This window comes from Natator depressus, chromosome 9, assembly GCF_965152275.1.
Source record: "Natator depressus isolate rNatDep1 chromosome 9, rNatDep2.hap1, whole genome shotgun sequence".
NCBI lineage: Eukaryota > Metazoa > Chordata > Testudines > Cheloniidae > Natator > Natator depressus.
In genome coordinates this window covers 53626822-53682962 of record NC_134242.1, presented here as the reverse complement: position 1 = coordinate 53682962, position 56141 = coordinate 53626822, and the positions used below count along the sequence as shown (strand labels likewise).

The following is a 56141-nucleotide window of genomic DNA, read 5'->3' as shown; positions in this document are numbered from 1 at the left end:
AAGACCACAGAGGAAGCCCATGCACTGTCAGATTCCTTAATCACCCCGAGCTCCAACATGCTTTGTATCTGAGCACGAATTTGCTCCTTCACCTTGCCGGTGGCCCTGTAAAGCCTGGAAGGCGGTGGGCTGAGCCCCTTTCGTGAGGAGTCTATGGGACAAGTGTGTCCTCCCTGGTTTGTTGGAAAATACCTCACTGTACCTTTGCAGCGTTGATAACACTTCCCCCTTTTTGACTGGTGTCAGATCACTACAAATTTCCATTCTTTCCAAAGTTGACCCATCTTGGCATTCAGCCATCAAATCAGTAAGTGGGTGTGCCTCAGTTTCCTCTTCGACACAACAGATCATATTTACCCCGGTCACTCTACTGTGATAGGCCTTGAGTCGGTTCACATGTACCAGTTGGGGCACAGTATTATCAAGGGGCTTTTGAACTTTGTAAGTGTCCTCATTCACCACTTCCACCACTTCAAACGGCCCCTCCCAGGAGTTTTACATTTTGAACTTTTTTGCAGGGCTGAGTACCATGACCAAATCTCCTATGTCAAAAGTGCGTATACAAGTATTTTTTTTATCATACCACACCTTTTGCTTAGCCTGACTGCAAAGGAGATTGTTTTGGACAATCTCCATCATGTCCTTCAACTCCCTCCTGAACCTCTGAACATACTCAGTCATGCGTTCTTTCCTCACCGTGGTGCATCCTTCCCAGGTATCCCTGATGAGATCGAGGGGTCCCCTCACTTTCCTCCCATACAGAAGGTCAAATGGGGAAAATCCTGTAGACTCTTGGGGCACCTCCCTATAGGCATACAGCAGGAACAACAATAACTCATCCAACTCTGGCCCCTTTTCTGGGCATACATCCCCAGCATGGATTTTAGGGTCCCATTGAACCTTTCCACCAGCCCATTAGCCTGGGATTGGTAGAGGGCCGTCTTAAGCTGTTTCACTCCACACACCTTCCATAGCTCATTGAACAACTGCGACATAAAATTTGCTCCCTGATCAGACAAAATCTCCTGAGGGAAGCCCACTCTGCTGAATATAGTGAGCATGGCTCTTGCCACTGTTTCAGCTTCTGTTAGACAGCGTGATTGCCTCAGGATACCGAGTGGTGAAGTCTACCACAACTAAGATATACTTGTTCCCCCTCCAAGTGGGGAGAGACATAGGACCCACTGTGTCCATTGCCACCCTCTGGAATGCCTCCTGAATGACAGGCAAGGGACGCAGCGGAGCCTTCTGGGGTCCCACCGGTTTCTTCCTCTCCTGACACACCACACAAGTTCTACAATGATCCCTTGCATCATTCTGTATCCCAGGCCAGTAGAAATTCCTCCTTAACCTGTCATAAGTCCTCTGTACCCCAAGTGACCAGCAAAGGGACTATCGTGCGCTACCAGCATTAATTCCTTTTGGTGTTGGCTGGGTACAACCAACTGCTTATAGGGTTGGCTGGGGTCTCGGTTCTTCCCTACAGGGGCCTCCCTATACAGTTTCCCGTCCTCTTCAAAAAACTTCTCCTCCACGCCCTTCCTGGAGTTCCCTCCGAGACACACTTTTTTATGCCCTCAAGGGAGGGGTCAGCCCTTTGTTTACCTACAAATTCCTGACAGACAACCCTCGAGATAACATCCCCATCCCTGGGCACTGACTTCATCTCCCCTGCCCCCACCCCTGGGAGCCTGTCATCTTCAGCCAGGCAAAGGCCTGGCTCTGCCTCTCCCATACTTGGAAGCACCCCACCTTCCTGCATTGGCCTGTCAATAGGACCCTCCCCCACCTCCTCTATAGGTTCCAAGGTCCCCGCCCCGTTTCTGGGGATTCCCTCCGAGTCACCTACTCCATGTTCCCTGGGGTAGGATGTGTTAGCTGCGCTGCGTCAGACCTACAATCATCAGCTAGAACAGCCGCCTCATTGACAGACAGTGCTCTCTCCTCCCTCTCTAGGAGTCCCTCACTTCCTTTCTTCATGCTGCAAGTTACCACACTAACAGTCCTAGTGTTGCTGAAAAAAATCATTTCCCAGCAACATGTCCGCGGGGATGTCCTTGAGCATCCCCACCAGTAAATCACCTTCCATACATTCCCAGTCCACATGAACCTTTGCCGGGGTACAGGGAACCTTTCTGGCCCCACCCCTTAATGTGGGTCATCTGCCCCATCAAAACACTAGCATTTGGAACCACACTTGGTCCAACCAGAGAGAACTGAGCCACAGTATCCCTCCACTGCAGACACTTCGTGCCATCAATCTTGATATCCTTAACGTGTTCCCTGTCCACTTCACTAGGCCCTGTGTCCGCCAAGCTGGTGTGATAAGAGGTGGGAGTGCCCTCTGGGGCCTCAGAGCTGAGGGCAACCAAGCCAACATGGGACAAGGGAGGTTTACCCTCCTTTAATTTGGGGCAGCTGCTCTTCAGGTGCCCTGGGGAATTACAGTGAAAGCACCTTCTGGGCTCCTCTGGTTGTCCAGGAGACCTGAGGTGAGTAACAGGGGAGTGGGGAGGTGAACGCCCAGCCTCCTTTTTCCCAGGGGTAAAACGGTGGTTCTGCTTTCCCCCCAACCCTGTACCCCTCTGCCAGTGGTTTGTGTTTAATTGCAGCTTGTGACTGCTCATAAGAGTCTGCAAACCCAGCTAATTCACCCACCTTTTTGTCCCACAAATACGGTTTTACATCATCATTGCACATATTCAGGAACTGTTCCTGAGTAATCAAACAACACATTTCTTCAAAGCTTGTAATGCCTTTCCCCGTCACCCACTTGTCTAACAAATCCCTCATTTCATTTGCATAAGCCACATTATTCAATCCAGATCTCCTCTTAAGACTTCTGAATTTAACCCTGTAGGTTTCAGGTGTAATCTGAAACTGTTTCAAAACCAGTTCCTTAAATTTACCATAGTTTGAAGCATCATCAATAGGTATCTTACTGAATATGTCCAGAGCTCTCCCAGTCAATTTTGCAACCACAGTGGTCATCTTTTGATCTTCAGGAATCGCCTGGAGAGTGCACAGTCTCTCAAAGGTGATGAAATATTCAGCAATATCACTGGATTCATCATACTGTGGGCATAATCATTCCCATTTGTGGATTTTTGAGGAAGTAGAGCCAGCTGCTGAAAGGTTTTCTCTCTTCTACTCCATTACAGCCAGCTCATGCTTCTGGGTCTTAGTTTAGGCCTGTATTTCTCTGTCTTAACTCCAGGTCTAGCTGCCTTTCTCTTTTCTTCTCCTTCTGAGCATCTTGCTATGCTAGCCTCTGGGCTTCAAGCTCTTTCTCCTTTAACTCCATGGCTCTTTTGTGAGCAACTTCCTCCCTGGCTGCTTCTGCCTCCATAGCCCTTCTGTGTGCAGCCTCCTCCCTGGCTGCAGCTGCTTCTTTAAGCCTCATTTGAAACTTGTGGTCCTTTGCCTTCTCTTTTGCTTCCAGTCTGGCCAGCTCTAGTTTTGTAGCTGCCTCACTGGTAGTCATTTTCCTGTTTTCTTGTGCTTATTTCCCTCACCCGAAATAAACAAACAGAAAATAACAAACCAGTAACCACTTTGTCTGTTTTCCAGCTAGCACACTTAAAACTCACTTAAAATCACTGCCAGTGTCTCAAAGCAATCAGCTGTGCACAATCGGTGTTCAACTATGCCATTGTGATGGGTTCAGTCACAGAGACCCCCTTGCAACTGTCACCTGACGTGCTGAAACTACCTCTGACACTGTTTTCCTTGCCCAGCTTGGGACTCCAGAACCCTGTCTTGTTGAGCCAGACACGCTACTCTGCTGCAACACAAACCCAGGGTCTGAATCACACCCCCAAAGCTGCAGACTTTAACCAAAACTGCTCAGCAGATTTCCTATCTCCCAGTGGGATCCAAACCCCAAATAAATCTGTTTTACTTTGTATAACGCTTATACAGGCTAAACTCATAAATTGTCCGCCCTCTAGAACACTGATGGAGAGATATGCACAGCTGTTTACTCCCACAGGTATTAATCACTTACTCTGGGTTAATTAATAAATAAAAGTGATTTTATTAAGCATAAAAAGTAGCATTTAAGTAGTTTCAAGTAATGACAGAACAAAATAAGTTACCAAGCAAAATAAAGCACAACACACAAGTCTAAGCCTAATACATTAAGAAACTGAATACAGGTAAATCTCACCCTCAGAGATGTTCCAATAAGCTTCTTTCACAGACTAGACTCCTTCCTAGTCTGGGCCCAATCCTTTCCCCTGGTACAGTTCTTGTTAGTTTCACTTCAGGTGGTAACAAAGGGGATTTCTCATGACTGCAGCCCCCTTTATTCTGTCCCACCCCCTTTTATGGCTTTGGCACAAGGCGGAAATCTTTTGTGTCTCTGGGTCCCCACCCCTCCTTCGAAATGCAAAAGCACCAGGTTTAAAATGAATTCCAGTACCAGGTGACATGATCACATGTCCTGTGAGACCCCAAGCCTCCATTCTTTCTGGCCTGACTCACAGGACCACAGGAAGGCTTACAAGTAAACAGAGCCATTTAGAGGTGATTGATTCTGAAAGCACCCTTAATGTCTTCCACTTAACATGTTTACATCAGTAATACAAGTTTATATCTTATTCTCCTAACTCCAGACATAGAAATGATACATTCATACAAATAGGATGAACACTCAGTAGATTACAAGCTTTGTAATTATACTTACAAAAGACCTTTTGCATAAAGCATATTCTAGTTACATTATATTCACACTCATCGTATTTTCATAAAATATATGGAGTGCAACGTCACAGATGTACAGTGGATTATTTTGGTAGCCAGAGGGGAATGTCTACTAAGTATTTTAGTTACAGTTTGGCTCTTTTCTTACAATAAAAGGACAATCCATCTCTCCCATTATCTTACTGCTTGCCACCAAAAAAAGCTTCTAATTGACAAACACAAATTAACCTTATTTTAGTAATCTCAGATTTAATACTTCAAAGTTCAGTGTTTTTGGCAAAGATCGCTCGTTTACATGTATAAACAAAGAGACGGAAATAATTTAATTGGTCAGATTGGTTTCCAAACTGTAGAAGTAGTGCACTTTTAGCACATTAGTGATATAGGACATCCTGGGAAAATAAAATTTCTGAATTATTTGCACATCCCATAAAAGCCGAGAGTTTATTAAATAACTTCTAAGGCACAGGATTTACATTTGGTCACCTCCCCCCCCATTTTTAAGCTAACAGTCCACCTAAGGCAAGAACCTGCTCGCCCTATTTATGCAAGGAACCCTTGAAATCAGTGATACTATCTGTATAAGGAAGACAGCAGCATTTGGCCCTCTATATTTTTATTATACTCTGCATTTAAGTTATAAAATGCTCAACTTCACATTTTGCACAGCATGTAGGGTTACACAGGATAGTCATACAAGAGCCAGCAGGAGCACAAGGAGCACAGTGAGGGAGAAAGCTTTTATTAAAACAGATTTAAAATATTTTTTCTTCTGTGACATGAAATCAGAGGAGGACAAGCCAAGTAAACAGCTGTTAACATTTCCCCCCACCCCCAACGTTGTTCCAGTCTGAAAATCCCACTTAATGATGAACTTTAATCAATTTAGCTATTTAACCCACTTCCGTAATTATTCTTAACTATATTAAATTAAAAATAGTTCAAACATGCTTGAAACCCACATTTTCAGTTGCTGCAGCTCAGATAATCAGAGAATATGTCTAATTTAGGCCTAAATTGCCAGAAATGTTGAAACAGGGAAAGCAAAGAACTAAAGAGGTAAGGAGGCAAAGCAGGAAAATTAGTAGTTTTCTTATAGTGCAGGGGTTTGAGGACTCCAGTCAATTACACCTTCAGCAAAGCTTACCACATCCATTGATTTAGTTTTTACAGAATAGGCTCTTTCTTACAATGTTTGCAGACTGAAACATAAAATGTTACAACCTGCAGGATGAGGCTGCCTCAGTCTGCTCATTTTTGAGCCTGCAATTCCTCTCAATCCATTTCAAACAAAGTCACACCTATATTCAAGATGCACCATCTTCCAACCCCATAAGAAAATATTTACAGTGAAGATGTGCCACTACTGAAAAAGATAAAGCAATGTTACTTATGTGCATAATGTGCCACAGCAAATTCCTGGCCACTTCTAAACATGCATAAGAGCTGGTAATTATTTAAGCTACAGAAAGTTTACTCTCCATGGTAACAAACAGGAGGGTACTCTGTAGGGAACCAGGTAGGCCAGCTCACAACAACCCAAAAAACTAGCTACTTGCCAAGATTTCCTTAAACAATGTGTCTCTAGGTTTCAGTCAGAGGATATACAGATATACAGGTGCTCTGATCCGCAACTAATACCCTCCTGAAGCCTTTGATCTCTGCATATGAAATCCAGTTCACCTTCTCTCCATGTTCTATGCTTAGTTTTGGTAAAACTCTGGCATGTTCATTTGTAACCATTGCGTTGGGCTCTCCATCTCTCTTGGTGGAAGTTGGTGTTCTGGCCTTCCTCCTGTGGATGGATTTCACAGGACTCTTCAGTTGCTTCCCAACTTCATTGCTGACATCCCACAGTAACACCTTCCCATCATTTCCTCCAGAAAGCAGCCAATATACTTCTGGCAGAAAGAGGACCTGTGACACCCCCAAAGTGTGACCCTTAAACCCCAGCTCCTGTTCAAACTTGACACCTGTTACCCTGAAGATCCGGATTTTACCGTCTTCACCTCCACAACCAAAGATGTTGCCACATGCTGCAACAGACAGAGAATGGGCTAGGGGAGGATTAAAGAACTGGCCAGCTGATTGGTGTTCTGCTCCCTCTGCTTCGTTCTCCTGCAGGGTTATGGTCCACAGTGGGCGAGCTTTCTGCAGGTTCCACAGCATAACCTTCAAATCAAACCATAAAAAATGACTTAGCACTACAGCTGCTGAAACAGCCTTCCTTTGGATAGTTAAGACTCAACCCTTGAGAAGGTGGAAGTGGTGAAGAAACCACTCTGAATGCTTTCGGAGGTATCTGAGCAGTGGTAGCCATGACACACTGACAGTTTTAACTATGAAACTGAAAAAGGAACACACCAGTGTAATGGGGAATGAGAACAGTGTTGAGAGTCAGACACTTTCTCTGCCGCCTTTGGTGACCCATTTCATTTCCTTATCTGTACATGGGGAGAACGCCTACTTCACAGTGGGGGTTGATGACTGAATATATAATAATATAAATATAAAATATAAAATAATGCTGAACATATTTAAAACATTATATAAGTACTAGCCAAATTTCATGATAACATACTAACAGTTCAGGGGAATCCAAGCCTCTGTGCTCTGGACCCCCAGGCTGTTTCAAGTTCCTGGAGCCTGAATGGAGTCCAGCCACTGTCCCAAATCTCTGAGTCCCTTGACACTCAGAGCACAGACCAATGTTCCCTTTAATTTTTGACAGGCCGTGTGCGCAAAAAATTTCTTCTGTGCAAATTTTTGTGCTTCTGTGCAAATTTTGTGCACGCGGTGTTTAGGATGTGTGCATGCGCACACGTGCACAGCTTAGAGGGAACAGTGGCGCAAATCTTTTATCCATCACCTCCTTCTGAGTGTTGGAACCTACTGTCTAGCTGCCTAAGGCCCTCTGGGTGCAGCACTGACCCGTCAGACCCCCTGATACTTAAACACACCCCTCTCCCAGAACTCCATCCAAAGTGTGAAGCTTCCGATTACATTGAACTCTCCCGGGGCAAAATTGTGAATGCTTAACACATACTGGTAGACAGGCTTTGCACTGATTCTAGCACAATTGCTCTTTAACAAATAAAGCACAGGAGGCCACACATCATACAAAACAAACATCTGAAATTGCAAGATCCCTCACTTGCTAGCTGGCCCTTTCCTTGGGGTACCATCTGGGTCCAGGAAGGCAGGGTGTTACAAGGTGAGTGATCTCTCCCTCAGACTACAGTAAATGGCCCCAACCCCAGCTGAGCAGACCATCCTCTGCCCTTTTCAAACCTTCAGCCTCCCCTTAAGGTGACACCCTTGCCAGCTTCCCCACAGGAGGGCAAACCCTTGTCAAGTGACTTTGTTGCTGTGACTTTCCCTGCTAAGCAGTTCTTCTGGGCTAAGACCAGTCTTTTGTCTGGAGTGAATAGGTTTCCTATGATTGGGTACTTAGGAGTCAACTACCCTCTACTGTTGTTCTGACACCACCTTTTGGAATTTTTAACCCAACATGGAAGGAAGTACACCATAGAGAAGTCAAAAGGCTGCATGTTCAAAATGGAGTTTGCAGCCTGACTGACACATAGGGTTCATAATCGCATATACAATCCATGAATTGTACAGATATATTCCCAATTTATCACACCACAGTATTTGCAACCCTCAGTGTAGCATTGCGCTACTGCATGAGAAGTGAAACTGACTAGAAACAGGCCAGTCTAGTTTCTCTAGCCAGGCTGGGTAAAATATAAAAATGAAACATTATCAATTTTAACAGATAGTGGCCCTTTGACAGTAACCTCCTAAGTCTCCAAAACAGCACACAGGGATTTACCAGCATAGTTCCCATTATCAGTTGGGGGGAGGGGACCACAACTCAAATTCCATACTCACCTCACTGAACATTTGAGTTCACTTATTTGAAGAGACAATACAAGATGATTAGAACCGTTTCCTGTATTATCATAATCTGGTGAGAACACATCTCCAGATGATAAAACTTAAGACTCTACCACCTGCAAAATCCCCATATTGCAATAAATATGCTTCCAAATGGAGCATTATTTGACTTCCAGTACTGCAAGTCAGAATTATGGACGAGCCACCCAACAGGGTTAGTATGTGTGTTAGGTGGTAATGCAAAAAAAATGATGTTACTGGCTGGTGAATCTTGCCCACATGCTCAGGGTTCAGCTGATCTCCATCTTTGGGGTCAGGAAGGAATTTTCCTCCAGGGCAGATTGGCAGAGATCCTGGGAGTTTTTCACCTTCCTCTGCAGCGTGGGGCACGGGTCACTTGCTGGAGGATTCTCTGCACCTTGAAGTCTTTAAACTATGATTTGAGGACTTCAATAGCTCAGACATAGGTTAGGGGTTTATTACAGGAGTGGATGGGTGAGATTCTGTGGCCTGTGTTGTGCAGGAGGTCAGACTAGACGATCATAATGGTCCCTTCTGACCTTAAAGTCTATGAGTCTACTGAGCTACAGGAACACAAGGAAGCTTCAGAAACCGTAAAACATCTATTCTCTCCCCCACCCCATCCCTAGCATGTGAGGAAAAAGACATATAAAAGGACAAGACTCTGACCAAAATATTCAAACCTGGTGTGTAAAGTTAAGCTCCTAAATCTATATTTAGGCACCTTAAAATAAATGGCCTGATTTTCAAAAGTGCTGAGTGCCTGCACCTCCCATTAACTTCAATTGATTTCTTGGGTACTCAGCACTTCTGAAAATTATTTCTCAAAGTACCTAACAACTATAGATTTAGGAACTTTAGGCAACCAGGTTTCCAAATCTTAACCACTATATAAAAAAGTCTGCCTTTACTGAATTACAGCTACATTATGAATTCAAAAATTGAGGTTTATAATGAACACTATCACCTTAACTAGAACATGACAAATGTGATAGTGCTAGTGGGAATTAGTATATATGCAGCTAAAGTCATAGGATGAACAATCAAAGCTGTTTTTTTTCCCCCTCTCAAAACTTAGAGGCAAGTAAATAAAATAGCAGTGACCTGTAGAGATGGCTATGCCAATTCCAGGAGTATCTCACCCCTCAGGCTATCCTGGAAATAGGCATCCAGTGTCAGGTTTTGAATCTGAAAGCCCTTACATCCAAAAGTAGTCCTTTAACATCAAGGGGCCTATTTGCAGGACTACACCCTAATAAGCTATCAAAACCTGGGTACTGCAATGTTTGGAATGTTGTTTGCATTAAGTTTATATCACTCCCCCAGTGGATTTTGCCTTCAAGAAAAAAAACCAGACCCCAGCATCTCTATGCTCAAAGAATAACCGGAGTCATGTTTTATCATTGGAGGATTAATAAAGGGTACATTGTCAAAGTTAGGGTATACTCCCAAACTGACTTTCCCCCTACCTTGTGCAAAGTCCATGTGATTCAGTAACATTTAAATATTTTTCTTTAAAAAAAGAAATCTAGTCCTAAATAGTAAACCTAAAGTTGGAATTTGAAGTGAGATAGAGGAAGGACAATTTAAAAAAAGTAATTGATTTCACTTAAACTTTCAAGAGGTTATTAAAACAAAGGAATAACACATTAAATTTTAAACAAAAACCTCGTTATCATTGTATATATCAGTCAAATGTGCTTTTAACTAATCTGTATTAAATGTCAGAACAGTAGTATCAAAGGTTAACCCTTTTTGCAAACCACTCACAAAGTTCTGTTTGCAATATTTAATATATTTGCAATATTGGGAAAAGTCAGTATGCATAAAGAAAAACAATGATAGTTAATGTGGTGCAAGCTCTTTACAGCCACCTTCTGTCATGATTTTTCCCCTTTCTCCACACCAGACAGAACCTCTGAGTCTTGGCTAATTCAGGCTTTGGGTGATTTGACCTGTGGTCTGTTTGTTGACGACAGACTGAAGTTCTCAGCCACAACTATCCAAGGGCTGTTCCTCTCTGTCTTAGGCTACTTGCTTCTTTTGGCTCTGCTGCCACTTCTCACACCCCCTTTGAAAGAATACTGTAATTCAGTGACACTCGGACCTCAGTGGTTCAGAAGCCAAATTGGTGATCAACATTACCCAAAAGAGTCATAGTAGTGTGAATTCATTGTTTCATTTACTATAGTGCTATACATTCATATTTAAATATGAATTGGTTTATATTATATATAAATAATTATCACAGCAAAATGAGTGACCAAATATTATTTTATCAACTAAAAATGGTTAATAACATAGTAAAAGTGCATTCTGATTGGTTAATAATGAAATCATAGTATTTTAATATGTGCTGAAAAAAGCCACAGGATGTGCATTAAAGAGCCACTTGCTACTCGCAAGCCACAGTCTGAGTATCACTGCTCTAATTCCTGCTTTCCCAACTCTTTTATAATAAAGGAAGGCAACAATAGAAACAATGCAACTACTGTGCAGAAAACAGCATTATGAATATCCTCACTATACTGCTGGCTATTATGCTGGGACCACATTAGGAGTGTTGGAGAGCCACATTAACTATCCTAGAATGGAAGAGTACAGCAAATATCATCTAATTACTCATATCTGGTTGATATTTTAAGTTCTCTAGCCATCATCCACCATCTACTATAAAAATCACCTTCATGTCCAGTCCACAAGACACAAGGCTTTGAGGGCGCTGAGGTCGAAAGGCAACTGAGCAGCAGATGTTTGAATGCCTCCTCAAGGACCGGCTGACTTTCTTGTTTTCCAAGTTCATAATTTTTATTGCCCCAGAGTCATCTGCAGCAGCCAGGACACTGTCTATCTCATTCACTGACAGGCAATTGATCTCTTCCTCATTCAGACGAAAGTATTCAACTGGCCCCTTAAGGGATCTGACATCCAATACGCTAATGGTTTCACCATGGGAGGTATACAGCCTGCTGGGATAGGTGGGAGAGAACACAACACATGTGACATCATCTGCCCTCGGGAGCTGTATCTGTCCTAAATGAATCCCCTCCTCATTCCAGATTGTGAGTTCTCCTCTCTCTGCTCCCGAAGCTACCAGCCCTTCTTTGTTTACATTCAAGCACAGTATAGAAGAGGAATGTCCATTAGTCCACTTGACTGCCATGATACTTCAAGGGAGTCTGTGAAGGAAAACAAATTGATGTTAGGGAAGGGTTTTTCCTACTACAGTAAAAAATTAAGAATGAAAGCATGCTTGGCTGCCAGAGTAACATGTACTGAATGAGATACTAGTGTCCCTAAGGTAAAACAGACACCTGTATCGGTAAGCACATTAATTGGGACTTGGGCTCAAACACTATTGATATTTTGCATCATCCCCTTGTTGCTCTATTGTGAGAAGTGCTCTGTCCGGTACATGAACTAAATTAAATCTCGTTCTGCTAATCTTGAGTAGCTGTCTAGGTGGAAGTTACTTCAGCTGCAACCCCTGCAACAAGGACTGTCTTTTCATTATGTGCATATAGCGCTCAGCACAATGGGGTCACAGTCTCTGACTGGGGTATCTAGGTGCTATCACAACACATAAGTTAAAGTTTCTAATGCACTTACTGAAAAGAGTAGGGGAAAAATCTCAGGACTTGTCTACACTTTCAGAGCTGAAGCAGTGCAGCTGAACCCTGTAGCACTTAGTGAAGATGCTACCTACGCTGACAGGAAAGTTTCTCCCATTTGTGTGGGTACTCCACCTCCCCAAGAGGCAGTGGCTATGTTGATGGGAAACCCCCCCCCACCCCCACCCCGTCAACATAGCGCTGTCTACACCGGGGGGTAGGTCTGTTAACTGTCACTCAGGGGTGTGGTGTTATATTGACATAAGTTCCTAGTGTGACCAAGCATTAATATCCTGGCCAACACTCCCTTTTCACAAAACAAATTCTAAGGTTCCAAGCTGTGTGAAAAGCTACCATTTACAGCATGACTACTTCCTCTGACTACACAGTCACTAAACTGCTTTGTAAAGCACACAGATACCTAAAGTAAGAAAATTGCTGTATAAGACAAAGTTCTATTCTTCCTAAACAATAAGCTTATTTTGATAATGGTGGGGTTTGCATGAAGTAACATCATCACTGTAAGCAGAACAAATAAAATCGTTTAGCTATATACAGCACTACCCACATAAGCAGAAAGGAAATATACAAAGATGAGATATGGAAAAACTGAAATGAAAAAATAAAAAAGGACTCCACCAGTTTAGTGTCAGTGAAGCCAGAATGATGTAAATTGGTGGAGGTGGGAGGAACTGAGTTAATTGAGGGATGAAGTGAACAAGTTTAAATATGAGATCAGAAGGGAGGAAGTAACCTGTTGTTCAGAGCCATTGAGAGAAAAAAGGTTGAGGAACTTTCTTTGGTGCTTTGACTCTTGCTACTGAATTTTCAGGTAAAAGAGACCAGCATCTAAAACTATAAAAATGTGATGTGCAAAAAACTGTGTTCAGCATTTTTCTGAAGTTGCTGGAAGCCCCAACAGATGAGGAATTCAGCATTTGTGTAAGCTAAAACTTTTTGCTCGTTTGGCCCCATTGCTGGTCCTAAAGTATGAATCACCACCAGTCTCCATCTTCTTGCGTGTGACACCACTGCTTGCAGTCTGCTGGTACACCTGTCCTGGAACCTCACTGCCAACCCACCCTATGGGGCAAAGAAAGCCACTTTGAAAAAGTGTGGATTTTCTTTAAAAAAACCTTGCTAGTATTTATAAACCCACAGGTTTTTAAAAAATGTGGGTCTGTAAAATATTTTACATTTTAGAAAATAGGATATAAAGAACACTATAAAACCATGCTGAATTCCTTATACACGGCATTTACTTTACTATGGGGTTGCAAGGTGGCACGTACCTGCATGTGACACTGCTAGCAGAATGCTTTTACAGAACGTCACATACCAGGAGTTGGAGATCTGTGGCTGGTCCAGACTTCCCAGGGCCTGAACTTTAGCTAACTTGAATTTACTAATGTGCTTGATGACCATGTTTACCCTTATTAGTTGGAGTCATCAGCAAGTATGTCTAAAGCTCTGCTCCTGCAATTGGACCCACCTGGAAGGACCCTGGCACCTATATGAATCGTATTGTAGGCTAGGGCCTAAAATTGTTGAGGCTTTGTATACAGCTTTACATATTATGGTTGAAACAACACAAATATATTAAGTATTTCAGCAATTTGTCATTCCAATTCAAAGTGTGGTAAGAAGCATCGCCTCTATTTTAAACCAAACATGATTTGTTCAAATTTTGTGGTAGAGGCAAGGATCAATGATGTTAAATATATTAATATTATTTTAAATTGTAAACTCTTGGCAGCAGGGATCTTTTTAAAACTGTACAGCACATCTAACAAAGCTCTTTGTGTGCACACGGGGTAGGAGATGGCTGTAGTGGAGTTTACAGTTGGGGGTGGCAGCCAGAGGCAAAGGCCCCTGGTGGCGGGGATGAGCAAGAGGAAAGACAGGCAGCTGTAGGCAAAGCTCTCCCCTCCTCCCCCCATGGGATGGATGAGAGTGGGTTTGTGTGGAAGTGGCTGTAGTCAAAAGCCAGTGGTGGTGACTGGGGATCGAGGGGGGTATAGGAAAGGCCCAGGGGGTAAGCAGGAAGAGGGGTGGCCGTATGAAAGGGCCCCAGCAAAGAGAAGTGAGTGGAGTGCAGATGGCTGGAGGAAAGGACCTGACAGGTATGGCTGGATGGAAGACCAGGAAAGGGGGGGCGGTGTTTGGGGGTGCCTGTAGGGAAGGCCTGGGGTGTGTGTGAGGAGGACGGCATGAGGGAGGTTAGCGAGGGAATGGCAGGAAAGGCCCAGGGGGAGGATTAGCCGGGGGGGGGGCAGGGTGGCTGGAGGGAAGGCCCGACGGGCGAGAGGGGGGGAGAGGATGGGTGAGGGAGATGGTTCGAGGGAAGGCCCGAGCGGGGGCGGGGTGAGTGGGGTGGCTGAAGGGAAGGCCCAGGTGAAGGGGAGAGGGCTGGAGGTAAGGCCTGTGCGGAGGGGGAGGCTCGAGCGGGCTGAGCAGGGAAGGCGATAGCTAGCAGGAAGGCCGGCGTGGGGGGAAGGGAAATAACTATAGGTAAGGAGCGGGGGACGGGGCGACGGGGGGAAAGGCCCATGAGGGATGAGCTGGAGGGAAGGCCAGGGGATAAGCAGTTCCCACCGCTCGCTCTTGTCCGTGCTACGGGGGGGAGGGAGGGGTGAAGGCCGCTAGAAAGGAGGCCGCATTACCTCTAAGTACACCAAGCACCCAGCTTCCCCGCGTGACCCGCCTGTTCCGGCGCAGCATAATTACGTCAACTCAACGGACTTCTGTGTCTCCTCTATGGCCAAGGTAGTGTACGCTGCGGCGCATGCGCTCCGAGATCCTATGACAGCTCTGTCCTTAACCAACATGGCGCCCCTGCTTTCACTCTCTCCTGGTACAAAGTAGGAGTGAAGCTGCTGTGGAGAAGGCCGGGTGGATGGGCTGGGCATTGTTAAGGACTATGTTCCCGGGATAAACTGTGGCACTCTGGAATCTCAGCTGGACCCCTCCTGCCCAACTGCAGAGCTCACTTCCGCCCGCACTTGTCGCCAGTCCGGGGAGGGCAAATAGCTCGCGCCGCCCCGCACTGTACTGCCGGTTGCCGCGAGGCTGGCTAGTGTGGCTGGCACCGCCTCAGGGGCTGGTACAGCGGCTCGCGCCGTCGGGGGGGTCTCGCGGAGCGGGCGGCGGCGGCTGTTGCCGGCCGGCCGGCCGGCGCCGGGAGGAGGGGCGAGCGGCCGGTGAGCCCCGCCAGAGGCGATGGCGGCGGGCGGCGGTGGGGGCGCGGCGGGGGGCGCGGGTTGGCGGCTGCCCGGGAGGGTGCTGGAGCTGGTGTTCTCCTACCTGGATCTGCGGGAGCTGCGCAGCTGCGCGCTGGTCTGCCGGCTGTGGCACCGCGTCCTGCACGGTGACGAGAACAGCGAGGTGTGGCGCAGCCTGGCCGCCCGCAGCCTGGCCGAGGAGGCGCTGCGCACCGACATCCTCTGCAACGTGCCCACCTACAAGGGCAAGGTGAGCAGGGCCTCGCCACAGGCTCCCAGCGGCCGAACCGCCCCCGCGGGGGGCAGGGCTGGCGGCTCGTGCTGCGCCGCCGGGATCGCTGCAGGGCCAGGGCACCCTGCGCTGCGATAGCGACTGTGCAGGGCCGGCCGGCGCTGTCCGCGCACCCGGGCACTTTTGGGGGGGGACCCTCCCGCCGCGCCCGCCGTCCCGGCCCCAGCGCTGCCAGAGCCGTTATCTACTCCCTGAAATGACCGTTGTCAAGGCGAAGGTAGAGAATGGGACTGGCCTATGGAGAGCAGGTTTTCCCTGGCTGCGCCTCCCCACACCCACTGCCCAACTTCCATCTCCCCTGCTGGAAAACGGCAAGTAGATCTGGTGCTGCTGAATTGTCATCTTCTTGCAAGGAAGGCTTGTCTTAAGCTGCCGCCATAATATTAAGCGTTGGTCCTACCAGCTGTTCAAAGCAAGTCTGGTCAACTGCTTAAAATACTCTGCACAGCCAGGAGGCTGTCCCCATTGCTGTGGCCTGGGAAGCTGAAATCGGGTTGGCTATTTGAAAAATTTCCCTGATATTGACAGGGCTTTTAATTGCTTGTCTTACAGGTGCCCTCCACTTCCTACCATTCCCCTCAGTCCTCTCTACTGCTCTGTGTCAGGGGCTCATGTATTCTGGTTCCCTACTCTCTGGAGTCTTCAACCAGTAAACCCACTATCCTGCACATAGGTGCTGACTCTGGGTGCTCCGGGGCTGGAGCACCCACAAGAAAAAAATAATGGGTGCTCTGCACCCACTGGCAGCCCCACAGATCAGCTCCTCCCAGAGCCCTCCTGCCTACCACAATCAGCTGTTCAGTGGTGTTCACTGGCAGGGAGGGAGAGGAGCAGGGGTGGGAAGAGGTGCGGGAAGGGTCAGAGGTGGGAGCTTGGGGGAAAGGGTGAAGTGGGGGCGGGATCTGGGGTGGAGTGGGGGGGGTTGTTGAGCACCACTCGGGAACTCAGGAACTTGGCACCTCTGATCCTGCGTACTTTTGCGTCTCCTCTACACTGGTTTTAAAAAAAAGTTTGAAATTTGGTGGGAATGAGCTGTAGGATGTTAATGAATTCATTTTATGATTATTCCCTCCACTCAAAAATCCCTTCTTTCTTCCTGTGGTTTTAGGTACGGGCCTTTCAACATGCTTTCAGCACCAATGACTGCTCCAGGAATGTGTACATCAAGAAAAATGGATTTACATTGCACCGGAACCCCATTGCTCAGAGCACAGATGGGGCAAGGACCAAGATTGGTTTCAGTGAGGGTCGTCATGCTTGGGAAGTTTGGTGGGAGGGCCCTCTTGGCACAGTGGCAGTAATTGGAATTGCCACAAAACGGGCTCCCATGCAGTGTCAGGGCTATGTAGCACTGCTGGGCAGTGATGACCAGAGTTGGGGGTGGAATCTGGTGGACAATAATTTGCTACATAATGGAGAAGTAAATGGCAGTTTCCCACAGTGCAATAATGCACCAAAATACCAGGTGAGTGAGACTAAGCACCAGCTAGAGGCTCTACTGCATCTGTGAACAGTTGTCCTTCAAGAATTGTTGGGCAAGAAAAAGACTTCATTGCCTAATAAGCCTTAACACTGTTCTTTAATATGTCCCTTTTCTATTATAAAAATATCTGTCTCCTAAACTGGTCAGACATGGCAATATATGCAATATGTTTACCTTTTGAGGGGAAAAATTTACCTGATAACCTTTTTTCTAATTTACTGGTTTATTTTAGATTACATCCCTATATGGTGTACGGATTCTGGATCCTACGTTGTCTCTTCCAGTTAGAATGAAATTAATATTGAACCTTTCTTTTATCTCAAATCTTATTTGATATTATCCTGCATTCATACAGTTCATTGAAAGGAAGCTACCTCTTTTTATTTAAAAAAAAAAAAAAAAAAAAAAGGTACTAGAGCGTTCTAAATGTTTTAACCAGGGATTTGTCCACCAATAACAGGGCTGTGTTTGATAAGCATTATGTCTTTTTGGTACATCCCAATGTTAAGTGTGCTGAGTCTAGTCGGTAATTGGATAGGAATTCTCCAAGGAAGTCCTGGGTGATGTAGAAGTGATGTTTATTCAATAATTGATATTCTTAGAGGTGACATCTTTTGGATGAGACATAACATTGATGTTCAGATAACTTGCCATAATTAGGGAGTGTGTGGCACTCCCCCCCCCCCCCCCCCAAAATTGTGGTATTTAGCTTTGGCCAAATTCCACTTTTGGATAAGTATGTTCTGCCTACTAGATTTTCTGACAGTACAGCTTCAATTGAATATGCTATACTTCCTGACTTACACTATTATGTAGTGTTGTTGTGTGATGTTCCACTTCAGATGTGGCTGCATTTTAGTCGGTGAACATTGTTTAATGTATATTTATATATAATATTCCTAAATCCCCACTCTAAGTAAAGTTAGCTGTCTGAGTGGTATGATCTGTGTAATGGCACTTAAATTTAAAAAATTGCACTTTTTTCTGAAATATGTATCTATGATTTTTATGAGTAAAACATAATATTACTGTAATTTAAAGATCAGAGAGACTATTTTTTCTGTAGTTGATTTTGTGTGTTTGATAACATTGTGTGTAGTCACTCTACCTATTTACTTTGTGTGGTCAGTTTCACTTGTTTGGGTCTTTTACACCCTAACAGGAAAGGGGGGTGGGGAAGAACTTAAAACCGGGGTGTGCAAACTTTTTGGCCTGAGGGCCACATCAGAGTTCCAAAACTGTATGGAGGGCTGGGTAGGGAAGGCTGTGCCTCCCCAAACCCTAACCGCCCCGTCCCACTTCTTGCCCCCTGACTGCCCCCCTAAGAACCCCCAACCCTCCCTACTCCTTGTCCCCTGACCACCCCCTCCTGGGACCCCCTGCCCCTAACCGCCCCCCGGGACCCCACCCCCTATCCAACCTCCCCTGCTCCTTGACTGCCCTGACCCCTGTCCACACCCCCACCCCCTGACAGGCCCCCCTCTAAAGCCCCGTTCAGAATGCCGCCCTGCAAACATGGGCGGAGGACTCAGGAGGAGCAGGGGCAGCCGTGTAGTCGGAGAGAAGCAGCGGTTTCCCCTTCAAAGCACCGCTTCTCTCCCGCCGGCTGTGCAGCCGCCCGATGCTCCTCCTGAGTCCTCCACCCGCATTTGCCGCCCGCCTACTCCCCTGAGGCTGCAGGTGAGCCTCCCTTCCTGCTTTCCTCTGCGCCCGCAGTGCAGCCCCCTCCCACGCTGGCGGCACGGCAAGCTGAGGCTGTGGGGGAGGGGGGACAGCAGGGGAGGGGCCGGGGGCTAGCTGGGCCCTGCAGGCCGGGCCCACAGGCCATAGTTTGCCCACCTCTGACTTAAAACCATAGCAATGGTCATGGAGACTCAAGGATATGGTGTAGACAAAACTGTTTTGATCTTAATTTTTAATTGACTTGATTTCAAGTTGATGTCTCTTTAAAGTATGCTTGAATTAAGTAAAACATGTGAGATGATCTTTCTTTTCATAAAATAAAGACTAAAAAGTATACGTTCTTAAGTGCCCTCTTATAAGTTAGAGGTTAAAGGAGACTACATCTGAGGGTGGCTTGACTCTTCCACAACATAGAAGCTTGTGCAATATCATGTTACTGTTTGCTTTTGGGAGCTGTGACTTATTTAAATTTCAAATCATGCTCTAGGTAAATGAACTGACATGCAATATCATGTTTATATGCTGATTTGTGATTCTCCTGGCACAGACAATGTTTATTACTCTCATATCTTTTTTTTCTTTTGGCAAAAACAAATGGGAAAAGCCTACACATAGTTCTGAAATTTCCTGCTCTATTGGTAAATAAGAGTGTAATGCTGATGTTCAGAGTGCATGCTTGGCCAAAAAAGTGGTTTAGTGCACCTGGCATAGAGTACCTACTTTCTTAAAACCAGTTCCGTGGCTTTAAAAGCTCTCTGCAAAGGCTTTACCTATTTATCATAATGAAAGCTATATTCAGAGTCATGGGAAATACAGGGTGGAGGCCATTACAAAATAGCCACATACTGCAGAACACTGAAGTAGATGTAATGCAGTGTATTAATTCTTATTGCCAGAACAGTCACATGTGAAGGGTCACATTTGGTGGTTGTACCCTATATGGGGTATTTAGCATTGTGATTGTTAACTTGAAATTTTATGTACAGCTATATAGAATCTTGTGAGCATCAGTAAAACTGACACTCACAGAAAAAATAATTCATTTTTATTGAGAAACAGGAACATACCCTTCTCCTAAGGTCTTCTGTTCTACTGTCTATGTGCCTATTTGTTTTATTTCCCTTTTGATTGGTCTCTCTTTGAATATTGCCTGACTCTTCTTCCTATCTCCGTTTGCAGATAGGTGAGAGGATTCGAGTAATCTTGGACATGGAAGACAAGACATTAGCCTTTGAGCGAGGCTATGAGTTCTTGGGAGTTGCATTCAGAGGATTGCCAAAGGCCTGCCTATATCCAGCAGTGTCTGCTGTGTATGGCAACACAGAGGTGACTTTGGTCTACTTGGGAAAACCTCTAGATGGATAACATTGATTTGTTTCATTGGGACATCAAGATCTGGAGGAGAAATCTGCACGTTGGTTAGAAGGAAAGATGAACTTGAAATAAAGTGTGGGTGCGTGTGCAAGAAACATCCAGGAAAACAAAGAATTGTGATTTGGAGAACCAGCCATACTGCAGGAATTGTTACATTTCCTTTTTCTACCAGGCCAGAAAAATCCTCAGGGTTGGAGTTGGTTGAGTGGGCAGTTCACACGTGCATGTTGCAACAGATTTCATTGCTACGGTGGCTGTGTGTGACATCAAATATGTAAGGAAAGATTTTATAGAAGTGCTTGAGGAAATTAACTTGAGATTTGTAGGTAGCGTGTTTTGTGAAAGACTCCCATTTTAAAACTGTTCCTTCCGGGCCAGCGTGGCTACCAGAGGAGAAAGAGTCTGGTTGGGTTTTATTTATATTTTTTAACGTATTGAGAAGCATGGTCTACCTGGACTGCACTTCTCTTATACAATGAGATATAAAATGTGTGCAGCTATTTTTAAGTGTATTTTAAAGGTTGTATATACAGAACATGTAAAAAAAAAAAAATCCTGTTAAACAAAACAAAAGGGTGGCTTTGTTCTAAACTGGGATATAATTTCTTAAAGGAAAAACCACTACATGGCATCAGAACAACCTCTGCTGAGAGATAGACAACATAACATGCTTTATAACACTTGCATGCATCTTGGGATGCTTTTGTGGAAGAAGGTGTTACATATGCTCATTTGGATGTGGTAGAAAGTTTCCATGGCTAGAGCAATTTTTGTTTGTTTTCTTGACAAAAAGAAGTCCCCCATGAGTTTTATTAGGCCACAAATCCTGATCCCTATTAACAAGGGAATGCAAACCAATTTACTGGGTTGATCTTGCTCTTGATGCAGAAAAACTAATTCATCTTTAAGAAGTCGTAAAGTTTATAATATTATAAAATGAGGCTTTCAAAGTAATATGAAAAGCAATGTTTAACTTCCTGGGTTTAGATTTTATTTTCCTGTTAAAAATGTTTTAATAAGGATTCAAGGCTTTTTTACTTGACTTAAATTGGGTGTTTAAAAAACAAACTCCCCAATATCCAGGTATGGGCTCTGTCCACCTACAGCCAAGAATAGTAAAACTCTCACCTCCCACTGACAGGAATTCTGGATCAGGTCTGTTGTGGGGAGTCTTCACCCATTTCATTTTTCTAAAAACTATTTTTCACAAACTTGTCAGCATTACAATACTCATGGAATCTGAGAAGACTGTGATACCAAATCAGTTGTGTCCTAAGAAAGTACATGTAGGTGCTGTAGCAGCTGCTTTCCACAGAGGCTGAAAGCTCAGCAGTGGTCTAGGAAACTGCCAGCTTCCACAATGAAAAATGCAAAGTTAGCTTCCAACCTGGCAGTAACATCTTAACCTCTAAGCCCTGAGGCCAGCCCTTGGTACTAAAATTTTATTATTTTTTTTAAATGATCCTCCAAGTTACACAGAGCTATCTTAACTGTTTCAGGATTATTGGCAAAATGCTTTGAGGGAGGAAGGAAGGAAACATTTGTACAAACCCTTAATTTGTCTGTGCTAGAGAATCTGAATCATGTAATCTCAGACATATCTTTGAGTTCTCTGTGTATGGGCATGAGAGGAAGTTCTTAAATTATTGATTTCATTTTTTTCTGTTATCTGATTAAGGCAGGGGAAATGGTACAGGTAGCTGTCTGGAATAATTGGGGTGCTGCTGAAGAACTAGGTTTGGAATGCTTTTTACATAATATATAACAGGGTTCTGCCCTGGAACAGACTCTGTTGTTGCCACTTGAAGGGTTTTAAAAAATATTTATTTGTTTTATGTGTAGTCTGTTACTTAAAGGGAATATCTGTTGAGGTCAGTTTCTCTTGTCTGTTTATTTGAAAACAAAATGCACATTAAGAAATGAAAGACCTTTTAAAACATGGAACTGAAACATGGAACAGTTGAATGAGGTGAGATGTGAATAACTTTTAGAAAAATCTGTTACAAATATTTACTATTTGTACTAGATTGTAAACTATATATCAATACAGCAGAACATTATGGCATTAATTTAAAAACTGTCCTAAAATGAAAGAAAAACTTCAGTTAGATTAATGTGCTCTTTAATGAGTCTTGGAAGGCGTGGCCTCTGCACTTGTTTATGGAATCCAAGTAGATATAGTTAATCCCAAGAACTGTTCCAGTGAATTCTGTTCATGAATTAGGTTTCATTTTTGTTTTTCAGGTAATGTCATTCCCTCTTTCCCTATAAATTAGAAGTGGTGGAAGCTGAACATTCCTTTCCTTGGGGGGCAGGGGGTGGGGAACATCTTGCTTATGTAAACTTCTTATAACTTATTAATGGAGACCAATGCTAGTTGTACAAAATATTAAAATAAACTCTGTTACAACATAAAAGGAAATGTTTGTGTATTGTTATAATAGCATTCACGGCATGTTGGTGGGGGAGTTGAAGTAGCAATTTTGAGAGTGTTGAATTGGAGAAATTTCATTAAGTCCAACTGCCAAAAAGGTGAGGCCTATTGTGACTGGTTTCTGCTGTTTGATTTGTAGTATGGGCATTTAAAAAAAAAAAAAAAAAGGCCCTGGCCAATGATTGTAAAGAGCTTGTAACTCAATGGTATGTATATGTGCTTGTGTACTCTTTGAAACACAGGGAATCTCACAGGTGACTTTGATGCAGTTGGGAGCACTCTCCTTAAGAGCCAGAAAGATGGTTCAAGTTTCATACCAGGAGATGAGTTGATATTCATTGCTGAGACTGCACTGCGGTGTGTGCAGTGCTGCACACAGAGTTCTTTCTGCCACTCTGTGGCTCTTGAGGTGAAAGTTAAAGGTCGTGGGTACCTTTAAGGAGAATGAGTAAACGTTTCCCCTCTTAATAAGAGACTCCAGAACAGGGGTTCTCAAACTTTTTTTGCTGGGCCCTCCTTTGAAAATATTTCACGCTGTGATGACCCTCTAGAGTTACCATATTTCAAGTTCCCAAATAGAGGCTGGGGACACGGGGGTGGGGAGCGGGATACAGCAGCCACCGCTCTCTGGCCACCCAACTCTGCCAACAGCAACACAGAAGTAAAGGTGGCAATACCATATCATGCCATCCTTACTTCTGCACTACTGCTGGCGGTGGTGCTGCCTTCAGAGCTGGGCACTTCGCCAGCAGCCACCGCTCTCCAGCCACCCAGCTCTGAAGGCAGCGCAGAAATAAAGGTGGCAATACCAAGTCATGAACATGGGTTCATATTTCAAAAATCTGCTCAGATGGGATCCTGCCCATCAGTTCCCTGAGGGAGTCAAAGTCTGCTTTTCTGAAGTCCAGGGTCTGCTTTCCTTTCTTCCTTGTGTCAGGATCGTGAACTTGACCATTTCATGGTGTCCACCTCCCATGTTCCTATCCACTTTTGCTTCCCTACTAATTCTTCCCTGTTTGTGAGCAGCAGGTCGAGAAGAGCTCTGCCCCTAGTTCGTTCCTCCAGCACTTGCACCAGGAAATTGTCCTCTACACTTTCCAAAAACTTCCTGGATTGTCTGTGCACTGTTGTATTGCTCTCCCAGGAGATATCGGGGTGATTCAAGTCTCCCATGAGAACCAGGGCCTGTGATCTAGTAACTTTTGTTAGTTGCCTGAAGAAAGCCTCATCCCTGTGGGCCGGTGGTCTATATAGCATATTCCCACCACGGCATTACCCTTGTTGCTCACACTTATTCCATATTATATCAGCTATTCAGTATTATACAAACATACTTATTTGTGGCTTTCTGATTTTTTTGCTCATTCTTAAAATGATACTTACTACGTAGTATCACTAGGAATGGAAGATTTAAGGAACTATGCTGTTACCCCCAAACTAACTTTTCTATATTATAGATGCTGCTTTTAAAATGGCTTAATTTGTGTAAACTTGTCCTAAATGAAAAGTTGTATGCTCTTTGGTTCATTATATTAGTGAAACACAGTCAGGTACTCTAAAGTTGAAATATCTGAAAATAAATCCTTCTTCTGGGTTCTGGATTTCAGGGAATATAAAAATATAACAGAAGGTAAGACCTAGTGGTGGTGCTGGTCACTTGAGCTAACTTTTGTTCTGAAGGTACATGATCTGTGGGATTTGTGGCTGCTTTTGGATGCCCACTTTGCAGAAGTACCCAGATTAATTTTTCTTCCCCTTTGGCTAGGGTATTGGTGGCTTCTTTTAGATGTGGATCTTGCCACAGTCATCTGTAGCACCTCTAGCCTGGATTACACTAATTGGGGCTACACTTGAAGAATGCTCAAAAGCATCAGCTAATGGAGAATGCAGCTCCCTGTTTGTTACTCATATCTTACTTGTAGAGCATATTACATGGTTTTCCATAGGGCACCCTTGCTTCCAGTTTGTTTGCAGGGGCAGTTCAAGGTGGTGTATTTGACTCAAGGCTCTTCATTTTTCAGGTACTGGTTAGGATCAGAGAGATGGTCTCAATGGAATCTTCCTCAGCTGAAATCCAACTTAGGTGATCTAACTTGGTGTGTATTTTTATATAGGTAGTGGCCTCTCGGTTCTTGAGCACCTCTTTGGTTTGAAAGGGCCAGAATTAGAAGGTTTTTAGGGCAAAGTCTGTTGGTTTACTCAGATTTTCCCTGAAGGGGTAGTTTAGTGGGGAAGGAGTTCCATTCTATTTTGGAGGAATAGGAACAGACTTCTTTCAGGATCATGAATATTTTATTAATAGATTTGTGCTTTTAAATCTTTTGTTGTAAATGTGCCTAGAAAGATACTATGTGATACATTACCTTTAAAAACAGATGACCATCTGTTTATCCTGTATGGAGAAAACAAGAAGAGCTCAAAAAACTTACAAAAGGGAAGACCTACTTTCTCAGCTTTGGGCCTATTCCGCTAGAGCAGCGGCCCAGCTATGTGCTAAAAAATTCAAAATTTGCTTCTCTGGTCTGGCAGGGGGCGGGGCTGGCTTGTCCTAAAACTTTATTTCTAGTAGTGATTAATCTGACTTGTAATTAATCTTGGATGTGATCCCCAAATCTGTGTATTTTAATTCTAATGTTTTAGCTCTAATTGAATCTCATCATTTCTTTCCCCTTGTGACAAGATGGCCAATGTTAGTATGGTGGGTCCTGCACTTTTCTTGGTGGGGGGGCTAAGATGCCACCCCTTGCCCCTGCTCTTGGGGTGCCAAGGGCCCCGCTAGTAGCCCGGGAAGATGGTAAAGGAGGGAAGTTGTCTGGATTTGCTCCTCACTCTGAGCCCACAGCCCCTCTCAACCCCTACAGGTTCTTACCCTCTTCCCCCTTGGGTGGGGAACCTTCAGTCCTTAGACACTGGGGGAGGGAGTTTCCCTTACTTCGGTTCTCTGGTCTTTCAAATCTCACAACACACCTCAAGCCTTCCTCCTTCTCCCTGTCTGCCTGAAGCAGGGGGTTTTATGAGGTTCCTGACTGGGCCTTAATTGACTACAGGTGCTCCAATTAACCTGTAGCCACCCTCCCTAGTCTACTGGGAACCAGGCCTTAATTAACCTTGGGCTTATATATTTCCACTCTACCACTACTCCCTAGTCCTCCAGTCTCCTACTGCAGAGTTGTGTCCCGGCAGTGCTGGCTGATTGTGCCCCATTTCTGGGGTGCTGTTCCTGCTGCTGTGAGGAGAGGACTCTGTGGGTATGATCCCCAGAGGGGCATGTGAGGCCCCGCTTCTTCCATCTCCTTTGGGGCCTCCCTTGGCTGAGTTGCTGTTGACTGTGCTGCTGCTGCTAGAGAGCTTGTCGTTGCTGCTGCTGGAGCTGAGGAGGGAGTGGAGGAGGCCTTGTTCCATGGAGGGGGTTCATACCATCTTTGCTTCTGTGGTGGTAGGTGCCTTTGCTGTAGGGTGCTGGGGGAGCGGTGTGGAGCCGTCCCCCTGGTCTGTCCGTTCCCCTACTGCTACCACCACCACCCCCTCCACCTTCTCTATTATCACCTGGCTCTGATCTCTGCTCCCCAGCCCAGCTGTTTGCTCTGGCCTTCTTCCACCTTGGGACAGCTGCAGCAGTGAGCAGTCATTTGTTTTTCGGGTGCCCACGGGTGTGCGTTTCCTCTCCCCTCCCTTGGACTTGCCCTCCCTCACCTGCTGCATTCAGCTGGTGGGCTCCCTTCCCCTCTGCCTCACCCATTACCCTGTTTTTGCAGCTGCTTGCCCCCTTTCCCTTTGCTGCCTGCCCTGCCTGTCCCCTTCTAACTTCCCTGTTTGCTCTGTTTCACCCTGCTCTGTTTTTTGGTCCTTGGTTACTTTGTTTGTCCCACCCTTGTCCCGTGGCGTGGGCATGGTTGCCAGTCCCATTTCCCCACTTTTGGTTTGGTTGCTTTTGAACCCACCCTGTTTTTTGCTCCACACCTGAGGCATACCTGATCTGACCCTCCCCTTCATTCCGACCCCTTGCTTTTTGCCTCCCGGTCTGCCCTCATTGCCTGCATGCCCACGCTCTGCTGTTGCTGCTTGAGATTCCCCCCACCCCCTTTTTTTCCTGTTTTTCCCTTCACTGAAACACACTCCCCCATGATGTCTTAGTTTTCCCCACCTTTCCTTAGTGCAGCCAGGGGAGCCAGTTTTTTCATCTTGTGCTGGGAGCGGTGTTCCTTGTTTTCTTCTGTCCCTTTCTGTTGGTGCCCTCCTGCCCTGCTCTCAGCCTAGCGGGTGGGGTGTGGTAGCAGTTTCTTCCCCCCCTTCCCTTCTCTCCCACCCCTTCCTACCCTCCGTTCCCCTCTTCCTGCCCTAGCGGCTGTCCCTATCCCTCCCTTCCTGTGGTGGGTGATCCAGGGGGTGGGACTTCCCTGGTTGCTCCTGCAGCTCCCTTTCAGTCCCCCCCACACACCCTCCCTTGTGATGGCCGCCTCGACTGCTGCTGCCAGACTGCCTGCCATCACTGCCAGTGAGGCAGTGGCAGGCACAGATGGGGACTCCCAAGACTCCGTTGCTGCTGCTGCAACCTCTGCCACCTCCACCTCTGGGACCGCACCCTTGGCCAGTGGGAAGGGCCGAGGGATGAAGCAGGGTAAGGGCCCCGCCCAGAAGGTGAAACCTCCCGTGGCGGTGGTCCTCTCTCCCGCTGTGGCCCCATCCCAGACCCGTTGCTCCCTCCACCAGCCCTGGAGGTGCTGCTTCCTGGGCCCCAGGTAGCTGCGACCCCTCCGCTCGCCGCCTCGTCGTCTGCTCCAGCTGCCTCCCAGAATACCATTCCTGGTGGCCAGGGCCCCTTTCCCACCCTCACCAGGGAGCACAGGGTGTGTTGCCTTCTTGTGTCGGCCTCGACACATGTAGAAACCTACGTGCGGGTGGTGGCGCCCACGGCCGTGGTGGCGGCCTCTAAGATGTTTGGGAAAGTGGTGTTCTTTCTGGTGTCGGAGGCCACTGCCCAGGAGGTGGTGGAGAGGGGCTTGGTAGTGGGGGGGGCGTTCATGTCCCCCTGGAGCCTTTGGAGGACCTGGGCAAATGGGTGGTGTTTTCCTCGGTTCCTCCCTTCCTCCCCAATGCCGCCCTTTTGCCATTCCTCTCCACCCTTGGGAAGCCCCTGTCCATCCTCAGCCCCCTTCCATTGGGCTGTAAGGACCCCCCCTTCTGCCACGTTTTATCGTTCCGCCGGCAGGTGCAGGTTCAAGTGCCGCTGGCGGCACGTGATGGGGAGACTATGGAGGGTTCCTTTCTGGTGCCCATCACAGGGCCCAGTACTGGGTTTACTATTCTTTGGGGGAGGCCCGGTGCTTTCTCTGCCGGGCAGTGGGGCATGTCCAGAGGGATTGCCCCCTGGTCCAGCTTGGAGGGGCATTTTGGACCCCTGATACCCAGGAGGGCATCAGCTTTACCATGGCTGGCGGCACTGATTGCCCGGTCCCTGGGGTTGCCCCTCCATCTGTGACCATTGTCAACTCTGTTCGGGTCTTGGGGGAGGCCCCCCCGACATGCCCAGATGAGCATGCAGGCCCTGCCGCTGTGGTGGGTAGTAGACAGGGGCCCGCGGAGGAGAGGGCGGCAGGGCCAGTAGCTGGCATTGAGCGGGGCTTGCCTCAGGAGGAGTCTGTCCTTTTCCTGCTGTCCCGCCCTCGTCTTCCCTTACTCTCCCATCATCACCCTCACTCCCAGGCTCTGACCCGGCTGGCCAGCCCCCTTCTTCGGGGAGCTCGTGCGAGGGATGCGCCGTAAGCGGGGAGTGTGGTCCCAGCACCTCCCCTCCCATTGGCGAGGGGGAAGAGACCCCCCCTGTAAACTATGAAGGGGATTGCTGGTCCTGGGTTTTCCGCTGCCTCTGCCGCTGATATTCATCGATTGGAGTTGACCGAGGTCTCTGCAACCACGGAGGTGGGTAGTACCACGTCTCTTATGGAGTCCCTCCCTGAGGGTTTAAGGACGGTGTCCCCATTGCCATCTGTGCCCCCTGTAGGCACCACAGTGGCTACTGCCCTGGCTGCTGTCGAGGGGGACCCCGTAGAGGTGGGTGGGGGCTTTGCCTCCATTTTTGCTGAGATTGAGGCACTGGGCTTGATCCCAACCACTGAGGGGTGGATGCCTCCCTGTTAGTGGGCCTCGGTCAGGACATTTGTGATCTGTCCCCCCCATTCCCCTTTCCCCCGCCTTAGGCAGTTGCCCCCATTTTGGCCTCTGTAGCGCCCCGGGACCTGACCATCTGCCCGGCCGCGAATGGTAATCCGGCTGACAGCGCCGTGCCCAGTGAGGCGACGGCTGATGCCAAGTGGCCGGGCTCGGAGCCCACAGGAGCTCTTCCCTCTGAGGCGGGGCCGCAGCCCTCGCCCCTGCCCCCCAGTGCTGTAATCGTGGGTGCCTTGTTTAGTGGGGCACCTGAGCCTAGCAATGTGGGGGTACCCCGATCCCCCTTGCTGCCCCTTTGACCACCGTGCGGCGTCGAGAGGCACCGTGTCCCGGTGGCTCCGCCACTTGGGCCCCTGATTTTTGTCCCCGTTCCCTGCCCTGACCCTGTTCCCATTCTGGATTTGTCTCCTGTCCCTGACCCCGTTCCAGCCCCTGTTCCTGTCCTTAAACTTTATTCCTTCCCTCTTCCTGTTGCTGCCGCCCCCGGGGTTGCCTCATGCTCTTTTTATGAGGGTTCGTGACCCCGGTTCCTGCCATGCAGAGGAACGAGCTGCGCTGTTTCCTGGAGGACACTCGAGACTCCACGAACAGAGTGCATCTCACTCTTCAGTGCTGGGGCGATTTCCATCTTGCTCTCCAGAACATGAGGGCCATTATGGGGGAGGGCAAAGGGACCAGGAAGCGGGACGCTGTGCCTTACCGGTGGGCCAGTGGCTTCTGTGATGCCCTGATGGCTTTTGGGATCAGTCACAGTTTGCTGTGGGGCCCAATGGGAACCACTAGCACCCCTGCCCACAACGATCCTCCTTATGTCACCGTCCCTCTTTGCTACTTTGAACACCCAGGGCTGTAGTTTGCGTCTTCGCAGGTGCTCTCCTTCCTTCAGGGTGGGCGTACTCAGTTATTTTCCTGCAGGAGACCCACACGGACCCAGCCACCGAAGCGAGCTGGTGGCTGGAGTTGGGAGACAGGGTCTACTTAGCCACATTTCGGCCCGTCAGGCCGGGGTGGCAACCTTTTTCTCCCCGCACCTACAGCCCGAGGTGCTGGGGATTACTGAGGTCATGCTGGGTTGCCTGCTGCACCTCTGGGTTCAGGTGGAGGGGCTGATGTTGCATCTCGTCAATGTCTATGCCCCAGCATCCAGCCTGGAGTGAGCATGTTTCTTTTGGCAGGCGTCCGCCTTCCTCGGTTCTTTGGATCCTTGCGAATGCATGGTCCTTGGCGGAGACTTCAACTGCACCCTCCAGGAGTGGGACCTCAGAGATTGAGCCGAGCCCGACCACCGCAGATGTCCTCAGGGAGATTGTAGCCCATCGCTCCCTGGTGGACGTCTGGCGCAACCACCACCCGGACAATGACTCTACGTTCGCTTTTGTCCGGGTGGAGGAACAACGGTAGAGCCACTCCCGGTTGGATCGCATCTACTTCTCTCAATGTCATCTTTCACAGGCCCACGCCTCCAGCATTTGGCCGGCCCCGTTCTCGAACCACCATTTGGTAGCCATGACAGCCTCTTTTTCTTTGGAGAGGCCGGGGCCGGCCTATTGGCATTTCAATAACAACCTGCTGGAGGATGTGGGCTTTGTGGCATCCTTCCGGGAGTTCTGGCTGGCCCAGTGGGAACAGAGGTGTGCCTTTCCCTCAGCACGGTGGTGGTGGGATGTGGGGAAGGTGCTGTAGCCACACCTGGGGTGCCAGCCAGTGGAGGGATTTGATGATAGAGCAGCTGGAGTGGGAGGCTTTGGAGCTGGAGAGGTGTCTAGCCGCCAGCCCCGGGAATCCACCCCTCTGTGAAGTGTACCTGGAGAAGTGGGAGGAGCTCCGGGAACCTCGACGATCTTCAGACCCAGGATGCCTTTGTTCGATCCCGCATCCTGCAGGAGATGGATCGTGGCTCCCACTTCTTCTACACCCTGGAGAAGAAGAGGGCGGCGAAAAAGCACATCCTCTGCCTCTTGGAGGAGGACAGCACCCTCCGCCTCTTGGAGGAGGTCGGCTACCCCCTCACGGATCTGGTGGAGATGCGTAGAAGGCCCTGGCCCTCTCACACTGGCCTTTTCTTCCCAGATCCAACCGACACCGATGCCTGTGGAGTGCTTTGGGATGGACTCCCGATGGTCAGCACAGGTGACTGGGACCAGCTGGAGCTGCCTCTCACTCTGGCCGAGTTCTCAGAAGCCCTCCGTCTCATGCCCACCAATAAATCCCTGGGCATGGACGGGCTCACCGTGGAGTTCTACCATGTGTTCTGGGACGTCCTTGGCCTGGACTTTGCCACCGTCTGGGCCGAGTCTTTGGAGAGCAGGGTCCTCCCACTGTCGTGCAGGTAAGCGGTGCTCGCCTTGCTGCCAAAGAAGGGGGACCTCCACAATCTCTGGAATTGGTGTCCTGTCTCACTCAGTGTGGACTATAAGGTCGTGGCGAATGCCATCTCGCTGCAGCTGCGGTCTGTGCTGGTGGACATGGTCCATATTGACCAGACCTACACTGTCCCGGGCCATACCATCTTCGATAATCTTTATCTGGTCCATGATCTGTTGGAACTTGGGTGTAGGGATGGTCTGTCGTTCGTCCTCCTGTCCTTGGATCAGGAGAAGGCGTTCGACCGGATGGACCACTGGTATCTCCTGCGAACATTCGGCTTCTGGCCCCAGTTTGTGGGGTTTCTCCAGGTGCTGTATGCCTCCGCAGAGTGTTTGGTCAGGCTCAACTGGACCCTGACTGCACCTGTCAGCTTCGGGTGAGGGGTGCGTCAAGGCTGCCCGCTGTTGGGTCAGCTGTACACTCTGATTCATTCAGCCCTTCCTTCGTCTCCTTCGCAAGAGGTTGACGGGGTTGGTGCTGTGTGAGCTGGAGGTGCGGCTGGTCGTGGCAGTGTACGCCTATGACCCGTGGTCCTCGAATGACCTGGTGCGGGTGGAGGCTTATCAAGCTGTTTATTCAGCAGCCTCCTCCGCCTGGGTCAACTGGGTCAAGAACTCTGGCCTGGTGTTCAGGGTCAGGTGGCGGGCGAGCTCCCTCCCACCCACACTTCAGGCCATCTGGTGGAGCGCGGGTCCGCTGCTGTATCTTGGTGTTTACCTTTCTGCCACACATCCATCTCTGCTAGAGAACTGGCACAGTTTAGAGGGCAGGGTGACGGGGCGGTTGCGGGGCTGGACGGGACTGCTCCGGTGCCTCTCCCTCCGGGGGTGAATGCTGGTGCTTAACCAGCTGGTCCTATCCATGCTCTGGCACCGGCTCAACACCCTGTGCCCGCCCCCGGTGTTCCTGGCCAATCTCCAGAGGCTGGTTCTGGAGTTTTTTTGTCCAGGACTGCACTGGGTCTCTGCAGGGATTCTCCATCTCCCACTGGAGGAGGGAGGCCTGGGCCTGATGTTTATGCGCACTCAGGTCCATGTCTTCCGCCTCCAGGCCCTGGAGAGACTCTTTTATAGTGTAGAAAGAAAAGGAGTACTTGTGGCACCTTAGAGACTAACAAATTTATTTGAGCATAAGCTTTTGTGAGCTACAGCTCAGGCCATTTGTGTTTGCAAATACAGACTAACACGGCTGCTACTCTGAAACCTTTATAGTGTAGGTTACTCGGCTTGGAGCATGTTGGTGCATGCCTTCCTCTGCCATCTGTGGGGCTCCAATATGACCAGAAGCTCTTTTTTCTCCATCCGAGAGGTCTTCCGTGAGACCTTTCCAAGCTGCCAGTCTTCTACCAGGACCTCCTCTGGATCTAGAGGCTGGTTTCGGCAACCAGATCCTTTGTGGCCACCGAGGGGGTAGATCTCCTCGCAGAATCCCTGCTTACACAATCCCCATCTTCGTGTTCAGGTGGCAGAGTCCTCCTTGGTGTGCATACCTTCAGTGCACCAGGCTGCAGCCCCTCTTCCGGCCTCTCCAGAACTTCTTATTGGGGTTCTGGCTGCACTTTTCCCCCACACTTATTTATTTACGCACACCCGATCAGAGGCCCCACGAAGTCGCGGGATCACCTCGAGAACTTCCTCCTAGCCATGGCCACAGTGGCCATCCATAACACCAGGAAAAGGAGGTTGGCAGACCTGGGACCCTGTGACTGTGGGGCTGTCTTTCGTCCTTTTTATCCATTCACGTATCCGGGCAGAGTTCCTCTGCGCAGAGTCCACCGGCTCTCTCAATGCCTTCGAGGAGCAGTGGGCGCTGTCTGGAGTTCTCTGCTCAGTGTCCCCTTCTGGTTCCCTGGTTTTGGCCCTTTGACCCCCCACACCTGTTCCCGTTCTTGCATTTGTTGTCCCCCGAATTCTGGGTTCTGGGTTTAGTAGCCCCTCCCTAGCGTGTGGGAGGGGCTTTTAGCAGTGGGCGAGCTAGCACTCTCCCACGTCCTGGTGCTCAAAAGGACCACTTTACCACTGCTCCCTGGCCCTCCTGTATCACACCTTCTTTTTCTTTCTTGGATGTATGAATTCTAATCTTTTCATAAACAAGGAAAACATTATTATCCCAGATGTTGAAAACAATATCTCACAATAATTAGAAATTGCACTTTTAGTTTCTATCCTAGAGTAATTCCTCTTTAAATATTGTTGAACAAGGATTTATCATTTTCTTTTGCAATGTTCACTGGAATTCCTCTGAGATCTCTTGAACTGATAGGTTAAATTTTCTAAAAACTGCCTGACTGTTGGAAAACTTTGGTTGAACTGGAAGTAGGCTGGCAGGTTACACTTTTGTAACCAGGGTGGATAAAAATCGATGATAAAAAAAATGTAAAAATTGGATTTTTTTTAATTTAAATCGGATTTTTTTGATAAATGCTTTTTGAGGAAAACACCTATCTAAAGATAGTTTTAATTAAGATACATTATAGCTCAAAGATCTCATCATGGAATAGCGATTATAAATTCTAATTCTATAATATGAGACAATATATTCATTTAATATTTAAGAAACATCTTGTAAATAAGTTCCAATAGTTCATGCATTAGGGACCCAATCTTATGGGGTTCAAGGAGCTTCTGTATAGATTATTTAGGTTAATCTTTCTATCTACCCAATGGGTCTCAGTGCTCAGTCTAGAAGATACCATCAGAGGTGCTTAGTTTTGCAGTTCTCAAACTGTGGATTTGTCTCTCCAGAGGTAACATGCTTGTTAACAGCAAAAATGTATAGAGGTGAGAAATAACAGACCTCAACCCTATTGTCCCTCTGCAAATTTGTGTACACAGTCAATCCCTTACCTCTTTCTCTAAAAGTGCAAAGCTTCAAAAAGTTCAGTGAATAGAAGACTGTTGGGGGGGCAGAATAGTTCTGGACAAGGAGGAGAAGTTTGGAGATAAATGTGAGAAGGGAGGGACAGGCAGTAGAAACAAAAGTGAAACTGTTTGAGCAGTATATTCTGGAGGTCTTGAGGTCTTTCTGAGTGTAGCCTTCATTGATTTGAGATCTACCATACCATTCTCTCACTACAAGGGAAAATTTATAATGGCAGCAGGCCATAAGAGACCCAGTTTGGGAATATTTTAATGAAGTTCCTCTACCTGTGGGTAAGACAGGCAAGGATGCAAAATGCAAACAGTGCAACAAAGAAATGTAAAGCCTGGTTTCCCGAATGAAACAACATCATGAGAAGCGTTCCAGGGTTTCCCCCCCCCCGACTCTGAACTCTGGGGTACAGATGTGGGGACCCGCATGAAAGACCCCCCTGAGCTTATATTTTACCAGTTTAGGTTAAAACTTCCCCAAGGCACAAATTCCTTTCTTTGTCCTTGGACAGTATTGCTGCCACCACCACCATCACAAAAAGTGTTCCTTCTCAGAAGGAAGCTGTGTTCAAGATGATGAAAGCAATATGTCTGAACATGCAGGATCTTCAGGTTGATCAACTTCTTTATTTCATACTTTTTTCTTAAGCACTGCCTGTCTTCCTTCTGGACTATTCTTGAATTCTCATGTTTGAGGGGAAAAATATAGTTGTTACTGTTTGGTACTATCATTTTAGATGCAGTTGTGATAAAAAATAAATAGCTGAAATAGGCAGAGCTTCTGTCAAGGTTCCTTCCCCACTCTGAACTCTAGGGTACAGATGTGGGGACCTGCATGAAAACCCCCTAAGCTTATTTTTACCAGCTTAGGTTAAAACTTCCCCCAAGGTACAAACTATTTTACCTTTTGCCCTTCTACTTTATCACTGCCACAACCAAGCGTCTAACAGAAATATAACTGGGAAAGAGCCCACTTGGAAACGTCTTTTTCCCCCCGAAAATCCTCCCCAAACCCTACACCCCCTTTCCTGGGGAAGGCTTGATTAAAAATCCTCACCAATTTGCATAGGTGAACACAGACCCAAACCCTTGGCTCTTAAGAACAATGAAAAAGCAATCAGGTTCTTAAAAGAAGAATTTTAATAGAAGTAAAAGAATCACCTCTGTAAAATCAGGATGGTAAATACCTTACAGGGTAATTAGACTCAAAACATGGAGAATCCCTCTAGGTAAAACTTTAAGTTACAAAAACAGGAATATCCATTCCATTCAGCACAGCTTATTTTCTCAGCCATTTAAAGAAATCAGAATCTAACGCATATCGAGCTAGATTACGTACTAAGTTCTAAGACTCCATTCCTGTTCTGTTCCCAGCGAAAGTATCACACAGACAGAGAGAGCCTTTGTTTCTCCCCCCTCCAGCTTTTGAAAGTATCTTGTCTCCTCATTTGTCATTTTGGTCAGGTGCCAGCAAGGTTATCCTAGCTTCTTAACCCTTTACAGGTGAAAGGGTTTTTCCTCTGGCCAGGAGGGATTTTAAAGGTGATTACCCTTCCCTTTATATTTATGACAGCTTCCTTTTACAATTTCACCTTTACAATAGTACTGAGTGTCAGTGAATGCAATGAGTAATACTAAATGAGCAGTATAGTGGTAATAACTATATTGACTTATTTTGTTTAGGAGAATCCATCCTCAACATACAGGGTTCTAAAGACTATCCACCTTCAAGATCACCATCATTTTCTATAGTTTCAGAGTTATCTGCCACTGATAATGTTTCAGTCACATCATACTGTGGCTATGTGACATACATATCAGCTGAAGCAAAAAGGGGGGGAAAAAATCTCCATCATCCAGAAACAACCATAGATAAATTTGTGATAAGAACCAGCAGATTACAAAAAGAGGTAATTGATGAAAAAATTGCCCAGTTTGTTCATGCAACAAACTCTCCTTTCTGTATGATTGAGAACCCACACTTCATTAACATGGTTCAGTCATTAAGACCAGGATACAGTCCACCCAACAGAGCAGATGTCGCGGGCAAATTGCTGGATAAAGTGTATGAAAGAGAAATTGAGCAGTATGCAAAAGGTCTAGAGGGTGAAATTGTTATCCTGAGTCTTGATGGGTGGAGCAATGTCCACAATGATCTTGTTGATGTGCTTGTATGACAACAGAAAAAGGGATTGTCTTCCTTACAGAAACAATTGATACATCAGGAAATGCACACACAGCAGAATACTTACAAGTAGTAGCATTAAAAGCTCTGACAAACAAAAAAAAATTCAAATGTCTAGTACGCAGCTTGGTCACAGACAATGCTGCAAATGTAGCCAGGATGAGAAGAAATTATTTAGAAGAGGGTGAAGAGTTCCAAGCTAATAACATGGTTGCAGTGCTCATTTGAGGCACCTCCTAGCCAAAGACTTCAATGTTCCAGAAATAAAGGCTAATGTTGTTGAAATTGCAAAATACTTCTGTAGCAACCCCTTTGCAGCAGCTGCTCTGAAAAAAGTAGGAGGAACCAAGCTAACTCTCCCACAAGATGTGCTATGGAACTCAGTAGTGGACTGCTTTGAGCACTATATCAAGAACTGGCCTAATCTGGTGACAGTTTGTGAACAAAATCATGAAAAAATAGATGGCACTGTCACAGCCGAAGTTCTCAACATTGGGCTTAAGAGAAATGTTGGACACTTACTGAGGGCCCTGAAGCCTATTTCTGTAGCCTTGAACACAATTCAGGGAAATCACTGTTTTATTGCTGACACTGTTGAAATTTGGAAGGAACTGAGTGAGATCTTTAAAAAGAGGAAATATGCAATGACAGAGTTAAATTACAAGCATTAAAAAAAACAAATGGGACAAGCACTATCTCCAGCTCATTTTCTTGCAAATATTCTCAATACTCTGTACCAGGGTCAAACTTTAGCTGCTGAAGAAGAAGAGTTGGCTATGACATGGACACCCAGCAATCATCCCTCCATAATACCAACTATAAAAACTTCAGAGCTAAGAGTGAACCACTCAAGAAATATATGTTTGCTGATGATATTTTAAAGGTCACACCAGTGAACTGGTGGAAGTCACTTAAGTACTTAGATTTAGAGACTGTTGAAGTGATGATCTCACTTTTAACAGCAGTAGCTTCTTCTGTTGGTGTAGAAAGAATATGAACAAACAGGCAAATGAAGGTGAAGACAAGTGAGAGAGCTGCAGAAGCCAATATTTTAAATTTCTTATGTTGAGCTGGCTGACACAGTCAGTTTAATTTTGGGGTTTTTTTAAATGTATTTCATTAAGTAGTTTAACAATTTTAACAAAAACCTGATTTTAAAAAAACTTGAATGTTTGTTTTTTTTAAATTCAAAAATTCATATGCTTGTTTCGTTAAAATATGTTTGCTGTTTGAAGAGAAAATCCAGAATACATAACTTTGTTGTTTTAGTTAATTAAAGCAATTTAAATGTCTGTCTGGTGATGTTCTCCTCCTAACACAGCACAGCAAGAAAATCCTCCACATATTAACAATTAACCAGTTGAATTGGAGATAGTTCACCTCCCAATGACTTCATAAATAGCTGCTTCAATTACCTTTGGTAAATGAAATAACCCACAAATCACATTTTCTGATACAGCTGTAAAACTAATCTGAAAAGTTTTCAAAATAAATCACTTTAAAAGCGTGTAGTGTGTACCTTCTAAAAATGAAACCTACATCTATCTCTGAGTTATGAAGAATACGTATTAAGATTATAACAACCAACAAAAATGCACTTTTATGTAGAAATCCATGATTAAATCGAGTCTTCCTGACTAGTGACTTAAATCAATTTGATTTTAATCATAGAATCATAGAATATCAGGGTTGGAAGGGACCCCAGAAGGTCATCTAGTCCAACCCCCTGCTCGAAGCAGGACCAATTCCCAGTTAAATCATCCCAGCCAGGGCTTTGTCAAGCCTGACCTTAAAAACCTCTAAGGAAGGAGATTCTACCACCTCCCTAGGTAACGCATTCCAGTGTTTCACCACCCTCTTAGTGAAAAAGTTTTTCCTAATATCCAATCTAAACCTCCCCCATTGCAACTTGAGACCATTACTCCTCGTTCTGTCATCTGCTACCATTGAGAACAGTCTAGAGCCATCCTCTTTGGAACCCCCTTTCAGGTAGTTGAAAGCAGCTATCAAATCCCCCCTCATTCTTCTCTTCTGCAGACTAAACAATCCCAGCTCCCTCAGCCTCTCCTCATAAGTCATGTGCTCTAGACCCCTAATCATTTTTGTTGCCCTTCGCTGGACTCTCTCCAATTTATCCACATCCTTCTTGTAGTGTGGGGCCCAAAACTGGACACAGTACTCCAGATGAGGCCTCACCAGTGTCGAATAGAGGGGAACGATCACGTCCCTCGATCTGCTGGCTATGCCCCTACTTATACATCCCAAAATGCCATTGGCCTTCTTGGCAACAAGGGCACACTGCTGACTCATATCCAGCTTCTCGTCCACTGTCACCCCTAGGTCCTTTTCCGCAGAACTGCTGCCTAGCCATTCGGTCCCTAGTCTGTAGCGGTGCATTGGATTCTTCCATCCTAAGTGCAGGACCCTGCACTTATCCTTATTGAACCTGATCAGATTTCTTTTGTCCCAATCCTCCAATTTGTCTAGGTCCTTCTGTATCCTATCCCTCCCCTCCAGCGTATCTACCACTCCTCCCAGTTTAGTATCATCCGCAAATTTGCTGAGAGTGCAATCCACACCATCCTCCAGATCATTTATGAAGATATTGAACAAAACCGGCCCCAGGACCGACCCCTGGGGCACTCCACTTGACACCAGCTGCCAACTAGACATGGAGCCATTGATCACTACCCGTTGAGCCCGACAATCTAGCCAGCTTTCTACCCACCTTATAGTGCATTCATCCAGCCCATACTTCCTTAACTTGCTGACAAGAATACTGTGGGAGACCGTGTCAAAAGCTTTGCTAAAGTCAAGAAACAATACATCCACTGCTTTCCCTTCATCCACAGAACCAGTAATCTCATCATAAAAGGCGATTAGATTAGTCAGGCATGACCTTCCCTTGGTGAATCCATGCTGACTGTTCCTGATCACTTTCCTCTCATGTAAGTGCTTCAGGATTGATTCTTTGAGGACCTGCTCCATGATTTTTCCAGGGACTGAGGTGAGGCTGACTGGCCTGTAGTTCCCAGGATCCTCCTTCTTCCCTTTTTTAAAGATTGGCACTACATTAGCCTTTTTCCAGTCATCCGGGACTTCCCCCGTTCGCCACGAGTTTTCAAAGATAATGGCCAAGGGCTCTGCAATCACAGCCGCCAATTCCTTCAGCACTCTCGGATGCAACTCGTCCGGCCCCATGGACTTGTGCACGTCCAGCTTTTCTAAATAGTCCCTAACCACCTCTATCTCCACAGAGGGCTGGCCATCTCTTCCCCATTCTGTGATGCCCAGCGCAGCAGTCTGCGAATCCACCCGTCTTGTAGTTTAAATAATAATCTTGAGACTGCATTGTTTCCATGTGTGATGGTGCCCCCCACAAGGCTTTATGGAAATATGCTTATGAATATATATCTGACATAAATGGAATATGTTTTATGCTACATATGCCATGTAACACATCTACGTAAAGGTTATGATCTACTGAATCTATTAATCTTATTTGTATGCATGTATCATTTTTGTATTCAAAGTTATGAATATTGGGTGTGTACTGGCTTGATTTCTAAGTAACCTTAGTAGAACATTTTGGTCAGTTCCTTGAGAAAAGAATGTGCAAATTAGGCTCCCAATCAAGAAACACCTAAAGGACAATGAATCTTGAAAAGCTCCAATCCACATAAGAAGTCTACCTGAGGACATTCAAGGAAGCATGTGAACCATGGCTGCCACCTCTAAGTTCTGAGTCATGCATGGACTTGTGACTTACCCATGTGACTCCAAAACTCCATCTTGGAGCTGGACTTTGCATAGGAGAGGGGGGGGGTATCCACCCACAAGAGGGAGTCTATTAAAGCCCCTGGGAGACCCCTCCATTTTGTGTTCAGCTGGCTAAAGAGAGCGTCTCCACCCTCAAGGATACCTGAAAGAAACTGGAACAGAGGACAGTAACTACAGGGGGTGTGAGTGATTGCTGGACCCAGACTAGAAGAGACTAGTCTGTAAAAGGAAGCTTACTGGAACTGGTTAGGTTTTGGTTTGTATTCAGTTTTATTACTGTACTAGACTTAGACTGGCGTGTTTTATTTTATTTTGCTTGGCAATTCACTTTGTTCTGTCTGTTATGACTTGGAAACACTTAAATCCTACTTTCTGTATTTAATAAAATCACTTTTTACTTATTAATTAACCCAGCATATGTATTAATATCTGGGGGGGCAAATAGCTGTGCCTATCTCTCTATCAGTGTTACAGAGGGCGAACAATTTGAGTTTACCCTGTATAAGCTTTATATAGGGTAAAACAGATTTATTTGAGGTTTGTACCCCAGTGGGAATTGGGCATCTGAGTGTTAAAGACAGGAACACTTCTTAAGTTGCTTTCAGTTAAGTCTGCAGCTTTGGGGCACGTGGTTCAGACCCTGGGTCTGTGTTGGAGCAGACTGGCATGTCTGGCTCAACAAGACAGGGTGCTGGAGTCCCAAGCTGGCAGGGAAAGCAGGGGCAGAAGTAGTCTTGGCACATCAGGTGGCAGCTCCATGTGGGTTTCTGTGATCCAACCCATCACACCATGTTCAAGGGTTAGAAGGGTCATCTAGTTTACCCCCTGCCAAGATGCTGGATTTCTGTGTCTAAACCATCCAAGACAGGTGACTATCCAGCCTCCTTTTGAAAACCACTAGTGAAGGAGCTTTCATGACCTCCCTAGCTCTAGGCAGTCTTGATGCTATATGGTTATATCCTCTTTGGAACTGCATTTGGTTCTTCTGCAATGTAACTTTGTTCTGTGAATCCATTAGCAAAATTACTATTCTCTTATTGAAATCTGCTTTGATGCTTTTTAAATCTCAAGGCCAAGCTTTTTAAAAGCAAGAGCCTAAAGTTAGGCTCCTACATCCAGATTTAGGCTCCTAAACACATAGTCTGATTTTTCAAAGGTGTGCTGTGCACCCAGCAGCTCCCATTAAAATCAGTTGGTATAATTAAAAAGGGGTAGGGTGGGGGGCATTAATGCAACACCAATATTTTAAATTGCATGAGAGAGTCAGGTTTTTTCCTGTAGCAATGTTGAATTTGCCACTTTGTCTGCTCATATTGTATGTAGCATTGTATGATTATGCAGTAAGATAATTCATGTTAACACCTATCCCCAAGGGGGCAAACTTAATGTTGCTGTGGGAAACTTTGCTCTGAATTTTATACAGCTAATCATTCTTAACCTGGCATTCTCTTTATGCAGTATTTTTATAGTTAATTTCCTCCTTTAAAAAAATGCATTTATCTGAGTTGGTTAAAATATGTAACCCTTCTGCCAGGTCAAGTTGATAGCAGTAAGGGCCGGGTTTAGTACATAGGGGTTCCCTCTCAACAATGCAATGCAAAACTGGCTCGAGCCTCCACCCAGTGATCTGGGAAAATCTTACATGCACCCCTGGGTGCCTCAAAGAGGCAATACTTCCTCTCTTGCAAGCACAGAGTCTTAGTGTAGCAGAAAATCTTTAATAACATGAGGTAAATGACATCAGCATTAAATTGGGAAAACATCACAACTAGGGTTCATAAACTAAACCATAAGCAAAGACCCACTTCAGCAAATTGGGCTGTGTCCTTTCCTTTTGGTTCTTGAGTCCAGCAACCCAAAATCCCCAAAGTCCAACAACCCCAAAGTCTCTGTCCCTGGTCAGTGCAGCCCCAGAATTCAAAAGTTTACCTGCAGAGTTTTACCTCCCAGCCTGGGTGGAAATGGTGGTGGTGGTATGTGTGTGTGGGCTGTTAAGGGTCACCTTACATGGTCTGAGGCTGCAGCTTTCACCATGAGCCACTCCGCCCTGCTCCACCAGCCATCCCATGAGCCACTCCAGCCATCCCACAAACTGCTCTGCCAGCCACTCAGCAATATATCTTCAGCTCCCCCCACTACTTAACACAGCACTCAGTGATTTCAGCTCTTAGTAATTTTAGCTCTTTAGCAATTTCAGCTTTTAGTAGGGGAGCCTCAGAGCACTATTGCCCCAAAGTAAATTCAGCTCAGCAGCCTGTAACTATGCTCCTAATAGAATCAAAATTAGTTCTGATATTCCACAATGGAGTAGAGGCGTAACTAGTGTTTCAGGCCCTCAAAACAGACCTACACCACCACATACAAATACCTACTACTAACCTCACTCAATTCACTGGGTTTTGGAACCCATGTCCTTTGTCTAGCGAGTGCTACTTAGTTGATGGTGAGTCCCTCCATCATAAAACAGTTCCACTGTCCTTGATTCACATAATCAGGGTAACAACAGGGCCTGCCCCAATAATAGAGAAACTGGGGATCCCACAGCAACCAAAGTGACCATTTGGGCTGCTGTGGGCTCATGCTAGGCAGGGTGGGTGTGCCTATGCAAACAAGATCAGCCCCTGAAGTTCTTTTCCACAACTTGCCACAATTCACCACCAGATGTCAGGGTAGAGCTCATCCTGACTCTGCTTACAAATAGGAACATAATTTTTACACATTTATTTGAATGAATGTTCCTGAAGCTTGGTTGAATAGGTTTTATTTCACTTAAACAAGTCCCTCTTTGCTGACATGTTGTAGCCAGACAGCCAGCCCCCCCCCCTCAGACCAGCATTGCTGGAAACACACGGGAGCCAAAACACCAGGGCACTCCAGCACAGCCTTTGAAGCTGTGAGAAGCACAGGTGTGCTGCTACAATGTGCCTCTGGGAACGTATACAACAATTGGGCTCACAGCAGGCAGAGGCGCTGTGACAGACATGGCTCTTAGCCCCTACTAAAACAGCATGATGCACACACACCAACATCCTAGGTGGGAAAATATTTACCCTGATAAAAGGAATGTCCAGTAGTCAAAACTTATTGTTTCTCCCTTGCAAGTGTGAACTACTCTTGCGAGAGCTGGCGTCACCCCGACAGACCAGCCCCAATTTAGCATAGAAAGGAGAAAGAGAATAAAGGAGTACAGAGGTATAAGTAGGGGACCTACAGCACCATGATTTTTGAGTGCTTTTCACTATCTATCTGCTGGTCAGATAAGTGACAGCCTCCCAAGGCTTCTGCAGCTAAGAGGGTCCCTAAGCCTTGTCCCTTATTCGTCTTTCCGCGGAATTGAGTGACCGATCCTGGCTTGGCACCGCTGGAATCGAGAGATGCAAGGAGGGTAAGAAGCACCCACACCTGATCTCCTATCTTTAGTGTACACATATTTTGAAATAGAGCTCTATACTTTGTTTTCTTTCTTTGGGATTGTAGCTTCAGTTTTGTAACTTGTTTGTGTGTGTAACATCTCTACACTTAAATAAGTAGGCACTAGCAATTTTGTAACCACATGATTAGAATCTAGTTTAATAAATTTTGGTAACCATTTATGCATAAGCCTGACTTGTTTCTCTGGTTTACTGTGAAGCAGCCAACACAATTAAAGAACCTCAGCCGTTTTGGCTATAAAGCCTGGCCATTAGGTGAGAGTACTAAGAGCCTAGCGTTGAGTTGTGCCGCCTCCACGGGGCAAACTCTTGGGGCACCTGTCAGTCAATCCTGACTGCCCGCTGCGAAGGAGCTCTGAGCTCTAGCAGTTAAAGTCACGGGTGTGGAGAGGCTCTTAGTGCTGCCATTGGGGCACCTGTCAGTCAGTGTTGACTGCCCGCTGCGAAGGAGCTCTGAGCTCTAGCAGTTAAAGTCACGGGTGGTTAGGACCTTGGGGCATCCGTCAGCCTAGCCCGGGCTGCCCGCCGCGAAGGGACAGTGCGTCCTAGCGGTTAAAGTCACGGATGGTATAAACGGGCATAGCTGGCACCTCACCAAACATCCCTGGCCATCGGCTAACACATGTATGAATTGAGACTAAAAGAAAATGTTCAAAAAACAGGTTTCAGAGTAACAGCCATGTTAGTCTGTATTTGCAAAAAGAAAAGGAGTACTTGTGGCACCTTAGAGACTAACCAATTTATTTGAGCATAAGCTTTCGTGAGCTACAGCTCACTTCATCGGATGCATACTGTGGAAAGTATAGAAGATCTTTTTATACACACAAAGCATGAAAAAATGGGTGTTTACCACTACAAAAGGTTTTCTCTCCCCCCACCCCACTCTCCTGCTGGTAATAGCTTATCTAAAGTGATCACTCTCCTTACAATGTGTATGATAATCAAGGTGGGCCATTTCCAGCACAAATCCAGGGTTTAACTAGAACGTCTGAGGAGGGGGAGGGGGGTAGGAAAAAACAAAGGGAAATAGGTTACCTTGCATAATGACTTAGCCACTCCCAGTCTCTATTCAAGCCTAAGTTAATTGTATCCAATTTGCAAATGAATTCCAATTCAACAGTCTCTCGCTGGAGTCTGGTTTTGAAGTTTTTTTGTTGTAATATCGCAACTTTCATGTCTGTAATCGCGTGACCAGAGAGATTGAAGTGTTCTCCGGCTGGTTTATGAATGTTATAATTCTTGACATCTGATTTGTGTCCATTTATTCTTTTACGTAGAGACTGTCCAGTTTGACCAATGTACATGGCAGAGGGGCATTGCTGGCACATGATGGCATATATCACATTGGTGGATGTGCAGGTGAACGAGCCTCTGATAGTGTGGCTGATGTTATTAGGCCCTGTGATGGTGTCCCCTGAATAGATATGTGGGCACAGTTGGCAACGGGCTTTGTTGCAAGGATAGGTTCCTGGGTTAGTGGTTCTGTTGTGTGGTAATGTGGTTGCTGGTGAGTATTTGCTTCAGGTTGGGGGGCTGTCTGTAGGCAAGGACTGGCCTGTCTCCCAAGATTTGTGAGAGTGTTGGGCCATCCTTCAGGATAGGTTGTAGATCCTTCATAATGCATTAGAGGGGTTTTAGTTGGGGGCTGAAGGTGACGGCTAGTGGCGTTCTGTTATTTTCTTTGTTAGGCCTGTCCTGTAGTAGGTGACTTCTGGGAACTCTTCTGGCTCTATCAATCTGTTTCTTCACTTCCACAGGTGGGTATTGTAGTTGTAAGAATGCTTGATGGAGATCTTGTAGGTGTTTGTCTCTGTCTGAGGGGTTGGAGCAAATGCGGCTGTATCGCAGAGCTTGGCTGTAGACGATGGATCGTGTGGTGTGGTCAGGGTGAAAGCTGGAGGCATGTAGGTAGGAATAGCGGTCAGTAGGTTTCCAGTATAGGGTGGTGTTTATGTGACCATCGTTTATTAGCACTGTAGTGTCCAGGAAGTGGATCTCTTGTGTGGACTGGACCAGGCTGAGGTTGATGGTGGGATGGAAATTGTTGAAATCATGGTGGAATTCCTCAAGAGCTTCTTTTCCATGGGTCCAGATGATGAAGATGTCATCAATATAGCGCAAGTAGAGTAGGGGCGTTAGGGGACGAGAGCTGAGGAAGCGTTGTTCTAAGTCAGCCATAAAAATGTTGGCATACTGTGGGGCCATGCGGGTACCCATAGCAGTGCCGCTGATCTGAAGGTATACATTGTCCCCAAATGTAAAATAGTTATGGGTAAGGACAAAGTCACAAAGTTCAGCCACCAGGTTAGCCGTGACATTATCGAGGATAGTGTTCTTGACGGCTTGTAGTCCATCTTTGTGTGGAATGTTGGTGTAGAGGGCTTCTACATCCATAGTGGCAGGATGGTGTTATCAGGAAGATCACCGATGGATTGTAGTTTCCTCAGGAAGTCAGTGGTGTCTCGAAGGTAGCTGAGAGTGCTGGTAGCATAGGGCCTGAGGAGGGAGTCTACATAGCCAGACAATCCTGCTGTCAGGGTGCCAATGCCTGAGATGATGGGGTGCCCAGGATTTCCAGGTTTATGGATCTTGGGTAGTAGATAGAATATCCCAGGTCGGGATTCCAGGGGTGTGTCTGTGCGGATTTGATCTTGTGCTTTTTAGGGAGTTTCTTGAGCAAATGCTGTAGTTTCTTTTGGTAACTCTCAGTGGGATCAGAGGGTAATGGCTTGTAGAAAGTGGTTTTGGAGAGCTGCCGAGCAGCCTCCTGTTCATATTCCGACCTATTCATGATGACAACAGCACCTCCTTTGTCAGCCTTTTTGATTATGATGTCAGAGTTGTTTCTGAGGCTGTGGATGGCATTGTGTTTGGCACAGCTGAAGTTGTGGGGCAAGTGATGCTGCTTTTCCACAATTTCAGCCCGTGCACGTCGGCGGAAGCACTCTATGTAGAAGTCCAGTCTGCTGTCTCGACCTTCAGGAGGAGTCCACCTAGAATCCTTCTTTTTGTAGTGTTGGTAGGGAGGTCTCTGTGGATTAGTATGTTGTTCAGAGGTGTGTTGGAAATATTCCTTGAGTCGGAGACGTCGAAAATAGGATTCTAGGTCACCACAGAACTGTATCATGTTCGTGGGGGTGGAGGGGCAGAAGGAAAGGCCCCGAGATAGGACAGCTGCTTCTGCTGAGCTAAGAGTATAGTTGGATAGGTTAACAATATTGCTGGGTGGGTTGAGGGAACCATTGCTGTGGCCCCTTGTGGCACGTAGTAGTTTAGAAAGTTTATTGTCCTTTTTCTTTTGTAGAGAAGCAAAGTGTGTGTTGTAAATGGCTTGTCTAGTTTTAGTAAAGTCCAGCCACGAGGAAGTTTGTGTGGAAGGTTGGTTTTTTATGAGAGTATCCATTTTTGAGAGCTCATTCTTTATCTGTCCCTATTTGCTGTAGAGGATGTTGATCAGGTGGTTCCGCAGTTTCTTTGAGAGCGTGTGGCACAAGCTGTCAGCATAGTCTGTGTGGTATGTAGATTGTAATGGATTTTTTACCTTCAGTCCTTTTGGTACGATGTCCATCTGTTTGCATTTGGAAAGGAAGATGATGTCTGTCTGTATCTGTACAAGTTTTTTCATGAAGTTGATAGATTTCCACTCCATACGGCTAAATGCAGTGACTTGCATAATGACAGGTTTCAGAGTAACAGCCGTGTTAGTCTGTATTCGCAAAAAATGGACAGTCTCTAAGTAAAAGAATAAATGGACACAAATCAGATGTCAAGAATTATAACATTCATAAACCAGCCGGAGAACACTTCAATCTCTCTGGTCATGCGATTACAGACATGAAAGTTGCGATATGACAACAAAAAAACTTCAAAACCAGACTCCAGCGAGAGACTGTTGAATTGGAATTCATTTGCAAATTGGATACAATTAACTTAGGCTTGAATAGAGACTGGGAGTGGCTAAGTCATTATGCAAGGTAACCTATTTCCCTTTGTTTTTTCCTACTCACCCCCCCCCCAGACGTTCTTGTTAAACCCTGGATTTGTGTTGGAAATGGCCCACCTTGATTATCATACACACTGTAAGGAGAGTGATCACTTTAGATAAGCTATTACCAACAGGAGAGTGGGTTTGTGTGTGTTGCGGGGGGAGGGGGGAGAAAATCTGGATTTGTGCTGGAAATGGCCCAACTTGATTATCATACACATTTCAAGGAGAGTGATCACTTTAGATAAGCTATTACCAGCAGGAGAGTGAGGTGGGGGGAGAGAAAACCTTTCGTAGTGGTAAACACCCATTTTTTCATGCTTTGTGTGTATAAAAAGATCTTCTAAACTTTCCACAGTATGCATCCGATGAAGTGAGCTGTAGCTCACGAAAGCTTATGCTCAAATAAATTGGTTAGTCTCTAAGGTGCCACAAGTACTCCTTTTCTTTTTGTTCAAAAAACAAAATTCTCCATGGCTGTAAAGGGGAGAGTTCGGTCAAATGAAATACAACTTCTGCCTTACTGTCTCAGTTGTGGGGATAGCTTCACCTCTATTTGCTTTCTGGCTTCTTTCTTGGACCTCTTGCCCCTAGTTTTCTTAGGGTAGAATCACATGATTCTTCTACTCTTAGACTAGAATCAGGCAACAGTATACTATGTGTACTAACTGTTCATCACCCTGCAGATCTGACTGGGTTTCGGTCACCTGCATTGAGAAATGTGACCAGTGATAGTGATCAACAGCCTTCTTAAAACAAAGTGTTTTTTATTTAGCAGTTGGCAGAAAGCATTAGAGAAAAAAGGATTTTAAAACAACGAACAGCTGACATGTATACATGATCTCATCTCATCTCATCTTATGCTTTGCTACAAACCAAAGACTTTATCAACAGGAAAGGGTGTTTCTTCATCATGCTGTATAGGATCACTGTGGAAGATTCACCAATATTGCTGTGGGAGGGTCTGGAAAGATCCATGATGCAAAGATATTTAGAAATCCTGGGTGCTGGAATGAGCAAGGGAACGTTTGCTCCTCAGAACCCTGTGGACATTAACAAAGTTAAGTTTCCTTGTTTCATTCTGGGAGACTCAGTTTACCCTCTCTTCCCTGGCTTCTGGATGCTTGGACAAGAGAAAGGGGAGATTTAACTCTGAATAGTTTCAGAATGTTAGGAAAGTGTGCTTTTGGAAGGCTGAATGGGAAATGGTGGTGCTTTATGAAAAGTCTGGATGTTTCTCATCATTATGTACCTTGTGTGGTAAGTCTCTATTGTATTTTGCACATCTGTGAGATCAAGTGAGAAATCCTGGATGGTGGATGAGAGCAGGAACTCAAAGTTATGGACACCTAGAGAGGCTGTGTCTTCAAAATGGTCCAAGTGGTCAAGGGACAGAGTCAGAGATGACTTGTGCTCCTACTAGGAAGTCAGGGAGTAATTGTGGGTAATGCACACTCTGTAATCCAAGAACATATGTTTGAGTTTAATTTTTGTTAATTCATTGCCTGGCATGGTTACACCATTTATGAGCAGTACCTGAGTTTAGTTTTTAAGACAAGTGCTTAGAAAATGCATTTATTGTTTATAAAAAAAAAAGCAACAATACTTCAATGAAAATAAACAAGTAAACTAGGAACAGAGTGCATACTTAAGAATACTGGAATTCAGGCGTGGCCACAGTAATGAGTGCTCATAAACTCTTCAAAGGGTTCTCCTGCACCTCCAGTGGGGTTGAATGTAATGGGAGGAACTTGTAATTAGATTGGTTGAAATGTGGTCCCAGTGTGATGTATTCTCCACATTTTGCAGGCATTGGAATGTTGGGGTGCAGTGTTTGACCTTTACAGCAAAAGGCATGCCCTCACATCACACCCCTATGCTGTGTGCATCATGTACCTTCCCCTGGCCTTAGGACTCCCTCTCAGTGGCCATCCACTACATTTTGTTCTTTTGAGCATGCTCCCAGAAGCCTACCCTTCACAACTCTGACTGCATGGCCATCTGATGTGAGAAACTGAATACTTCATGACAGGTTTCAGGATAGCAGCCGTGTTAGTCTGTATCTGCAAAAAGAAAAGGAGGACTTCTGGCACCTTCAAGACTAACAAATTTGTCCTCCTTTTCTTTTTGTGAATACTTCATGGAACAGATTGCCTCTAGCTTAATTTTTCTGAGATCTGAAAGCCTCTCTGCAGGTGCCAACTCCTATTTGCTACTGCCTTGCACTGAAAGCGCGCATTCCTGGCTGTCCGCCATCATTTAAACATAGGTCAATCCAGGTGTGAAGCAACCATAGTGTGAGATACTAGTTCGAGAACTGCTAGCAGCACAGTAGTTAGAAATTGGTCCACATGAACCTTAGAGCAAGTCAACCCATTGCAAAGTGCATTTACTCGTGTTCTATGGAGTATTACTTACTGCGACCTAAGATGCCAAGTAAACTGCTTTGAAGAAGATTTTGTGTGAACACAAAGCACTTTAAAGTGAGCAAACAACAGTTAGTGCAGTGTAACATCCCCATGAAGACAAGACCTTAGGAATCCAATACATAAATCACAGCTTGGGATACAAATCAGCAGGGGGGCCCAGAGAAGTTTTTTCAGTGGTATGCACTTCAGTCACTGTGGACCCAGTGCCGAGTCTGCACTGTGCTCAGCCCCCACCTTCCTACTAGGCCCACCCAGATGCAGTGTCACTCACCATTCCTGAGAGGGGAACATGGTCTTCTGGAGGCAGGATGAGGATGGGTAGGGCCACCAAAGGGAAGCCCTGGTACAGGAGCCTGCCCCACAGAAGTGGCAAGAAGGAGGTGCACTGGCTACCCCAGTGCCCACTTAGGTTTGGCCCAGCTGGGCTGCTGTCATGGTGGGGGAGTGGCATTGCAGCAAGGAGCACCGGGGTTGCAGCACTGCTCAGGTTTGGCCCTATGGCACCTCTGCCATTTATTCTGTGTAGTAATCAGGACTTTTTTGCTCAAAAATGTACAATTATGTTGGCATTCTACAGTTTGGTAAAGAATGGACAACCATAGATCTAGATTTATTTCTAAATTGGGTAACAATGTGAAATGAACTTCTTGGTCTCATCTGAGATGGTAATGAATATTTCCCCACCAATATTTCTACTCAAACCACAGTCCCATGGATTTGTAGGCTGAAGTTTAAAGAAGTCATTCTTGACTGTTTAAAATATCCTAACCTCTGTTAGAGTTGTTATGCTCCCTAGGGATATCCAGGGTTGTGAGGCATCTCACCACAACCTGTTCTTGTCATGAGGAAGGCTTGTCTGTGTCTGCTGTGGATCAGTTCCCTGAAACTACCAGCCTCTGGCAGCACAAGCACTGCCTTCCAGTCCTCTGTTTCTGTATAGGTTAGTGAAAGACACACACCAACCCCTAAATCCTTGTAATGTTACCCACGGAACACTCATAGAATTACCAGGCCTGCTGTTCCCAAAGGAAAGGTGCACATCAGCTTGGAAATTGAACTCAGGATCACCGCTTTGCTTATGTGACCCTTCTGCCCGTCAGAGTTGGCGGCAACAAGGGCCAGGTTCAATATCTAGGGGATCCATTCCAATAACACAATGCAAACTGGCTCGAGTCCCCACCCAGTGACTTGGGACAAATATATACCACCCCCGCTGGGCGCCTCCAAGAGGCAATACTTCCCCTCTCGCAAGCACCTAGTCTGAGTGTAGCAAAAAGCCTTTTAATAACAGAGAGAAACAATGTGGCATTATGTTGGGGAAACACCACCAACAGGATTCATAACACAACCCATGAGCAAAAAACCCACCCCAAGCAAATTGGGGCATGCCCTTTCCCTTTGGTTCTTGAGTCCAGCAACCCCAAATCACCCAAAGTCCCAAAAGTCCAATGACCCAAAAGTCTCTGTCCCTGGTCAGGGCAGCCCCAGAGTTCAAAAGTTTATCTGCAGAGCTTTACCTCCCAACCTGGGTGGAGATGGGGGTGGGGGTAAAAGGCACCTTACATGATCTGAAGCTGACCGCCCCACAGCTCCATAGGCCTTCGCTCCGCTCTGCTCTACCAGCTGCCCCACGAACTGCTTTGCTCCGCTCCGCTCCGCTCCGCGGCCCACAGGCAGCTCCCACCGTCCCTCGAACTGCTCCGCGTCCCACCAGCAGCTCCCGCCGTCCTATGAACTGCTCCACCAGCCTGTCCACAAGGCACACCAGCCGTCCTGCAAACTGCTCCACAATATCTTCAGGCTCCCCCACTACTTAACGCCACGCTCAGTGATTTCAGCTCTTAGTCAGTTCAGCTCTTTGGTGAATTCAGCTTGTAGTAGGGGAACCTCAGTGCTGGTGCTCCATTAGACCACAGTGAGCTCAGCAGCCTGTAAGTAGACTCCTAATGAAATCAAAATTAGCTCTGATATTCCACAGTGGAGAGAGGAGGAAGTGCAATTAGCATGTAAGGCCCTCACTAAGGGGCCCATGCCACCAAGTATTAATACTTATCCCCAACCTCTCTCAATTCACAGAGTTTTGGAATCCATGACCCTTGCCTAGTGAGTGCTACTTAGTTGATGGTGAGTCCCTCCATCATAACAAAAGGCCAAGTACAGTTCCAAGCACAGTTCCCATAATCAGGGTAATAACAATTTATTCTTCCTGCCCCAATAATAGAGACACTGGGGATCCCACAGCAGCCAAAGTGACCATTTGGGCAGCTATGGCCTCATTCTAGGTGAGGTGGGTGTGCCTATGCAAATGAGATCGGCCCCTGAAGTTCTTTTCCACAACTTGCCACACCTCACCACCAGATGTCAGGGTGGAGCTCATCCTGACACTGCTTACACTTAACACCACAGCACTTAGATAACAAGTGAAAACAAGAATTAGTTTATCATCAGAAAACAGAGATTCAAGTAATGGTGAGTAAGAATACTGAAAACAAATGGTTACATATAAAACAAAAATCATAACCTGCTTTCTAGAGACTAAACTTAACTAACAAATTATACTCTTCTCTAAAGAAACTTCTCATCCAATTTTCCCTCTAGCATTTTCAGCAAAGCCTGGTGAGATCCTTCTTTCATGAAGTAAACTCACTGTCGGTTTACTCCCCAGGTGGAGGATGACAGAGTGGCTTTGTCCCCCAAATATGCTTGAGCCAACCATTGATGTGCCCCCATCCTCTTGCTTTCTTTTCCTGTTACTTTTTTCTCTATGAAGTTTTCACAATCCTTCATTAGCATTCAGTTCAGACTGGTGAGTGGGAGACCCATTGTGAACTATACAATACTTAATTTTCTTGTAAACTATCTATCTAGACATTTGTTGTCTGCCAGAACACCTGTTTTTCATCTTTCCTGGTGACAAATCCCTAAACACAGACTTTAAAACATATTTTTCAGTGTATATACCTAACTCCTTATGAATAGGGTGACCATCCATCCCATTTTTAATTGGACAGTCCCATATTTAAGCCCTATTGCAGGTGTAGTGCCTTTTTTAAAAAAAAAACAAGCAAATTGTCCCATATTTTCTGCTCCCCCTGCTGGTCAATCAGTGGTCAGTCAGTGCAGCCCCATCCGTGTCTTGTTTGTGGCTGGCGAGTGAATGCGGACAGGCGGTGGCTCGTTAGTGAGAGCACGTGGTGGCCTCAGGCCAGGTGGAAAGGCAGGAAGATGACACGTCAGGTAGGATGAGAGGCAGCCCCATGTGTGAGGGGCTAGGGGTGTGTGTCACCCCTCGCCATGTGAAACCTTAAGCAGAGGTTCTCAATTGGGGTCTGCAAGTGCTTTCAGGAGGGTCACTGGGCGCCGATGCTGAAACCCAAAGCCTGAGCCCCAGCGCCCTCCATGGGGCTGCGACCCCGATCCCCGGCACCCTTGTGGGGCGGAAGCTGGAGACATGGGACTGAAGTCCTGATCCCTGGCGCCTGCTGTGGGGCTGAAGCCAAAGCTGTGGGGAGGTTGAAGCCCCTGATTCCCGATGCCTGCTCCAGAGCTGACGCTGGAGCCATGGGGGGGGGGGGGGGGCTGAAATCCCAATTCCCAGTGCCTGCCGCAGGCTTGAAGCTGGAACCATGGCAGGGTGGTGGTGGTGGTCTGAAGCCCTGATTCCCAGCACCTGCCGTGGGGTTGAAGCCGGAGCCATGTGGGGGCGGGGAGGGGGGTTAAAACCCTGATTCCCAGCACCCGCCACAGGGCTAAAGCCAGAGCCATGGGGAGGACTGAAGCCCTGATTCCTAGCGCCCGCCCCGGGGCTGAATTCCTGAGCCCTGGTGACCTCCGTGAGGCTGAAGACAGGAGCTGCAGGGCTGAATCTTGGATCTCTGGTCCTCTCCATGAGGCAGAAGCCCCCTGAGCCTACAGACAGAGTTGGGGGGCACTGGGAATGTTGACACCCCAAACTGCAGTGCATGTGAAGGGGTATCCTGGGGGCAGCTCCACAACCCCCACACCTCCTTCTCTCTCTGCCCTCTGGCCAGTTAGGAGGCGGGAAGCTGGAGCCGGTCAGTGAGGGGCAACCATGGTGTTCCCTCCTCTCCTGCTGGCTGCTTCTCAGCTCCCAGCTTCCTTTTCTCATGCAGCCGCTAAGAGACATAGTGGCAGGGCTGACAGAGTCCTCAGGGAACAGGGACCGCACCCTGAGCTACTCCCCTGCCCGCACACAGCCCCCAGTAGGGTGACCAGACAGCAAGTGTGAAAAAGCGGGATGGGGGGGGTAATAGGCACTCATATAAGACAAAGCCCCAAATATCGGGACTGTCCCTATAAAATCGGGACATCTGGTCACCCTAGCCCCCAGCTACCCCCTCCCTGCACCCTGAGCTATGCCCTGCCTGTACACAGCCCCCAGCTACCCCCTCCCTGCACCCTGAACTACCCCCCGCCCATACATAGCCCCCAGCTACCCCCTCCCTGCACTCTGAGCTGTTGTCAAACTTTTTGAGCTGAACCCCCCCACACACACCTTTGAATTATAATTTTTGGTTGTGCCTACCTCCTGTCACAACCAAGACAGGCTGGGTGGCCTCCTGAGGTGAGTCAAGGGGTGAAGGTGGCACTCCCGCCCCGGACTCACCATGTGGAGTTGGCTTGAGCCCTGCTGCCCACTGCCCCCCAAAATAGAAGTCATACTATGCCTATGCCTGAGGGTTGCCCGCCCCCGACCCCTGAGGCCTCCCTTTCTCTGCTGGGCTCTGGAGTTTTTATAGCATGGGGGAGGGGGGGAATACTGCATAGTTCTGATTGATTGCTGTTGAATACGAGCAATTTTACAAGGTGTCCCATATTCAGCATAAGGAAATACGGTCACCCTACTTATGCATCATCCATACATGCATTTTGCAATGATACTGATGGTCAGTGTGACACCAGCTTTTATCGGAGATTTCACTTGATATTTCTGGTGAGCTAGAATGTATGTACATGACCCAGAAAATCCCTGTAACCCCTATACAGCCCCGTTGTGCCCATTGCCAGTTCGCACTAAGAGGTTCCTGGGTCACAGTAGTTGATTGGTTCCAAAATTAATTGGAGAGGCTTATTTACACAAAATAAAACCTGTTCAGTGACATAGGGAGCAAAGATTTATTTTGGACCAGAATGGGAGAGCACATATTTCACCACCCAAAAAACCTCAGGCATCTTGAGAGCACAGTTGTGTATATGCTAAAGTTGGTGGTGAACTAAGTTTCCTCTAAGCTGCGTGGCTGTGCAGCCGCCTATTAAGTGCTGCACAGGCGCTCAGGCTGGTGAGATGCCTCTCCCCATCGGCCCCAGACCAGCCACAAATTGGGGAGAGGCGCCCCAACCCAGCCCAGCCCAGCCCTGCTGCGGCTGGGGGAGAGGCGCCCCTCCCCTGGCCCCAACCCAGCCCTGTCAGACCTGCTGTGGCTGGGGAAGAGGCGCCTGTCCCATGGCCCCAGGCCCGGAGCTGCCGTGGCAGGGACAGGTGCCTCCCCCGCCTCCCAGACCAGGTGCTGCTGTGGGGAGAGACAGCTGGGGGGAGTCCTCTCTCCCCTCTGTAGCCCCAGGGCAGCCTGCACCTCAAACCCCTCATCCCCAGCTCCACCCCAGAGCCCACACCCCCAGCCAGAGCCCCCCCTCCCAACCCTCTGCCTCAGCCCTGGGCCCCTCATCCCTGGCCCCACCCCAGAGCCTGCACCCCAGCCAGACCCCTCACCCCCCATACTCCAGCCCTGAGCCCCCTCCCACACTCCGAACCCCTCGGCCCCACCCCTGCCACATGAATTTTGTTATGTGCACCAGTATGGAGGTAATGTGGACACACAAAATTCATTCCACACGTCCGTGGGAAAAATTAGAGGGAACGCTGCTGGTGAAGTGAGTGAAATCAGGATTTGCTCTCCAAAGTGAATGTATTTAGTGGCTTCCGTCTGGTACCCATTTGTTCATGTCACTGCTTATGGCTTCTGCTGAGAGACACCCAAATGGACTAAAATATTAGGGAGGTTGTAAGTCTGCATTATTAGATACAAGTGAAGAAAATTTCCTATTGCCTGGTCAGACCTGCCTAACTGAAGCAAATGGCATATGGCTGCTTCTGAAACAAAGGCTTAAAGATCTTCCCCTTCAAAAAGTTGCTGTATCTGATTTTTCATTAAAAAAAGCTCTGGATAAATATGTATATGCTA

At 46.7% G+C, this 56141-nt stretch overlaps 2 protein-coding genes across 4 annotated transcripts; one reads left to right on the top strand and one right to left on the bottom strand.

The window, feature by feature from the left end:
- Positions 1–4178: 4178 nt before the first annotated feature.
- WDR53 (WD repeat domain 53) lies at positions 4179–15745 on the bottom strand. 3 transcript variants are annotated; one of them, XM_074964186.1, is made up of 4 exons: positions 15540–15744; positions 14900–15109; positions 11309–11804; positions 4180–6876 (listed from the first exon to the last, which is right to left on the bottom strand). In XM_074964186.1, the coding sequence occupies exons 3-4, from the start codon at positions 11786–11788 to the stop codon at positions 6289–6291; spliced, it is 1068 nt and encodes a 355-aa protein (XP_074820287.1). In that variant the 5' UTR covers positions 11789–11804; positions 14900–15109; positions 15540–15744; the 3' UTR covers positions 4180–6288. The 3 variants fall into 3 exon arrangements, with proteins under 3 accessions (XP_074820288.1, XP_074820289.1, XP_074820287.1); XM_074964187.1 differs by lacking the exon at positions 14900–15109 and having other exon boundaries at positions 4179–6876; positions 15540–15745; XM_074964188.1 differs by lacking the exons at positions 14900–15109; positions 15540–15744 and adding an exon at positions 13529–13673 and having other exon boundaries at positions 4179–6876.
- On the top strand, positions 15456–22987 carry FBXO45 (F-box protein 45). The gene is made up of 3 exons (XM_074964189.1): positions 15456–15707; positions 16858–17214; positions 20095–22987. The coding sequence occupies exons 1-3, from the start codon at positions 15456–15458 to the stop codon at positions 20278–20280; spliced, it is 795 nt and encodes a 264-aa protein (XP_074820290.1). The 3' UTR covers positions 20281–22987.
- The last annotated feature ends 33154 nt before the right edge of the window (positions 22988–56141 follow it).

Excerpts from the sequence above, each read along its gene's own strand:
- WDR53 (XM_074964187.1), bottom strand. The coding sequence starts at position 11,788 with ATGGCAGTCAAGTGGACTAATGGACATTCCTCTTCTATACTGTGCTTG. Across the intron at positions 6,877-11,308 it reads CTTGTGGACTGGACATGAAG|GTTATGCTGTGGAACCTGCA; the intron begins GTGATTTTTATA and ends TTTGATTTGAAG.
- FBXO45 (XM_074964189.1), top strand. The coding sequence starts at position 15,456 with ATGGCGGCGGGCGGCGGTGGGGGCGCGGCGGGGGGCGCGGGTTGGCGG. Across the intron at positions 15,708-16,857 it reads TGCCCACCTACAAGGGCAAG|GTACGGGCCTTTCAACATGC; the intron begins GTGAGCAGGGCC and ends CTGTGGTTTTAG. Across the intron at positions 17,215-20,094 it reads ATAATGCACCAAAATACCAG|ATAGGTGAGAGGATTCGAGT; the intron begins GTGAGTGAGACT and ends CTCCGTTTGCAG.